The 65,970-nt window shown below is 48.8% G+C and overlaps 1 protein-coding gene across 1 annotated transcript; it reads left to right on the top strand.

The window, feature by feature from the left end:
- Nucleotides 1-8,450: 8,450 nt before the first annotated feature.
- On the top strand, nucleotides 8,451-53,708 carry LOC140378108 (MICAL-like protein 2). The gene is made up of 15 exons (XM_072463788.1): nucleotides 8,451-8,730; nucleotides 18,484-18,532; nucleotides 21,253-21,394; nucleotides 23,555-23,733; nucleotides 30,822-30,949; nucleotides 32,196-32,861; nucleotides 33,979-34,220; nucleotides 35,156-35,222; nucleotides 39,318-39,517; nucleotides 40,579-40,628; nucleotides 40,691-40,814; nucleotides 48,167-48,269; nucleotides 50,600-50,673; nucleotides 50,755-50,916; nucleotides 53,599-53,708. The coding sequence occupies exons 1-15, from the start codon at nucleotides 8,588-8,590 to the stop codon at nucleotides 53,670-53,672; spliced, it is 2,403 nt and encodes an 800-aa protein (XP_072319889.1). The 5' UTR covers nucleotides 8,451-8,587; the 3' UTR covers nucleotides 53,673-53,708.
- The last annotated feature ends 12,262 nt before the right edge of the window (nucleotides 53,709-65,970 follow it).

The raw sequence follows: 65,970 nt of genomic DNA, 5'->3' as shown, positions 1-65,970 counted from the left end.
CTTTGCAAAGGTCCAATGTGGTTATGTACTTGGCGGAACCAATCTTCTCCAGCAAGTCATCAATCCTTGGCATTGGGTATGCGTCAAATTCAGACACAGAGTTCAGCTTTCGAAAGTCAATACATATCCTGAGTGATCCGTCTTTCTTGAAAACAATCACTACAGGACTGCTCCATTTGGATTTGGAAGATTCGATGACTCCCAGTCTCAGCATTTCTTGGATCTCATCTTGGAGCTTCCCAACAAGCTGCTGTGGTACACGATATGGTCGCTGTCGGATCGACCGACCCTCCTTCAGGCGGATGACATGTTCCACCACTGTAGTTCTTCCAGGACTGGCACGGAACAGCGAAGACACTTCTTTGAAGGTCTGGAGTAGCTGTGTGGCTTGCTCAGGAGGAAGATGAACCAGCACAGGGGTAGCAGTGTTGGTCAGTCCCTCCAGTCCCATGTCCGGCTCTTCCCCGTCATCGTCTACTTTCCTGACCAACAGGACTTTTGTTGGAGCTTGGACTGGACGCTCTCTCCACTCCTTCAGTAGGTTGACATGGTACGTCTGCCTGGACTTCTTTTTCTCTGGATGCAGGACCTCGTAGGTGACTGGCCCCATCTTCCGGGTGACAGTGTACGGGCCCTGCCATTTTGCCAAAAGTTTATGGGTGGAGGATGGCAGAAGAAGCAGCACCTTCTGACCAGGCTGGAACTCACGACTGCGGGCTTGGCGGTCGTACCAGGTCTTCTGGGCTTTTTGAGCACCTTGCAAGTTCTTCTCTGCCTCCTCCAAGTACTTTGACAGTCTCTCTCGCATTTCAAATACAAACTTGACAATGCTCCGGTCACTTTGTCGTGCTGGTGGGCCCTCCCATTGTTTGCGTAGAAGGTCCAAAGGCCCCTGAACATCCCAGCCATATAACAGTTCAAATGGAGAAAATCCAGTTGACGCCTGTGGGACCTCTCGATAGGCAAACAAAACAAAGGGTAGCCAACAGTCCCAGTCTTTGCCGGTATCATCCACGAACTTCTGGAGCATCCGCTTCAGTGTCTGGTTAAATCTCTCAACCAGTCCATCCTTCTGTGGGTGGTACGGGGTGGTTTTGATGGATGAAATGCCCAGTTGCTGCTGGAAAAGATGCATTAACCGAGAAGTGAAGTTGGTGCCTTGGTCCGTGAGAATTTCATCAGGTAATCCAACTCTGGAGAACAGTTGAACAAGCGCTCGAAAGACAGCAGGCGCAGTGATGGTTCTCAGCGGAAAAGCCTCTGGAAATCTGGTGGCATAATCCGAGATGACCAGGATGTACTGATGTCCACTGCTGCTCTTCACCAGGGGCCCCACAATGTCCATCGCAATCCTTCGGAAGGGAGTGGAGATAACTGAAAGAGGCTGCAAAAAGGCACGGTCAGACATGCGCACTGGACATGTTTTCTGACAGGTCGGACATGTAGCGCAATATTTGTGAATGTCAGCATACATGGACGGCCAATAAAATCTAGAACTGACGCGTAAGAATGTTTTATGGCGACCGAGGTGACCTGACCATGGCACTGTGTGTGCTAAATGCATGACAAGGGTCCTACAGCTAAAGGGAACAACAAGACGTTTACATTCATCACTAACGATATACAACATCCCATTGTCAATAATAAACTTCTCTTGACCCAGACAACCTTTGGTTTCTTTTCCCACCTTAGCAAAAATACTTTTCAAAGTAATATCATTGCTTTGCAACAAAGAAACATTTTCAGGTACATCCCACACAAAAGAATCACACTTTTCAGGATTTAAAGACCACATTTCTTTTTCAAAGCGTCGCTGACGCCGGGATTTCCTTGGCCCTTTGGTACCTCCCTCACACAGACTACCGTCCAAGTCTGGCAGAGGTTGGACACCGGCTTTCACTTGTGCCCGCGTAAGAACAGAACACGACACATTTCCACAGTCATTATTCCCCCCAGAGTCAACATTCCCAGACAACAGGTCCATCAGAAAAGGTAGGTCCCAACCGAGAATAGCATCCACGGGTAGGTTTTCTACTACTCCAACAGTCACCAGATAGGGCTGGTCTGCAACCGTTATGGTAACCTCCACAGTAGGATAAAGGTGGCTATCCCCGTGCACACACAAAATGTCCACTGTCTTGCCATAGTTTATGCTGCTAACTGGCACTGAGCTACGTTTGATAAGGGATGTGAAACTACCAGTGTCCAGTAAAGCAGAAACCTCTTGGCCATTAATTAGCACCTTTTTTACAGCGTTTAATAGTACTTTCTGTCTCATGAGTGCCCTCTGCCTCTGGTCATGGAGGATAGCACGCTCCGCTAACTTTAGCTTTACCGACTGGGCAAACTGAGGCTTTGTGCCCAGGTTGTTGGCAGGAAAAACAAATAAACTCCTTACCAGGTTCTCGTTGGTTTGGGGCAGAATTCATGGTACCTGACATGTCTTGGTTGGTCTCACGTCTGGCAGGCCTTGGTAGAAAAGATTGAGCTGGTGCGCGCTGGGATGCTGTGGTTAACCGGGCAGAAGATACTCCTTTCCTAGCGTTGAGATACTGCACGGCCAACTTAGCAGCGGTAAATCCATCGGCTGGCTCATGTTTCTTCACCCAGGTCCTCACTTCAAAGGGAAACACCCGCAGAAGCTGCTCCATGATGATCGCTTCACCAATTTCCTCCTTGGAGCGTTCATTCGGTCTTATCCAGCGGCGATAGAGTCCTCGGAGGCGATGATAGGTCTCCGTAGGGCTTTCATCATGCGGCAGAGTGCTGGAGCGAAACTGCTGTCGGTAAGTTTCGGGTAAAATGTTAAGCCATTACATTAACAATTAAGATGGTTCCACTCGCGCCCAATATAGCAAGATCAAGAGTTCTGATACCAACAATGATGAACTCTTTCCTGACTCCCGCTACACCAACAAAAGCCCCACCACCCATCCCCCCTCGCCTTTCACCTGGTATCTCCCATAGCGAGGATGCACTGGGTCTCAATGTTGCCGGGTCTTATAGTCATAATAAAAATCAAACCAACCCGGGGCCCTGTGTTAAAACAACTTCCCCTAGTGCTATTTCTGTAGTCACATCATATAGATGGGAAAACAAAAGGCGAGTCAGGCTGAGAAAAGATATACAGCCTGGCTGTATAGAGGGAAAATACACTACTTTGAAGACTAAGGACATGTCATCAGAGAGTTCGGACTCCGAACCGTCAGCAGACGGTCATCCATCGAGTCCGAGCTCTCTGATCTCTAGTAAGAGAAGGTACATTACCCATGGTTTATGGTTATAAGCTGACTTAAATTATTATATTATACATTATGTGTGTCGTTATCAGCCATTAAACATGCTCATGAGTACCTTTAGTTTTGCATCTTGTGTTTCAGAACAAAAAAAAAACAAAATTACATTTATATCTCTGCTGTTTGACCCGGGACTACTTGTGTTTTGGTGCCATCTACTGGCTGCAGAGGGAATTACATACAGTTTAAACATTTCACTGCATGTCACGTTGGTCTGTTTACTTCCTGGTCTTGGAGCGCAGTTATACTGATCGTGATTAGATGGGAGAAATTCCTAGAATGAGTTAAAAAACAGCAGAGAAGATTCTCAGAGCCACGTCACAGATTGAGAAAATGTCAAGTTATTGAGGAGATTCAGAACAGAGTGTCTGACGCTCGGAGGAAGAGGACTTTCTAAACCCGGCTCCAGGTGTGTTTATGATCAGAGAGCAATGTTAGAACATGGTTATTAGCTCAGAAAAGTAAATTTTGCGTTTATCTGTTGCCAAATAGTTCCAGCTTGTCTGCACACGGGTGAATAATGTACAAATAGACCTTTTGGTCAAATACAATTTTAATCAAAGAATTCCTGTGGCTAAATGGTTCCTGCAAGTCTGCACATACACAAATTGTTTAAAACATAAACTTGTGATTAAATTGAGGGTTTGTTTCACAGGAAGGAGCGGAAACACAAGAGCAGGAGGGCGACAATGATAAGGACTGAAAAATAGAAGTAGGAGATGTTGGTCAACAAGGAGGAAGAAAATAGTGAGGTAGTATTCATATAGACATGCGAGTAAGTCCAAAGCATTACAGATGATATATATTTCCTGCTTGTAACTTGCAAAGTACAGTTTTAAACAGAGTATTCCAGTGGTTACTACATGTCTGCACATAGACATACTGTATTTGTCTCATTTTACAGACAGCACTATAATGGATTTTCCAAAGGATTTTCTTGGAAAATTAAGAAACATATTGACACTGAACATTTGGGAAGAATGTACATGTAATTTCATGTACTGCATTTTGAGCTCGTTCAAACGGTAAAGCAGAAAGCATCTGCAGAGGAAAGAGCTGGTTCCGTGCTACGCTTTACTAAGTTGTTTTTAATGCATTTGCAATTTTTGTGGTTGATGAATGACGGAATGCATACTTCAAACTGTTATACAGACAGGAGGAGACAAAAAGGTGCCAGCCCAACTCTCTTATGGGTCCTCGGAAGAAGAAACATTGAAATTAGTAAAAAAAACAACACAACAATTTAAAAGTGCAGAACACACAAATGAGCACAAGACAACAGAACAATGAACACACATCAATAAGTCTAAATTGTATTTAAAAAACAACAAACAAAAAGAGAAAAGGTGTGCTTTTAAAGAAGTCCAGCAATGGAAAAGTCCCCCTTGTTTTTCTCTTTGTTTTTGGGAAGATTGGTGATGTCTTTTAGTGCCATTTTAAAGCCAACAGCTTCATTTTGGACAGTGATGATTGATTGAGCCTAACATAAAGTGCATCGCAGTAGTCAAAGCTATTTGGAATAAAAGCATGAATTAAAATCTCAAACTGATGCTGATGATGAATCAAACGGTTTGCCTTTGGACATATCTGCAAGTGAGAGACTGTTTAAAGGGAAATGTACATTTTTCTGATGAAGGAAATCTGGAGACGTTCCCATTTCAGCTAAAACACAAAACAAAAACCACAAAGTATGTCGGTCCCTGTTTATTTTAAACCAGGAAACACTTTAAGACAAAAACTGGTTCATCCTAAGGACAAGTTGCCGACTCAAAAACAGAGCAATGTAGTTTATTCGATCCAATGCAGTGAAGAAAGCTGTAAAGAACGGTACATAGGTGAGACAAAACAGCCTCTGCACAAGAGGCTTTATCGGCACAGAAGAAATACTAGTTCAGGACCACAGAGCGCCGTGCATCTCCATCTTGAAGCCTCTAATCACTCGTTTGAAGACGGTGAGGTGAAGGTTTTAAGCAGGGAGAAAAGATGGTTTGAAAGAGGAGTCAAGGAAGCTATTTTTGTTAAAAAAAGAAAGACCTTCTTTAAACAGAAATGGAGGGCTAAGGTTTAATCTTCCTGTTATTTATAATGTGATACTGAACTGGGTGGGTGAGCCAGGGTCTCACAAAGACAAAGGGGAGACTAATAGCCCATTAAAGGGTTGAATAGGCTCGGTAGATACAAAGAGGGTAAGTTTCTGTTGAAACAAACAACTCTTTCTACTTCAGGAAGGCTCCTCCCAATGGGCGGGTCTTACCACAGAACAGTATTAATATCGGAGTTCTCGACCTAAATTCTCTTATTGCCAATGACTCTTGGATGAGAGTCGAAACGTCTATTTTTCTAACTGAGTCCAGATGAATACAACTGAAGCTTTTTCTACTACAAAAACCACAAAGGTTTTATATATAAGAGTGTCAAAATGATATCGGAGCGAGATCTAAATGGTGTATTTGAAGAAGACACATGGGACTCTAATAAACAAAACTCTGAGTGACGGATGAAGAGCTCTAAAATGTCACGTAGCCACTTTTCAAAAATATAGATAAGAATCTGCTGCAAGAGGCGGGGCTTATCAGTGCGACGTTAATGGACCTGTTTCAACTGTATATTTTGTGTACATAGTAAGCCTATTTTTTAATCGTATTGCCTATTTTTTTTATCCTATAGCAGATTTAAATATTTTTTCTTTTTGACTCATATAGGTTGTTTTATCATTGTTTATTGTTTTATGTTGCACTGAATCACCAAAGGAAGTTCCAATGTTTGTGAATTCTGTTCATTGACGACGGCAATAAACCTTTTCTGATTCTGATTTCTGTTACTGAGCCATTTTAGTTCAATATTGCAATTTACAATAGAACAAAATGTAAAATGATGATCTACTTATGTCATAGTAAACAAAGCATGACACGTCTCCTTAAATGATAATTATATGTGGGATGAATACAGTTTTGATATGTGTGAATAGTCAACAGTCAGTTAACAAAGCTCTGTTTAACCTGGTCACCTAAAGGAAATCCCACATGACCGCACAGGTGAGGTCAAAGGTCATGTTGTTTTATTTTGACCATAACAAACGTTGACGCACACATTACACATGTGCACAGAGCGGACAGGCAGCTACAGCCATGTTCTGGTTCTACAATATATCAAACCTGTCTCTATAAGAAGGTGAAATTGAAAGTATTTGAATATAATTTAAAGGGTTTTTCAGGTACTTAATCTAGATAATCATTTTGATCTAAACCACCATGATAATATAAAAAGGTCCTCCAACTTCCTGTTCAGAACTGATAAGCCCCGCCTCTTCATATTTACATTTCACTGTAACAAGCAGCAGGTTTTTAAACGTGTCTGCGTGACATTTAGAACTCTACATATGTCACTCTGAGTTTACATTTTTTGAATAAGCAACTGTAAGTACAGAGAAGTGGACGGGGATAGGGGATAGGTGAAAACAAGAATTTTCTGAGCACTAGAGCCTCTATTGCAGGACAATACAGGATTCACTCAAACATGCAGGAAGCGATCTAAATACATCTTTGACAAAATTAATGATAAGAAATGATAATAAACACTGCAAGGTTAAAAGCAGCTGATTTAGCACAATATGTTTCCTTTAATTAAACAATAAATGCAAATGTGATAAAGGTCCAGATTCTTTTAGATCACGTGACATAACCCCGAGAGAGCTGGGCGTGTCGGGATTAAACTGTTCAAAAGCAAAGACGCAGACGCAGAGGGGTGTGTCAGGTGTCAGGTATTACACACACACACACACACACATACACACACACAGACACACACACACACACACACACACACAGACACACACACACACACACACACACACACACACACAGACACACACACACACACACACACAGACACACACACACACACACACACACACACAGACACACACACACACAGACACACAGAGTGAGTGTGTGAGTAACACAGCAGACTGGTTCCATGCATCTGACTACATGGAGGAGGAACTTTTCACAGACTGCTATGGTCTGTGTGTCATGGTCAGACCTGGTTTAGTCCTGGTCCAGTCCTGGTCCAGTCCTGGTTCAGACCTGGTCCAGTCCTGGTTTAGACCTGGTTTAGTCCTGGTTCAGTCCTGGTTCAGACCTGGTTCAGACCTGGTTTAGACCTGGTTTAGTCCTGCCTCAGACCTGGTTTAGTCCTGGTCCAGTCCTGGTCCAGTCCTGGTTCAGACCTGGTCCAGTCCTGGTTTAGACCTGGTTTAGTCCTGGTTCAGTCCTGGTTCAGACCTGGTTCAGACCTGGTTTAGACCTGGTTTAGTCCTGCCTCAGACCTGGTTTAGTCCTGGTCCAGTCCTGGTCCAGTCCTGGTTCAGACCTGGTCCAGTCCTGGTTTAGACCTGGTTCAGTCCTGGTTCAGACCTGGTTCAGACCTGGTTTAGTCCTGGTCCAGTCCTGGTCCAGTCCTGGTCCAGTCCTGGTTCAGACCTGGGTCAGACCTGGTTTAGTCCTGGTTCAGACCTGGTTCAGACCTGGTCCAGACATGGTTCAGACCTGGTTCAGACTTGGTTCAGTAATTTCATAAAAAATAAACTTTATATGTAAAATAAAGACATATATTCCAATTTGTTTCTGTTAAACCAAAATTCTTCACGTGATTTGATTTAAATATTTAACAATTCTCAATCTATGTGAAATAAATCGGAAAAGAACATTTATAAAGAACTGCTTCAATACGTTTTATGATTTTATGTGATACTTTTATTTTACTCCATCTTTTTGCTCCTGTATTTTTACTGTTACTTAAAGTGAGACTGCAACTTTCTGAGGAGGAAAGTATGATTCATAATATACATTTAAAGCCATTCATACAGAAATATATATATTTAATGCCAAAGTGTAGAATATTATAGCCAAAGGAACAAGATTTCCATGGAAACAGGCAGGAGTCAGGTTAATACAATAAAACATAAAACATGCTTTTATTTATTGATTGATTTGATTAAACTTCTGAAGTTTTATTAAATCGCAAAGTCACTTGTGACTTTTCCCCGTCAGTGACGTCAGGCCCCGCCCCCTCGCGTGCGTCAGTACCTGCGCCAAACCCGCGCCAGATGCGCGTCTGCGGCACTTGTGCGGAACTCCCGGTGCTCCTCCGTGTGCCCCTCACACTGACCCTGTTCCGCGGCTGCTGACCCCGGCGGTCGCCTCTCTCCACAGCGGCGTACGGCCCCGGGAGCCTCCGCTCTCACCCTCCGGAGCCCGCCTCCTCCACAGCCCGGGCCGCAGCTCCCCGGGATGGCGGCCGTGAAGGCGCTGCAGCAGTGGTGCCGGCTCCGGTGCGAGGGTTACCGGGACGTGAGCATCACCAACATGACCACGAGCTTCAGGGACGGGCTGGCCTTCTGCGCGCTCATCCACCGCCACCGGCCCGACCTCATGTGAGTAACACCGGGGGCGAGCCGGGGCCGGGGCCGGGGCCGGGCTGCTGCACTCGGATCCCGGGTGTCGTGGCTCGACGCGCGGGGCAGGAAGCGGCGGCGGCGCGTGGAGGAGGAACAGAACCAGACAAACTTGGGACACGAGTTTTAGGGAAGTTTTAAAAAGTGTAAATTCATCACAATGTTCTCAGTTCTGGAGGCAAAACAAGACCGTTTCATTGAAGAGCTGTCACATCTAAATGCTCATGGTTTTAAATGTTTACAATGTTTACAATTTGAATTGAATTTAAGTGAATTTACATTTCTATTACAAAAGATGGAAAAAATAGAAGTTCCTGGACTCAACATTGTATTTGAGCTTCACTTCAGTTTGTGTTAAAATTAAACACTATTATGGGCTCAATATTTCTGTGTAATTGTCCAGCAAAACCTACAAATCATAAAGTGTCATAATCTCCAGTAAAATCTCAGTAAAATCCAATGTTAAATGTGTTTAAAGCGGCTGACGTCACTCACACGAGTCTGAGGCTTTCACTTTGACAAAACCACTTGCATCTTTCATATTTCATGATATTCTGAGGTTGGTCATTCTGGAATATAGAATGTTTTGGATCCAGAGAGTACCCCATCAGCCCCAGAGAGTACCCCATCAGCCCCAGAGAGTACCCCATCAGCCCCAGAGAGTACCCCAGAGAGTACCCCATCAGCCCCAGAGAGTACCCCATCAGCCCCAGAGAGTACCCCATCAGCCCCAGAGAGTACCCCAGAGAGTACCCCATCAGCCCCAGAGAGTACCCCATCAGCCCCAGAGAGTACCCCATCAGCCCCAGAGAGTACCCCATCAGCCCCAGCAGCCCAAGAGAGTACCCCAACAGCCCCAGCAGCCCCAGAGAGTACCCCATCAGAGAGTACTCCATCAGCCCCAGAGAGTACCCCATCAGCACCTCCAGGCCCTCTCACCTCCAGGCCCTCCCACCTCCAGGCCCTCTCACCTCCAGGCCTTCCACCTCCAGGCCCTCCCACCTCCAGGCCCTCCCACCTCCAGGCCCTCCCACCTCCAGGCCTTCCACCTCCAGGCCCTCCCACCTCCAGGCCCTCCCACCTCCAGGCCCTCCCACCTCCAGGCCCTCCCACCTCCAGGCCCTCCCACCTCCAGGCCTTCCACCTCCAGGCCCTCCCACCCCCAGGCCCTCCCACCTCCAGGCCCTCCACCTCCAGGCCCTCCACCTCCAGGCCCTCCACCTCCAGGCCCCCCACCTCCAGGCCCTCCCACCTCCAGGCCCTCCCACCTCCAGGCCCTCCCACCTCCAGCCACCTCCTGGCCCTCCCACCTCCTGGCCCTCCCACCTCCAGGCCCTCCCACCTCCAGGCCCTCCCACCTCCAGCCACCTCCAGGCCCTCCCACCTCCAGGCCCTCCCACCTCCAGGCCCTCCCACCTCCAGCCACCTCCAGGCCCTCCCACCTCCAGGCCCTCCCACCTCCAGGCCCTGGTGGCTGGAGTGTGGCCTGTCGTGTGTCTGCGCTCAGAGCCTTGTGTACAGTGGGATTAGGGAAAATGAAACTAACCCTGGGCTGACTCAGGACCTCAGGACAGAGGAGAGTGGGGGGGATTTCTGACCACTGCAGGGGTCAGTGAACACATCATCATTCACAAGGGTCAGTGAACGCATCATCATTCACAAGGGTCAGTGAAGGCATCATCATTCACAAGGCTTATCTAGTTTTTGCCGAGGTTTTTGTTTCATATTTGCAGGGTTGAATCATCTTAAACTGCAGTGGAGACAGTTTGACAGCTGCAAAGTTTAGAACGAGTGGTGAAGGTGAATGCTCTGAATGGAGCAGTTGTTGATTACCACTAGATGATGTCATAATGTGGGAGCTGGTGTTTTTAGCTCTCGAGAAGGAGATTACTTAAATATGTGGAAACAAAACACAAACATCTCACATGTGTTTTCTGGAATCTCATATTTTGCTACATTTCCCATTTCATAGTCAACCCTAAGGACCTTTGTGATAGTATTATTAATGACATGCATGTTGTAGAAAACTCTGCATTTCTGATTTAAATCTTGCTTATGCAGACTTCCTGGAGGAGGCGGAGTCTCTCTCTTACTGTGTCAAGTTTGTCTGAGCCGTGGGTTCAGAGGTCGGCTCTCCAAAAACCCCTTTTTCCGTTTGTACTAAATACACGGATGAAAAAAAACACTACTTTGGGGATTGTTTTGAGGTACAATTACCTCCATAAAAAGGTTAAAAGTCGATTTTGCATAATATATGGGACGTTTAGGTTTGTTATTGAAATAATATGTACATCTGAGTGTTTCATTCTTTAATTGCATTTCATTTTTGTTGCATATAAAATCAAATTCAAATGTATAAATGTATTAACTTAGGCTGTTTAATGACAATAATTGTGGCCATTTTTGTTAAAATATCCACACTCTTCACAACAGGCTTTTCAGGTCCAAATCCAATAAAAAAGCATCATCATTTTGTGTCTGAGGCGGCAAAATGTGTTTTTAGTAGGTTAAAGGTCCTCTTTTATAAAGTGTGCAGTTTTGTAGCTTGTACCAGACGTGCTCCTGGCTCAAGTGTGTCGCTTATAGAAAATGTGTCGTTCTCAGAGGACAAAAGTACAAAAAGTCTTCTCTCAAGTGCTAATGCTGCTATAATGGCTGTGATTGTTTGAAAAATCACAATTTTTCGAGTGGTGCAGCCCTAACTTGACCAATAAAACTTCTCTACAAATGTTTTTAGGCACAACAAAAATTATTCCAAGGTCAAAACGTTCAAACTGTAAAATAAGTGCTGCTGGATGTGTCTATGGTTTAATTATTACTGACTGATAGTGAACACCTGTCTAACTGCACTGTGACCTTTGACCCTTCTCAGTCATTAAACCAACTGCTGTTTGATTTCATGTTATTTACATTTACAAATAGAATTCTATACCATAGAGTAGTTTTAACGAGGCACGCCAGATGCAATATACAGAGTGACTCTGGCACCAGCAGGAGGCCGGTCCATGTTTAGTCCTGACTCTGGCACCAGCAGGAGGCCGGTCCATGTTTAGTCCTGACTCTGGCACCAGCAGGAGGCCGGTCCATGTTTAGTCCTGACTCTGGCACCAGCAGGAGGCCGCTCCATGTTTAGTCCTGACTCTGGCACCAGCAGGAGGCCGGTCCATGTTTAGTCCTGACTCTGGCACCAGCAGGAGGCTGGTCCATGTTTAGTCCTGACTCTGGCACCAGCAGGAGGCCGGTCCATGTTTAGTCCTGACTCTGGCACCAGCAGGAGGCCGGTCCATGTTTAGTCCTGACTCTGGCCACCAGCAGGAGGCCGGTCCATGTTTAGTCCTGACTCTGGCACCAGCAGGAGGCCGGTCCATGTTTAGTCCTGACTCTGGCACCAGCAGGAGGCCGGTCCATGTTTAGTCCTGACTCTGGCACCAGCAGGAGGCTGGTCCATGTTTAGTCCTGACTCTGGCACCAGCAGGAGGCCGGTCCATGTTTAGTCCTGACTCTGGCCACCAGCAGGAGGCCGGTCCATGTTTAGTCCTGACTCTGGCACCAGCAGGAGGCCGGTCCATGTTTAGTCCTGACTCTGGCACCAGCAGGAGGCCGGTCCATGTTTAGTCCTGACTCTGGCACCAGCAGGAGGCCGGTCCATGTTTAGTCCTGACTCTGGCACCAGCAGGAGGCCGGTCCATGTTTAGTCCTGACTCTGGCCACCAGCAGGAGGCCGCTCCATGTTTAGTCCTGACTCTGGCCACCAGCAGGAGGCCGCTCCATGTTTAGTCCTGACTCTGGCACCAGCAGGAGGCCGCTCCATGTTTAGTCCTGACTCTGGCACCAGCAGGAGGCCGGTCCATGTTTAGTCCTGACTCTGGCACCAGCAGGAGGCCGGTCCATGTTTAGTCCTGACTCTGGCACCAGCAGGAGGCCGGTCCATGTTTAGTCCTGACTCTGGCACCAGCAGGAGGCCGGTCCATGTTTAGTCCTGACTCTGGCCACCAGCAGGAGGCCGGTCCATGTTTAGTCCTGACTCTGGCACCAGCAGGAGGCCGGTCCATGTTTAGTCCTGACTCTGGCCACCAGCAGGAGGCCGCTCCATGTTTAGTCCTGATTCTGGCACCAGCAGGAGGCCGGTCCATGATTAGTCCTGACTCTGGGCACCAGCAGGAGGCCGCTCCATGTTTAGTCCTGACTCTGGCACCAGCAGGAGGCCGCTCCATGTTTAGTCCTGACTCTGGCACCAGCAGGAGGCCGGTCCATGTTTAGTCCTGACTCTGGGCACCAGCAGGAGGCCGGTCCATGTTTAGTCCTGACTCTGGGCACCAGCAGGAGGCCGGTCCATGTTTAGTCCCGACTCTGGAACCAGCAGGAGGCCGGTCCATGTTTAGTCCTGACTCTGGCACCAGCAGGAGGCCGGTCCATGTTTAGTCCTGACTCTGGGCACCAGCAGGAGGCCGGTCCATGTTTAGTCCTGACTCTGGCACCAGCAGGAGGCCGGTCCATGTTTAGTCCCAACTCTGGAACCAGCAGGAGGCCGGTCCATGTTTAGTCCTGACTCTGGCACCAGCAGGAGGCCGGTCCATGTTTAGTCCTGACTCTGGCACCAGCAGGAGGCCGGTCCATGTTTAGTCCTGACTCTGGCCACCAGCAGGAGGCCGGTCCATGTTTAGTCCTGACTCTGGCACCAGCAGGAGGCCGGTCCATGTTTAGTCCTGACTCTGGCACCAGCAGGAGGCCGGTCCATGTTTAGTCCTGACTCTGGCACCAGCAGGAGGCCGGTCCATGTTTAGTCCTGACTCTGGCCACCAGCAGGAGGCCGGTCCATGTTTAGTCCTGATTCTGGCACCAGCAGGAGGCCGGTCCATGATTAGTCCTGACTCTGGCACCAGCAGGAGGCCGGTCCATGTTTAGTCCTGATTCTGGCACCAGCAGGAGGCCGGTCCATGTTTAGTCCTGACTCTGGCACCAGCAGGAGGGCGGTCCATGTTTAGTCCTGACTCTGGCACCAGCAGGAGGCTGCTCCATGTTTAGTCCTGACTCTGGCACCAGCAGGAGGCCGGTCCATGTTTAGTCCTGACTCTGGCACCAGCAGGAGGCCGGTCCATGTTTAGTCCTGACTCTGGCCACCAGCAGGAGGCCGCTCCATGTTTAGTCCTGACTCTGGCACCAGCAGGAGGCCGCTCCATGTTTAGTCCTGACTCTGGCACCAGCAGGAGGCCGCTCCATGTTTAGTCCTGACTCTGGCACCAGCAGGAGGCCGGTCCATGTTTAGTCCTGACTCTGGCACCAGCAGGAGGCCGGTCCATGTTTAGTCCTGACTCTGGCACCAGCAGGAGGCCGGTCCATGTTTAGTCCATATTCTGGCACCAGCAGGAGGCCGGTCCATGATTAGTCCTGACTCTGGCACCAGCAGGAGGCCGGTCCATGTTTAGTCCTGATTCTGGCACCAGCAGGAGGCCGGTCCATGTTTAGTCCTGACTCTGGCACCAGCAGGAGGGCGGTCCATGTTTAGTCCTGACTCTGGCACCAGCAGGAGGCCGGTCCATGTTTAGTCCTGATTCTGGCACCAGCAGGAGGCCGGTCCATGTTTAGTCCTGACTCTGGCACCAGCAGGAGGGCGGTCCATGTTTAGTCCTGATTCTGGCACCAGCAGGAGGCCGGTCCATGATTAGTCCTGACTCTGGCACCAGCAGGAGGCCGGTCCATGTTTAGTCCTGATTCTGGCACCAGCAGGAGGCCGGTCCATGTTTAGTCCTGACTCTGGCACCAGCAGGAGGGCGGTCCATGTTTAGTCCTGACTCTGGCACCAGCAGGAGGCTGCTCCATGTTTAGTCCTGACTCTGGCACCAGCAGGAGGCCGGTCCATGTTTAGTCCTGACTCTGGCACCAGCAGGAGGCCGGTCCATGTTTAGTCCTGACTCTGGCACCAGCAGGAGGCCGGTCCATGTTTAGTCCTGACTCTGGCACCAGCAGGAGGCCGGTCCATGTTTAGTCCTGACTCTGGCCACCAGCAGGAGGCCGGTCCATGTTTAGTCCTGACTCTGGCACCAGCAGGAGGCCGGTCCATGTTTAGTCCTGACTCTGGCACCAGCAGGAGGCCGGTCCATGTTTAGTCCTGACTCTGGCACCAGCAGGAGGCCGGTCCATGTTTAGTCCTGACTCTGGCCACCAGCAGGAGGCCGCTCCATGTTTAGTCCTGACTCTGGCACCAGCAGGAGGCCGCTCCATGTTTAGTCCTGACTCTGGCACCAGCAGGAGGCCGCTCCATGTTTAGTCCTGACTCTGGCACCAGCAGGAGGCCGGTCCATGTTTAGTCCTGACTCTGGCACCAGCAGGAGGCCGGTCCATGTTTAGTCCTGACTCTGGCACCAGCAGGAGGCCGGTCCATGTTTAGTCCATATTCTGGCACCAGCAGGAGGCCGGTCCATGATTAGTCCTGACTCTGGCACCAGCAGGAGGCCGGTCCATGTTTAGTCCTGATTCTGGCACCAGCAGGAGGCCGGTCCATGTTTAGTCCTGACTCTGGCACCAGCAGGAGGGCGGTCCATGTTTAGTCCTGACTCTGGCACCAGCAGGAGGCCGGTCCATGTTTAGTCCTGATTCTGGCACCAGCAGGAGGCCGGTCCATGTTTAGTCCCGACTCTGGCACCAGCAGGAGGGCGGTCCATGTTTAGTCCTGACTCTGGCACCAGCAGGAGGCTGCTCCATGTTTAGTCCTGACTCTGGCACCAGCAGGAGGCCGGTCCATGTTTAGTCCTGACTCTGGCACCAGCAGGAGGCCGGTCCATGTTTAGTCCTGACTCTGGCACCAGCAGGAGGCCGGTCCATGTTTAGTCCTGACTCTGGCACCAGCAGGAGGCCGGTCCATGTTTAGTCCTGACTCTGGCACCAGCAGGAGGCCGGTCCATGTTTAGTCCTGACTCTGGCACCAGCAGGAGGCCGGTCCATGTTTAGTCCTGACTCTGGCCACCAGCAGGAGGCCGGTCCATGTTTAGTCCTGACTCTGGCACCAGCAGGAGGCCGGTCCATGTTTAGTCCTGACTCTGGCCACCAGCAGGAGGCCGCTCCATGTTTAGTCCTGATTCTGGCACCAGCAGGAGGCCGCTCCATGTTTAGTCCTGACTCTGGCACCAGCAGGAGGGCGGTCCATGTTTAGTCCTGACTCTGGCACCAGCAGGAGGCTGCTCCATGTTTAGTCCTGACTCTGGCACCAGCAGGAGGCCGGTCCATGTTTAGTCCTGACTCTGGCACCAGCAGGAGGCCGGTCCATGTTTAGTCCTGACTCTGGCACCAGCAGGAGGCTGGTCCATGTTTAGTCCTGACTCTGGCACCAGCAGGAGGCCGGTCCATGTTTAGTCCTGACTCTGGCCACCAGCAGGAGGCCGGTCCATGTTTAGTCCTGACTCTGGCACCAGCAGGAGGCCGGTCCATGTTTAGTCCTGACTCTGGCACCAGCAGGAGGCCGGTCCATGTTTAGTCCTGACTCTGGCCACCAGCAGGAGGCCGCTCCATGTTTAGTCCTGACTCTGGCACCAGCAGGAGGCCGCTCCATGTTTAGTCCTGACTCTGGCACCAGCAGGAGGCCGGTCCATGTTTAGTCCTGACTCTGGCACCAGCAGGAGGCCGGTCCATGTTTAGTCCTGACTCTGGCACCAGCAGGAGGCCGGTCCATGTTTAGTCCTGACTCTGGCACCAGCAGGAGGCCGGTCCATGTTTAGTCCTGACTCTGGCACCAGCAGGAGGCCGGTCCATGTTTAGTCCTGACTCTGGCCACCAGCAGGAGGCCGGTCCATGTTTAGTCCTGACTCTGGCACCAGCAGGAGGCCGGTCCATGTTTAGTCCTGACTCTGGCCACCAGCAGGAGGCCGCTCCATGTTTAGTCCTGATTCTGGCACCAGCAGGAGGCCGCTCCATGATTAGTCCTGACTCTGGCACCAGCAGGAGGCCGGTCCATGTTTAGTCCTGATTCTGGCACCAGCAGGAGGCCGGTCCATGTTTAGTCCTGACTCTGGCACCAGCAGGAGGGCGGTCCATGTTTAGTCCTGACTCTGGCACCAGCAGGAGGCTGCTCCATGTTTAGTCCTGACTCTGGCACCAGCAGGAGGCCGGTCCATGTTTAGTCCTGACTCTGGCACCAGCAGGAGGCCGGTCCATGTTTAGTCCTGACTCTGGCACCAGCAGGAGGCCGGTCCATGTTTAGTCCTGACTCTGGCACCAGCAGGAGGCCGGTCCATGTTTAGTCCTGACTCTGGCCACCAGCAGGAGGCCGGTCCATGTTTAGTCCTGACTCTGGCACCAGCAGGAGGCCGGTCCATGTTTAGTCCTGACTCTGGCACCAGCAGGAGGCCGGTCCATGTTTAGTCCTGACTCTGGCCACCAGCAGGAGGCCGCTCCATGTTTAGTCCTGACTCTGGCACCAGCAGGAGGCCGCTCCATGTTTAGTCCTGACTCTGGCACCAGCAGGAGGCCGGTCCATGTTTAGTCCTGACTCTGGCACCAGCAGGAGGCCGGTCCATGTTTAGTCCTGACTCTGGCACCAGCAGGAGGCCGGTCCATGTTTAGTCCTGACTCTGGCACCAGCAGGAGGCCGGTCCATGTTTAGTCCTGACTCTGGCCACCAGCAGGAGGCCGGTCCATGTTTAGTCCTGACTCTGGCACCAGCAGGAGGCCGGTCCATGTTTAGTCCTGACTCTGGCCACCAGCAGGAGGCCGCTCCATGTTTAGTCCTGATTCTGGCACCAGCAGGAGGCCGGTCCATGATTAGTCTTGACTCTGGCACCAGCAGGAGGCCGGTCCATGTTTAGTCCTGATTCTGGCACCAGCAGGAGGCCGGTCCATGTTTAGTCCTGACTCTGGCACCAGCAGGAGGGCGGTCCATGTTTAGTCCTGACTCTGGCACCAGCAGGAGGCTGCTCCATGTTTAGTCCTGACTCTGGCACCAGCAGGAGGCCGGTCCATGTTTAGTCCTGACTCTGGCACCAGCAGGAGGCCGGTCCATGTTTAGTCCTGACTCTGGCACCAGCAGGAGGCCGGTCCATGTTTAGTCCTGACTCTGGCACCAGCAGGAGGCCGGTCCATGTTTAGTCCTGACTCTGGCCACCAGCAGGAGGCCGGTCCATGTTTAGTCCTGACTCTGGCACCAGCAGGAGGCCGGTCCATGTTTAGTCCTGACTCTGGCACCAGCAGGAGGCCGGTCCATGTTTAGTCCTGACTCTGGCACCAGCAGGAGGCCGGTCCATGTTTAGTCCTGACTCTGGCCACCAGCAGGAGGCCGCTCCATGTTTAGTCCTGACTCTGGCACCAGCAGGAGGCCGCTCCATGTTTAGTCCTGACTCTGGCACCAGCAGGAGGCCGCTCCATGTTTAGTCCTGACTCTGGCACCAGCAGGAGGCCGGTCCATGTTTAGTCCTGACTCTGGCACCAGCAGGAGGCCGGTCCATGTTTAGTCCTGACTCTGGCACCAGCAGGAGGCCGGTCCATGTTTAGTCCTGACTCTGGCACCAGCAGGAGGCCGGTCCATGTTTAGTCCTGACTCTGGCACCAGCAGGAGGCCGGTCCATGTTTAGTCCTGACTCTGGCACCAGCAGGAGGCCGGTGGAAGCTGCGACAGAGTGAATCCACTGGTTCACATTCACCTGCTGTAGTTGTGATGTTTGAGTGTTATTCCAAAAATAAGTGCAACGTTTTAATGGAAAATTAATAATAAATCTCTTGATCTTCTTATTTTGTGTGTTGCAGAAATTTTGACTCCCTGAAGAAAGAAAACGTCTATGACAACAACGACCTTGTAAGATTGTGTCTTAAACTGTAATAAACAAATGGCACTTCCTCCAGTGTGAACGCCACACACACACACACACACACACACACACACACACACACACACACACACACACACACACACACACACACACACACACACACACACACACACACACACACACACTATTGGACTTTGGATTAAGAAATCAAAGGGTTTAAAAGTGAAAGTAACATTCCATTGTGGTGAGGGGTGGAGCTGCGGCCTGTCTGAGCCTGCTCCCTCCTCCTCTTCTCTGCTCCTCTTCTCCTCTTCTTCTCCTCTCCTCTGCTTCTCCTCTTCTTCTCTGCTCCTCTCCTTCTCTGCTCCTCTCCTTCTCTGCTCCTCTTCTCCTCTCTCCTTCTCTGCTCCTCTTCTCCTCTCCTTCTCTGCTCCTCTTCTCCTCTCCTTCTCTGCTCCTCTCCTTCTCTGCTCCTCTTCTTCTCTGCTCCTCTTCTCCTCTCCTTCTCTGCTCCTCTTCTCTGCTCCTCTCCTTCTCTGCTCCTCTGCTCCTCTTCTCCTCTCCTTCTCTGCTCCTCTTCTCTGCTCCTCTTCTCTGCTCCTCTTCTCTGCTCCTCTTCTCTGCTCCTCTTCTTCTCTCCTTCTCCTCTCCTTCTCTGCTCCTCTTCTCTGCTCCTCTTCTCTGCTCCTCTTCTCTGCTCCTCTTCTTCTCTGCTCCTCTTCTTCTCTGCTCCTCTTCTCCTCTCCTTCTCTGCTCCTCTTCTCTGCTCCTCTTCTCTGCTCCTCTTCTCTGCTCCTCTTCTCTGCTCCTCTTCTTCTCTCCTTCTCCTCTCCTTCTCTGCTCCTCTTCTCTGCTCCTCTTCTCTGCTCCTCTTCTCTGCTCCTCTTCTTCTCTGCTCCTCTTCTTCTCTGCTCCTCTTCTCTGCTCCTCTTCTCTGCTCCTCTTCTCTGCTCCTCTTCTCTGCTCCTCTGCTCCACAAACATCGCTCCATACATGACCTTATAAGGTTTTGGGGTGGAAAAGCAATCTTTTAAAATGACAGTGTGATTTTTTCCCCACTAAACTATTATTTATTGCTTGTTGGAGTCAAATTCGATGCCTTCTCCTTGATTGACAGGTATATTTTAATGGCATTAAATAAATCAAGCATTTACCAAACTAATTAAATATTATACTGAGGCCTGGTATTGGAATGGTCCAGATGGTCATTGCTTTTATGGTCATTATTAACCTTTGACCTCATGTTATGTGGTCAATGGGCTGGTACCACCCAAAACCAGGATCATTCATAACTCGCTATTTGTAAGGGCTAATGCTAAGGGCTAATGCTAAGGGCTAATGCTAAGGGCTAATGCTAAGGGCTAATGCTAAGGGCTAATGCTAAGGGCTAATGCTAAGGGCTAATGCTAAGGGCTAATGCTAAGGGCTATGCGTACGGAAAATGGTTCCAGAACACTATAAGTTTCCGAGTAATTGTTAGCATTAGCATCAACCACTGCTGTTGTTTATGGCCATGGCAGCAATGCAATGTTATCATCCCATGGATAGAATGCTTGATAACCATGGAGATGTTACCATGGAGATGTTACCATGGAGATGTTACCATGGAGATGTTACATGAGAATCTCTTGAGACTATTACCATGAAGCGCTGGTATCTACACGTCTGAGGATGACAAACACCTCTACAATGAGGACTTTGACCTGGAGGCTCAGCTCTGCACCACACCAACAGGAAAGGAAACCCAGCATCCAGGCCCCCTCACACCCAGAGGAAAGCACCCCGAGTGAGTGACAGCCAAACTTGAAAATCAGTCACCAACTCAGTGGATCAGAAGCTTAAGACTCAGGAAAGACTTGCCAAAGACAAAGACCTGAAGTGGAAAAAGACCAATGTTACTCTCCAAAAACAGAACCAGCTGAAAGAGCAAATCAAGGCACAACCTGATATCTGCTTTCTTTACACTACTGCAGCACAGGACCATGTGCAGCTCAAACAGCAGCTCGCCGACACCTGCAGAGTCATGGAAAAGATGTAGGACGTTGTGTTTGCTGAGCTGAAGCACGGGTCAGAGCCAGAGCAAAGAAACAAAGGGTACAACAAGCCCCCCCCCCCCGCCTGGATGAGCAGAAGAGGCCAACAGCACTAGAACACCTACAACATTTATGCTTTACCCTTGCATTATAAAAAAGAAAAACATAGTTTGCTATTATCTGTAGTATTTATTGAATGTTTTAAAATGTTTTATTTTACTTTTACCAAACCTTATTTCGCATGCCAACTTTCCTCTTACAATCATAATAAAACAGTCCTATCAGTTGTTATAAATTATCTTTTTGTATGTTTTAGAGTCTGTATAGTCCAGAAATAATTGGAACAGCCACAGTACCAACAACTATATCACAATGTCTTATTTACAATCTTTTAGTTTGCTGTGAATCTTCAAAATCCATAAATCACACGTTTGAAGAGTCTGAAGTTTAAGTTGAAGAGATGGTTTTGCATTTTTTAAAGAAAGAAAACCTTTTTTTAAACAGGGATGTTGGTCTGCGATACAACCTCCCCTCAGTCTACAACAGCCTCATAAGGCCTTATAACTGACAGGTTTTTCATTAGCATTTGACTGGTTTGGTTTGCTGAGGGAAAGGCCAGACCCCAGCACCAAACTGCAAGAGTGAAACTGTCCCAATTGTAAACACGTCTCTCCGGTCTCTTCTGTACTGTGATATAAATGTGTGCGCCTCAGGCCTTCAGTGTGGCGGAGCAGCAGCTGGGCATCCCCGCTCTCCTGGACGCAGAGGACATGGTGGCCCTGCGAGTACCCGATCGCCTCAGCATCCTCACATACGTGTCGCAGTACTACAACTACTTCCACGGGCGCTCCCCCAGTGAGTACCACACATACAGTGTTCTGTGTAGTTGCCGTTGATTTGTAGGTCTTGCTTTGTATTTAAAAATCTAAATTTTGATATTGGCAAATATTTGACGACAAAAATGTGTACCGAATTGATTGCATGCAACCAAACGATGGGGAAACAAAACTATTTTATGCAGCTCTGTTGTCACTCCTGGAGCACGATCACAAGAGCCAACATGAGCTTCCCAACTACATCCATTGGCCGACTCGACAACTTCAATTCGGTGTCACAATCACCACCATGACAACCAAATGCTGTTCTGGCAACATAAACCCTTTTTTTAACTGATTAACTGTGTAAATAGGTCTAAAATATACATATGCCTGGCCTTAATTTATTATTTTAGTGCATATTTGTAAAAAATCTGACTTTTGGGTCCAAAGCTGTGCCTGCATTGTCCTCTTTGGATTCAACTTTGGCCACTACAACACTACAACTTTGGCACCATGGATCTAACTCCAGTTGCTATTCCGTTTTCTGTTGTGCATTTCACTGAGGATTATAGAAAAAATGAACAAATGGATAAACAAGACAGGCTATTATCAGGAGGTTCTGTCCAGAATCCTCGGACTAGATCTGCAGATTGAGAATGACTCTTGGATGACTATAACTGAATCTTTTTCCACAATGGAACACTCCGAATGAGGGATTACGCCGACTTGATTGTGTTGAAGAGAATGTGCTTTTTACCTTTACATGTGACCAACAGAATGGACGGTAAGACAATATTGTGCTTGAAAAATTGTAGTTGTCTCATTTTGATTTCCTCACAAAAGCTGTAAAACCACTGCTCAGTGCCCTCTGCTAAATCGTGGGTGAAAAAGGCTCTCTTGCTGTCTTTGTAATGAAGGTCTCTCTTTAAACTTGCTGTTTTGTTTTTTAAGTCTAATATGTCACGGACGGAGCGGAGCAACTGAACTACTCCTGTGTCATTTCGAATCTCTCCCAACATTCTGTGGCCCTCACAGCTGCATTTATTCACCTTATTCTGCCCGGCACACTTTTGCCTCTTACTACAAACTGGCACTTGTAATGGCACTTCCTGTCAAGTGTGAACTCTGTTGGCTTGAATGGAGAACGAGGCAAAGTCTCACAGCTAAAATAGCTATTGATTTGTGTAAATGTCCAACAAGAACAACAATGCACTGGGCGGCCTGAAAACGGCTTTTGTCTGTGTAGAACTTCTTTTCTCTCGACCTCAGCAGTTTTGTGTTCACTATTACAATTACGATTACGTCGGATGGGGGTGCCCGGACAGGCTTCTGGAATAAGATGAATACTGAGATTAGATTTCACACAGGAGGACTCTATTCAATAATTTGTTCAACATCCAATCTTTCAACAATCAGGAAACTTCTGACAGCATTGGTTGCACTCGGGGGTGAAAGAGGCTGAATACTTTTGGATGCTGCACTGTTTAGTTTTTATTTATTTTCTTAAATCTGGAAATCATGTATAACTTTCCTTCCACTTCACAATAGTGTTGCTCTTTTATAAGAAAATTACAATACAATTCATCTAAGTTTGTCGTGACGAGACAAAACGTGGAATACTTTTTCAAGCGACTGTGTCTGTGCTGGGCAAAAACAGATTTGACTTTATTACAGTGCAGCATGTTCAGCTATAAACCTCTCTCATGTGAATGGTCTCTACCTAAATCCCAGCACGTGCAACAATCATGATTGAGCTAGTTTTGCCTCTGCAGCTCAGTGAGTCTGGAAGTCTGGAGGAGAAAGAGCTGAACATGAGCCACAGATGAAGGTTAAAGCTCAGATAAACTGTCTCTTTTTAAATGTGTGGATTACATGTTCTAGAATGTCCTGAACACAACCTGTGTCACCAGTTACATTTGTGGACACATATTTCCTCCTATTACTTTACAAAACATCTAGTCAGCGTCTGTATAATTGGCTGACGTTTGTCCATTGTCATCAGAACAGACCCTTAACCCTTCACAGCTCGCATCGGTGCATTTCACGCCTCGTCTTAACCAACCCAATTTAAAAATCAGGTAACCATGAAGTTAATCCTTCAATAACATGGTTTAAAGTTCAGATATGGGCTGTTTTATGCTAGGTTAAGGTTTGCCAAGTAACTTCAATAACAACGTTGTGTGTCTTGTGTGTGCAGTTGGAGGGCTGGCGGGTGTGAAACGTCCAGCAGAGGAGGCTACAGAGCAGCAGCCTGCGGGGAAGAAGAACGCACCGGTGTCTGCTAAAGTGTTCCCCTCGTCCGGCCCGACCAAAGAGAACCAGCCCCCTGTGGACCAGAGCCGGCCCACCTCCGACGCCAGACAGGACCGCAGACAGGTAAGACGGGGTTAAATATGAACGGAGACAGGTCAGAATGTTTGGGTAGAATTCACTGTAGATTTGTTGCCTGGTTTATGGTTCATGTCTCTGTGATTACTATCCACATGTCAGTACAAACCATCACAAGTCCAAGCATTTTTTGTTGTCCGTTAAAAGGGCTTTAATATATTATGTATGTTAATATGGCAGTTTTGTTGAGATAATCACAAACAAATAATTAGAAGCAGAAACATTTGTGGAGCATACATTTTGATATTTATATTATTATTATTTAACAATGTAAATCCCCCGTAGAGTTACGCAGGCCCCTCCCCTCCATCTGAGATTATGACATTACATTCTAGAACGTGAACTCAACCATAACCATAGGCACAATTCTCTCTCTTGGTCCGTTTTGGAATCTCTTACACTTGGCCGATGCTATTGGGTCAAATCTAACGTTCCTTCACATGGCACAAATTAAAAGTCTGTTTAGTTTTATGTTAATGAAATCATTATTAAAAGCCATTTTCACCAAATAAAATTTGCTATAGATTTGAAACTTAATAAATCCATATCTCCCAGCCTTACCTACACATGGAAATGAATGATGCTAATCCCTATATTAATGTATATAAAATGTTTATTTCACAATATTTATGTCATTTATCTGCACGTCACAGTAACATATAAAAGAGAATGTTTAGTGTCATATTCTATATTCTTACAGAAGCACATCATCACACACTTGTTTCGATTCGGCACCAAAGTTGCAACATTGTCTCTTTCTCTGAGCTGGTCCGGTTCATGTTCCCAATACACCAGTGACGTGTGGTCAGAGCAGTCGAAGCAGTCAGTGATTGGCCAATAAAATCTAAAATTACTGTGTGTCACTACTATGTATGAATTATTATAAAATATATCCTAATAAGCTTGTTTTCCCCTCACTTCTGCTGCTGAAGCTGGGCTGAACTCGCAGTGTCTTTTAGTGACCTCTACAGGCCGCTGGGCAGTACTGGGGGTGAAGCTGGATTCTTCTTCTCCCTTTTCATTCTGTGACCGTGTTCAGAGCCCTGTTCATGCTCTGATCTCTAACATGAGCTTTAGAACCAGAGCGGACAGCAGCTTCTTTTGGAGCTCTGCACACGTGCTCTGAGGACCACAGCCTCAAACCCACAGATCTGAGCTCAAACACTGAATAAACCTGTGGGAATCTTGTGCCTGACTGAGCATGTGCAGAGGAAGTGAAGCAACAGCAGCACCAAGTTTCAACAAACACTTAAAAACTATCTTTTAGAGACAAGTCTGTGTTTGTAGCTAAGACTCTGTTCACTTTTCTAATGATTATTAGTCATTCAACAACATGAAGCACTAATTTGTGTTTTAAATGTGTCGATGTTCTCTTATATTCCAATCAGCATGTGGAAGTTTAGCTCAGTAGGAAAGGCCTTTGCCCTTGATGCGGGAGGCCGGGTTCAAATCCCCTCTCTGTATATTAGATTTCCCTTTTTTTAGGTTTTGCGCACTAAGTATTGAACACCCCAAGTCTGCTTTCCCGTCCATAAAAGTCACCACACACTACAGCAATACACTTTTATCAATCAAGATAGTCCAGAAAAACTCATCTCTCTCTCGCCTGTAGAGACGCTGTGTACAATATCAGCCAAACCTGCTGCTCTGCCTGATCCACGTCACATAAACAAACCTGGAGCTGTGTCGGTGTAATCCCTCATTCGTCCAGGCCTGTTCCATAGTAGAAAAAGCTTCAGTTGTAGTCATCTGGACTCAGTTCGAAAAAATAGACGTTTCGACTCTCATCCAAGAGTCATTGTCAATAACAGAATTTAGGTCGAGAACTCCGATATTAATACTGTTCTGTGGTAAGACCCGCCCATTGGGAGGAGCCTTCCTGAAGTAGAAAGAGTTGTAGTTTCAACAGAAACTCCCCCTTGTATCTACCGAGCTAGCCTATTCAGAATCTTAATGGGCTATTAGAAACCTCTTTGTCTTTGTGAGACCCTGGCTCAACCACCCTGAGTACCTGATTAGCATCTGAATGTCCTTGTCCTTTCCAGGGGTTCAGAATCCCATTATAAATAACAGGAAGATGAAACCTAAGCCCTCCATTTCTGTTTAAAGAAGGTCTTTCTTTTTTAACAAAAATAGCTTCCTTGACTCCTCTTTCAAACCATCTTTTCTCCCTGCTTAAAACCTTCACCTCACCGTCTTCAACCGAGTGATTAGAGGCTTCAAGATGGAGATGCACGGCACTCTGAGGTCCTGAACTAGTATTTCTTCTGTGCTGATGCATCTCTAAGATGGTTTCTAACAGCCCATTAAGATTCTGAATAGGCTAGCTCGGTAGATACAAGGGGGAGTTTCTGTTGAAACTACAACTCTTTCTACTTCAGGAAGGCTCCTCCCAATGGGCGGGTCTTACCACAGAACAGTATTAATATCGGAGTTCTCGACCTAAATTCTGTTATTGACAATGACTCTTGGATGAGAGTCGAAACGTCTATTTTTTCAAACTGAGTCCAGATGACTACAACTGAAGCTTTTTCTACTATAAACCTGGAGCTGGACTAGTAGTGTTTGGATTCATTCTGTGACTTTTGTAGATTTTCCCCATAGCCTGCCCCTCATGTGCACAACCTGCCCCTCATGTGCACAACCTGCCCCTCATGTGCGCAACCTGCCCCTCATGTGCGCAGCCTGCCCCTCATGTGCGCAGCCTGCCCCTCATGTGCACAACCTGCCCCTCATGTGCGCAACCTGCCCCTCATGTGCGCAGCCTGCCCCTCATGTGCGCAGCCTGCCCCTCATGTGCGCAGCCTGCCCCTCATGTGCGCAGCCTGCCCCTCATGTGCGCAGCCTGCCCCTCATGTGCGCAGCCTGCCCCTCATGTGCGCAGCCTGCCCCTCATGTTCGCAGCCTGCCCCTCATGTGCGCAGCCTGCCCCTCATGTTCGCAGCCTGCCCCTCATGTGCGCAGCTTGCCCCTCATGTGCGCAGCTTGCCCCTCATGTGCGCAGCCTGCCCCTCATGTGCGCAGCCTGCCCCTCATGTGCGCAGCCTGCCCCTCATGTGCGCAGCCTGCCCCTCATGTGCGCAGCCTGCCCCTCATGTGCGCAGCCTGCCCATCATGTGCGCAGCCTGCCCCTCATGTGCACAACCGTCCCCATGTGTACACAAAATAGCTAGAAAAGCTTAGATTTGTTGTCTTGCTAAGCTCGCGCTGCAGCCATGGCCCAGACTCGTCTGAGGAGGAACCTGGTCCCGGGAGGAGACTGTTCCACGCCCATGAGCCGGGCGTGGAACAAGAGAGCGGCGGAGGTAGTGCTGGAGTGTGTGGGCTCTGGATGTTGAGGCGATGACGAGGGTTTAATGACATTCGGACTGGCTTGTGACCGGCACAAGGCTGGACGGTCTCATTGGCAGAGGCTGGAGAATCGCTGCACTGGTCAGTATCCGATTCTGATTGGTTGATGTTTAGCTCTGGGTCCATGATGCTAATGAATGATTTGAGACTCTGGTATGACGCTATGTTCAAAAGGTGACTGAGGCGTTGGACTGTTATAAGAAGGCGTTTGGGTAATCAAGGAGTGGTCCTGCTCACAACCCCCAGGAAATGTTTTAACCCCATTTACATTCACATTTCAGACAAATCAGTTCAATTCAATTTGACCTTCACTTCTTTGGTCCATATCAGAGTTCAATTGCGCATTCACAATTACCCAAACGAACCGAACCAGCCAGGCACATCCATCCTGTTTCCAATCAAATTATCTTTAGCTCAGATGTCAGTTTTACGCTAATTCTCATCCATAATAAAACCCAAATGTTGAAACTTTACACACTCGATGACCTTTAACAAGGCTTTGACCTAAATGTGGTCCATGGTTGTTATCAACCCAAGCCGTCTGGATTATGGAAACATTATTGCTCTACAAGTTCTAAATGAGGGCTAGCCCACAAGAGGACAAACATGAGAATGAATGGACTCTTGATTTAACAAAGAATTGAAGTGCAGGGGAATTCACGAACCACCAGAAGGAGCTTGTGGTACCAGTGGTACGCGTACCACAGTTTGAGAACCAATAGACTAAACCACTTAAAGCAGCACAGCCCTGGTGGTGCGCTCGACACCTGCATTACTCCTCGGAGATGGTTAATGTTAAAACCAAACTTGAGAGCATTCTCCATGGAGACAGATCAGTTTTTTGCTATTCTTTTAAAAGAATAATGGACCATTTTTCGGCGATTTGAGAACTCAGGCTGAAGTGCACATGCCACGCCCCCGTGTGGACTGATACAACACACACGTGCGTTTGTTTATTAGTGTGACGGTTCACATCGCATCTCTCGTCTCCCGTAGATTTCCGTCTCTTATGAGCTCGAACTGTCTATATATATATCTGTCTTAATTTTGTCCTGTACACTGAGGGAACTATATTATGATAGATCAATGCACTTGGACACAGGGAAACGTGCTGCTCTCCTGAGGACGAGCCGCACGCGGCTGCAGGTGAGCGGTAGGTGCGTTTTATGATTGATACGTGGCAGGACTAATCAGCAGTCCACGCCACGTCCATGTCCATGGAGACAAAGAGGTGGCAGACTTTCCACCAGAAAAATTTCAAGTCAAATTTGTAGACATACAGGCCCCTTCACGGCAATTCTAAAAATATAAAAACACGTGTAATTGCGTTAAGTTTTGTTTTTTTGAAATCTTACACAATGGGGCTTTAAGTCATGACCAGGGCTGCAACAATTAATTGGAAGAAGTGTGACGAGTCAATTATTCACGTGAAACACATTCAAAATACATTTTAACACATAGACCTGTGGCATTATTGAATCACAATGCCAAATATAATGAACCATTTCTGATTTCCATCAATAATACACTTTGAAAATATTCTCTATCTAGAAGCCTTTAGTCTCCATATTTCAACTGTTATTTGTTAAAAACACACCGAAATTGTTAGACTATGAGTCATTAGAAAAGTGTGTGTCTGTGTGTTCCCTCAAAAGAACCATCTTGACAGTTAGTACAATAAGCCCCTCCCACCAAGGCCAGGACTCTCACAAAAATGGTTTCCAAATCCAAGATGGGCTATTCTGCTTGAATAAAGGTCAATAATTACAACAAATAAAACGACCACATCTCCATGGACAACATAACGTTTCAGGCCCTCTCCAAACATACCGTATATACTGCGTTTTGGACTCTCCCTGATCTCAGAATTGTGTCTCCATGGAGTGTCTCCATGTTCAGGGTCTGGCTCTGGGTCCAGAGGCCTAAGACAGTGGAGACACCTTTGGACTGGACAGATCTGCTCCTAAGTGAACCGGTGGAAACATGGCGACAGTGACTTTTAATGACCACAGAACAAGAGTCATAGATGATCATAACTGCAGCCTCTGAGTCAGGCTGATCTCAACCTGTGGAACTTACACACGCTCCAAACTGAAAGCAGAAGAAAACATTACACAAATGTGTTGCTCCACTCTTTCACATGACACACACACGCACACACGCGCGCACACACACACAAACATCACGCACACACACAGACAAACATCACGCACACACACAGACAAACATCACGCACACACACAGACAAACATCACACACACACAGACAAACATCACACACACACACACACACATCACACACACACAGACAAACATCACACACACACAGACAAACATCACACACACAGACAAACATCACACACACACAGACAAACATCACACACACACACACACACACACACACACAGACAAACATCACGCACACAGACAAACATCACACACACACACACAAACATCACACACACACACAAACATCACACACACACACACAGACAAACATCACGCACACACACACAAACATCACACACACAGACAAACATCACACACACACACACACACACACACACACACACACACACACACACACACACAGACAAACATCACGCACACAGACAAACAACACACACACACAGACAAACATCACGCACACAGACAAACATCACGCACACAGACAAACATCACACACACACACACAAACATCACACACACACACAAACATCACACACAGACAAACATCACGCACACACACACAAACATCACGCACACACACAGACAAACATCACGCACACACACAGACAAACATCACGCACACACACAGACAAACATCACACACACACACAGACAAACATCACGCACACACACAGACAAACATCACGCACACACACAGACAAACATCACACACACACACAGACAAACATCACGCACACACACAGACAAACATCACACACACACACAGACAAACATCACGCACACACACAGACAAACATCACGCACACACACAGACAAACATCACGCACACACACAGACAAACATCACGCACACACACAGACAAACATCACGCACACACACAGACAAACATCACGCACACACACAGACAAACATCACGCACACACACACACACAGACAAACATCACACACACACACAGACAAACATCACGCACACACACAGACAAACATCACGCACACACACAGACAAACATCACGCACACACACAGACAAACATCACGCACACACACAGACAAACATCACGCACACACACAGACAAACATCACGCACACACACACAAACATCACGCACACACACAGACAAACATCACGCACACACACAGACAAACATCACACACACAGACAAACATCACGCACACACACACAGACACACACACACAGACAAACATCACACACACACACAGACAAACATCACGCACACACACACAGACAAACATCACGCACACACACAGACAAACATCACGCACACACACAGACAAACATCACGCACACACACACACACACACACACAGACAAACATCACGCACACACACAGACAAACATCACGCACACACACAGACAAACATCACGCACACACACAGACAAACATCACGCACACACACAGACAAACATCACGCACACACACACACACACAGACAAACATCACACACACACACACACTCCCTGTTTGGTTCTTGTGCTTTTGTCTGACACTGAATACTCCTGTCCCCTCCCTGTGCAGGACGTCCCAGCGGAGCACCCCCCTAAGACTGGTACTCTCAGTAGCAAATGTGTGTCCTGCAGCAAGCACGTTCACCTGGTGCAGCGCCACCTGGTGGAAGGGAAGCTCTATCACCGCAACTGCGCCAAGTAAGAACAGTTCTGACACTGACAATCCTGTGTTCGGACAGATGTACTTTGTGTTGTGTCCTGATCAAAAGTACCTGGAGTTCTTTATGTAGTTCCTCTCTGGCTTTTGTCAGGATGTTGGTATCCATTAGTTTTGAAGTTCACACACCATCACCAAACTTGTCCTGATCATTTTATTGTTAATTTTAACTTAGCAACTTTGATATTCTATGCTTCCATTTTAGTTTGATTCAAACTACATATTAAAGGGTACATGATATGCAAAATGGACATCATTTTGAACTTTTAACCATTCCAGCATTTTCCCCTCTGTAAAAACTTGCCCTTGTTTCTAAGCATCTTACAAAATTAAGGAAGATTTTGAAAGTTCTCCCACTTAGAAATTATGGAGGGGTTGGACATTTTCATCGTAGGTTAATTTCCTCTGAGAGAGACTGAATCTAAAAAAAGACAATCTGGAAATCACATTTTATGATTCACCGTCATGGTTTAAATCATGTATCGCACAGAAGGTTCCACAGCTTAAGTCAGCACATGTCCAGGTCTGAAGTTCTGGATGATCCAGAGGAGTCATGGGAGAAAGTCATGTGGTCGGGTCATGGCTTCTGTACCTAATATTGAGATTTGGTGTTCAAAATTTGAACAACACTTATCTTATTTGCAGCAATAAGGTACAAATAAATTATGTAAAACTCATACAATGTGATTTCCGGATTTCTTTTTTAATATACAGTCACGGTGGAAAGGCACCTATAATGAACATTTCAGAGACCTCCATAATTTCTAAGTGAGAGAACTTGCAAAATCGCAAATGTTACAAATATGTGGAATTTTAGAAATTGTTACACATAAAATCCCGTATTTTTTTTAAATATGAAAACATTACCTGATAATGATTGATTTCCCATTTACCTGCAGTGTTTCGACTTGAAAAGCTGAGTTTTATGACTTTTAACTCGTCTGTAATGACTTAATGTCAGCAAATCCATCCAAATGTAATTGTATAGCACAATTCATACAAGTAGTTCGAAGTGCTTTACAATACAATTAAAAAGATACAATAGATTAAATCACAATAACATTTGAAATGATAAAAGCCTGATTAACATGATTCCAACAGTCATAAGTAAAACTAAACATAATGTTTTTGAGCCTGGATTTAAACACCTTTTACAGTTTAAATTTCGGCAACTACAATCCAATTATGTTTTATTGTGGTATTTTTTTTATTTTCGTGTCTTTTTAGAACTCTTTCTGGAAACCCTTTCGCCACAGACCGGCCCCTAAACTCCTCTGGCTCCAGACTGGCTCCTCCTGACCCAGGCCCTGTGAAGACCAGCCCTAAACCTGGTCCCACCTGGCTCTCCCACAAAGCCAGCACTCCCTCTAGTGTCTCCTCCAGCACATCGCACCCTCTGCCTGCAAACCCTGCACCTTCAAACCACACTTCCTCTGTCGTTTCTCCACAACCGGCAAACGCAGCTAAAACCAAAACGACTAGCACTTTCCTGTCGCGCCTGGCTCCTTCTGCTCCTTCTGCTCCTTCTGCTCCTTCTGCTCCTTCTGCTCCTACAACCACCACCACCACCACCACCACCACAACTCCTACGCCCTCGCCCTCGCCCTCGCCAAGAACTTCCATCGCGTCCAATTATCTTCAGGCCAAACGCAGGTTCTTCCAGTCTGGTGATGGAGACTGCAGCGAGGAGGACAAGGAAGGTAGGACCGGGCGCGTGGAGATTAGCGGGCGAAAGGTGGAGGAGGTGAAGCCGCCGAAGCATCATTCAGTCACAGTGGTGGTGCAGGAGAAGGAGAAGGAGCGGAGTGGTGCCAAGGCGTCAGCTGCAGCCGTCATCGCCAACAAACTGACCGAGGAGAACAACAGACCAGCCTGGACTGTGAGCAAAGCCAAGTGAGTTCCTCCAGGTTAGATTGAGCGGGTGTGTCTCTTTTGGAACGTTTCCCTAAAAACGATCTCCATGAAGACGTGAAGACGAGAATGCTGTTTTTCAAGGTGTTCGAATTTTTTTTTTTTATAATTGGCAACCTAGAAACTATTAGTATGACGTGACGAAATACACTGCCTGTCACATGCTTTGTTCTGATAGTTTCAATAAGCTTCTGCACTATTAATCTGCAACTACTGTATTTGTAGTTGGATTCAGGTGGTGATCTCTTTTTTTTGTGGTTTTATTGGCACCATTAGCTGCCTTCACATAGGTGTTGTATCAGCCCAAAAGAATCCCTTACAGTTTAGCCGTACAAAGCAGCACTGGCATCAAAATGACACAGGAAACATGTACATTTAGTGTTGTCTGAGTGTACTCAATCAGGATGTTCTCCAGTGCCATCATTTTGACTTCATTAGCGGCAAGTTTAGTCAAAATGTCTTCTTGTCCTCTGCTCTTGAGCCATCCTTCAATGCCAGTGGGGTGACTGATTACTGTGACGACTGTGACGACTGTGACGACTGTGACGACTGTGACGACTGTGACGACGACGACTGTGACGACGACTGATAAATCATTTCGCTGATCTTTGGTCAACGGTAGCAATTTGACTAAATGTCCTAAGTTATGTTTTACATTTTGTCTATATATTTTAAAAAGTACAGATATTGCTCTCAAATGTAGTGAAGTAAAAGTTTCCCTTTTGTTCTTTGTTACTTTCCACCACCACTAATTGTTTGACAAAATAATTGTTATTTGGAGCCCAGTATGTCACTTCAACACAAAACATGCACAACAGGTAAAATCCTCCAGAGAAGGTGGTCCTGATCGAGCCCAGCACAAAAATCTGAGATGGGCCCCTGACCACTTCACTGTGGGGCCACTGTGGGGCCCCACAGTGAAGGATGGGTCAAGGTTAAAGTATACCCTAAACTTATGCATAAGGAAGCGAAACTATAACTTCACCAAGATTGTCAAACTAGGGAAAACGATGTACATTTGACATTTTCAAGCTAAATCTTTAATATAAATATGCGTTAAATACAATGTATAATAACATGTCTAACCTTGGTCTCACAGACAAAGCCCCAAAGCCTCCAAGACTGAAGGGGACGTGGTGAGAGGGAGGGTCCGGCTGAGGGCCAACCCCTCCCTATTATCGGACCTGACCACCCTGGACCCCAAGAGCACCACTGCACACATGCAGAGCCCCAGCCCCAGGAGCCCCAGCCCCAGGAGCCCCAGGAACCCCAGCCCCAGGAGCCCCCCCACAGACTCCAGAGGGGCCTCAAAACCAAGGAACGCCTCCCCAAACCCCTCTGGTAATGTAATCTTTGGAGTTCTTTTATTGTCACTATAGACACGTTTCCACTGGTTCATTTTGGTCTCCACTGTGGTAAATAAACCGTAACAACCTGTTCAAACCATCCAAAGGCTGTGAGAGGTCTAGATTCCAAAGGGTCTGGCTCACTTTGATCCCAGAACACTTGAGCATCAGCTGTTTCCTGTTTATCGAGGCACAACACTTGCCTCAAGACCCAATATTTCCAGCGCTTGATTCATCTAACATTATCAGAAGCAAATGCATCACATAAAGACATTTCAAACGTGGCGTAGCGGCTTTTCAGAAAAGTGAAATAAATGCAGAAAAAGATGAGTAGAAAGCAGAAGTAGGCTATGGTCACACTGCAGGTCAAATCAGACTTTTTTTGCCCACTTGTGACCTGTATCAGATTCTTTTCAAATCCGACCCAGGCCACTTTTGTAAGTGTAAATAAATCCGATCTGAATCTGCACTTTTAGAATGCGACTTGTCTGAACGCTCACGTCCTGTTCATTCGACCTAAACGTCATCAATAGGCAACATTTCTGGGATAAACGTCACAATTCTGAGTCAAAGCGGAGAGAAATGGCAGAAGGAGCCAGAAACTGTCAGTGGAAGAACAAAGAAGTTTGTGAACTAATCAATATACGAGACAAATCAATTACGGTAAAAACAGAGGCTTCGTACCGTAATTTGTGACTCGCTGAGATCTGCCTCATGATTCGAAAGTATAATTCAGGTACGATTTAGGTTTTATTTATGTAAAGAAAACCTTAGTGTTTGGGAGACGTCAACATGCTCCTTAAACATGGAGATACATTCAAGTTCTAAAGCGAACCCGTCTGGGGATCAGGGCCAGTCGAAGCGTGGCTAATGATTATTTGGTTAATATTGGCGTATGAATCCTGAATCAGTAGCGTCCCTGGTCCACAGGTCTGTCTGGGCTGTCTGGGCCGTCTGACTGGAGAGCTCACCTCAAGCCTGTGTCCAAAGAGTCCAGGTCAGTCCTCTGTCCTTCTCATCTCTTCCTTTTAATCTGATTATTCCAAATATTCCATTTAATATTTTTCTAATTATTACTTAGATTTGTGCAATAGTATCTTTAGGTAAATATACACAGTAACAAGTAAAAAGTAAATTAAATGAGTCTGTGGGCTGTGCCCAGGGCCGTTGCTAGGATCTGGTGAGTAGGGGGTTTCTGGGGTCCCTCCCCAGGAAAATGACAAACCTTCCTGCAATTGTATGAGTATTTTTAATAAACAAATGTGGCATACAAAGACCTTATATTTTGATATAGTCTAAGGTAATAAGGTCTAAAATTGTATTGTCAGAGTGCTATTAGTGAAAGGTGTAAATCATATGCATAAATAGAATGCACCTACTTGAAAATTATAAAATCAATGGGGCTACCTTTTATGTATTCATTATTAATATTACATATTTTTTAATCTGATCTTTTCTTTAAATCATTGACATCTGATCGTTTTATCTGTTGAATCCTCTTAATGTAATTGCCTGTAGTTAGAGGTGACGTCTGCATTCTGGTGACTTTTAGATACTTTTAGCAGGCCATTCAGTGCAGCATGATGTGCTTTTATTTGTTTTGCACAGGTCTGTCTGCTTCTTAAAGTTAGCAGTGGGGACAGTTTTACCATTTTGGAGAGTTCTGAGCAAGCACCTGCACCACAAAATTAAAGCAAATGATTCTGTAAATGAGATTATTAACTCAACATTTTTGAGTGCACACCACACTAGTGTTCCCCGACATCCTGGTTCAAAATCAAGGGTCCACCTGTCATTAGCACTTTGAAGCTGTCACTACAAAACATAAAAGTGCTGCCAATTGTTTGTTTTTCCTGACCTTACATCCCACTATAACCTGATTTACATCCCACTATAACCTCACTTACATCTCACTATGACCTGACTTACATCCCACTATGACCTGACTTACATCCCACTGTAACCTGACCTACATCCCACTGTAACCTGACTTACATCCCACTGTAACCTGACTTACATCCCACTGTAACCTGACTTACATCCCACTGTAACCTGACTTACATCCCACTATAACCTGACTTACATCCCACTATAACCTGACTTACATCCCACTATGACCTGACTTACATCCCACTATGACCTGACTTACATCCCACTATAACCTGACTTACATCCCACTATGACCTGACTTACATCCCACTATAACCTGACTTACATCCCACTGTAACCTGACTTACATCCCACTATAACCTGACTTACATCCCACTATAACCTGACTTACATCCCACTGTAACCTGACTTACATCCCACTATGACCTGACTTACATCCCACTATGACCTGACTTACATCCCACTATGACCTGACTTACATCCCACTATAACCTGACTTACATCCCACTATGACCTGACTTACATCCCACTATGACCTGACTTACATCCCACTATGACCTGACTTACATCCCACTATAACCTGACTTACATCCCACTATGACCTGACTTACATCCCACTGTAACCTGACTTACATCCCACTATGACCTGACTTACATCCCACTATGACCTGACTTACATCCCACTATGACCTGACTTACATCCCACTATGACCTGACTTACATCCCACTATAACCTGACTTACATCCCACTATAACCTGACTTACATCCCACTGTAACCTGACTTACATCCCACTATGACCTGACTTACATCCCACTATGACCTGACTTACATCCCACTATGACCTGACTTACATCCCACTATAACCTGACTTACATCCCACTGTAACCTGACTTACATCCCACTGTAATCTGACTTACATCCCACTATAACCTGACTTACATCCCACTGTAACCTGACTTACATCCCACTGTAACCTGACTTACATCCCACTATGACCTGACTTACATCCCACTATGACCTGACTTACATCCCACTGTAACCTGACTTACATCCCACTGTAACCTGACTTACATCCCACTGTAATCTGACTTACATCCCACTGTAATCTGACTTACATCCCACTATAACCTGACTTACATCCCACTATAACCTGACTTACATCCCACTGTAACCTGACTTACATCCCACTGTAATCTGACTTACATCCCACTATAACCTGACTTACATCCCACTATAACCTGACTTACATCCCACTGTAACCTGACTTACATCCCACTATAACCTGACTTACATCCCACTGTAACCTGACTTACATCCCACTGTAACCTGACTTACATCCCACTGTAACCTGACTTACATCCCACTGTAACCTGACTTACATCCCACTGTAACCTGACTTACATCCCACTATGACCTGACTTACATCCAACTATGACCTGACTTACATCCAACTATGACCTGACTTACATCCCACTATAACCTGACTTACATCCCACTGTAACCTGACTTACATCCCACTGTAACCTGACTTACATCCCACTGTAACCTGACTTACATCCCACTGTAACCTGACTTACATCCCACTGTAACCTGACTTACATCCCACTGTAACCTGACTTACATCCCACTGTAACCTGACTTACATCCCACTATAACCTGACTTACATCCCACTATAACCTGACTTACATCCCACTGTAACCTGACTTACATCCCACTGTAACCTGACTTACATCCCACTATGACCTGACTTACATCCCACTATGACCTGACTTACATCCCACTATGACCTGACTTACATCCCACTATAACCTGACTTACATCCCACTGTAACCATGATGCCAACAAATATTTTTAATTCCACATTGCTTTCTTAGTCCAAGCTAATCAATGCCTCCCCCGCATGATCATTTCTGACCAATCAGCACCATGGTAGCTAGCACGACGGCAGCTAGCACGACGGCAGCTAGCACGACGGCAGCTAGCACGACGGCAGCTAGCACAATGGAAAGTTGAAGGAATAATAGAGGATTTTTGGCGTGCAATCTGAGTCTCATTTCCTCGTGGCGTGGACAGCCGAGTAGTTCTCCCACATGTCAATCATTCCTTTTGTCCTACTGCACACCTGCAGCCTCGTTCCCAGGATAGCGGCACGTTTCGACAGAGAAAGACTGTGTTCGAGCTCAGAAGAGAGGGAAATCTGCGGAGACGAGAGATGATGCGATCCGTCGCGCTAATAAACAAACGCACGTGTAGCAGCGCGGCTGTAGTGTTTTGATGGGAGGCGGCCTCTTGAACACAACAGGAGGGGGGGAGTGCACGCATGCACATTTAAAGAAAAAGAACAGCCGCTTGAGTTCTCAAATTTGTGAAAAATCCTCTATTATTCCTTTAATCTTGTGAAAATGGAAAATAATCTCTTCCAAATCCAAACTTTGTGAAGCTGTAGGTCCCTGTCAGGACCTGTCAGCTGTAGGTCCCTGTCAGGACTGGCAGCTGTAGGTCAGCTGTAGGTCCCTGTCAGGACCTGTCGGCTGTAGGTCCCTGTCAGGACCTGTCGGCTGTAGGTCCCTGTCAGAACACCAGCATTTTGATGTCACAGAAAAACACACATTTTTGTTAGATTTCTGCTCTGTTTTAGTAGGTTTTATTACTCAAACAGAGCAGAAATCTACCAAAAATGTGTGTTTTTAATGTAAATATCCTTTCGTCTGAAAGTTCTCCACCAGGATGTCAAATCCTGTCAAATATATTTAGTTCAGTTTCATCCGGGTTAAATTGAATAATCATATTCGCTGTTACGTTACTTTATTGATACATTTGTGCTCAATGGGAGGAGTCTTTCTGGACCCAGCAGCTGCAGGATCACAAAGGGGGAGTGTCTTATATATCCATGTCTGTGAAGCCCTGCCCCCCCAGGAAGCATGTCCCCGCTGCTTGTCCAAATGTTCCCACAGCCCTCGAGGCCCCAGCTGCTCCCATGGGCCCCGCAGAGTGGACAGACATATGTCAGTGCACAGACCCTGTGCCCACATGACCCCAAAGAACCAGTCGAAACAAGGCCCCCACAATATTACATTATTCTGCTTATTCATAAACATTTAACTTTAACATTGTTTTATTGCTTTTAGAAGAAATGATTCCACTAAAGTGAAATCCAAACGTTCTGTGTTTTGAAAGTTCACTTCACCTCTGTCTCCAGACCGGCCTCTTCATCCCAGACCTCACCTAAACCCTGGACCGGCTCAAGCCCCAGACCTGCCCCTGGAGGCCCTGCCCCTGGAGGCCCTGCCCCTGGAGGCCCTGCCCCTGGAGGCCCTGCCCCTGGAGGCCCTGCCCCTGGAGGCCCTGCCCCTGGAGGCCCCGCCCCCAGCATCTCCGTCACACCCCCGGCTCAGGGAGGTACTGCTGTGGTGTCAGAGGCGTGTTTGCTTTGGGCTGGTCTTATCTAGAATGTAATGCAGAGAACAAATTCCTCTACGGGAACAATAAAGGCTAATCTGGGCGATAATCCACTGTGATGCCGTCATATAAAGTCCTGCACCTGATTTTGAACCATACACACATAAATTAGTAAACGCGACGTTCAGTCTTCATGTTACTGAGTCTGGTCAGGTCTGACGCCAAACCTCCTCTCGTACATGTGACTGAGGAGCAGTATCATGAAATAAACATGTCATTTACTTTAATACGGATTGGTTTCACTATTCGTTTGTGAAAGAGCGGTGGCTTTGACTTAACTCTGGTGTAAGTTTAAGAATCTGAGCAACAGAGAGAGAGAGAGAGGGAGACGTTCATAATGTCTCTGGCCTGGAACATGTGCTAGCCTTTCTGCCACCGTGTTACTGCACATGACTCAAACATGGGATGATCTCAGTCATTTCTATGCAGTTCTCCAATCTCCATTATTAGTCCTCTATTATTAGTTTAATGTTTGTCATAAAACATTACAGAACACAGGAAAATGCACTGATGTTGTCTCTGCTGACGTAGAGACGCTAAATAAGTGGTCAGTATCTCGGGCCAAGTGAAAAAAGCTGACCATCAATAGCTGGTACTTGTTCATTTACCTGCAAATCAGACGCATAAGGCAAGGCAAGTTTATTTGTAGAGTACATTTCATACACAAGGCAATTCAAAGTGCTTCACAGCAGGAAAAATGCATTCAAATCACAAAGAAATTACAGAAACAGAAATACAATAAAATTAACTAAATAAAAAATTATTAATCCAACTGATTGTCTAAACGAATAAAATCACAAACAAAAGAGAAGAGTGCAAAGAAAAAATCCTTTCAGTCATATGCGCAGCTAAACAAAACTGTTTTTAGCTTAGATTTAAACATTGTCAGAGTAGAAGCCTGTCTCACATCTTCAGGAAGAATGTTCCAGATTTTAGCTGCATAAAACTGAAACGCAGATAACCGTGTCATCTCTCTTCGTCCTCTGTCCTCGTGTGCCCAGGACTCTGCACTCCTTCCAAATACTCTGCACCGGAGCGCGACAAACCCAAGGTAAAGTCCTCTGCGTGCCTGACGAGGAGCTGTGCAAATCTCACTGTTCATCCTGTGTGCAGAGCAAAGCGGGCCACATCCCCCAAGAGGAGATCCTAAAGGAGCTGCAGCAGATCGAGGACAGTCTGGACGAGCTGGAGAAGACTGGAGTGGAACTGGAAACAAAACTGAGGAGCAGCGAGGAGAGTGAGTACAGCCTGAGGGGGGGTGAGTGAGGGTCCTGAACGTGTGAGCGAGGGACCTGAGCGTGTGAGCGAGGGACCTGAGCGAGCGAGGGACCTGAGCGTGTGAGGGACCTGAGCGTGTGAGCGAGGGACCTGAGCGTGTGAGCGAGGGACCTGAGCGAGCGAGGGACCTGAGCGTGTGAGCGAGGGACCTGAGCGTGTGAGCGAGGGACCTGAGCGTGTGAGCGAGGGACCGGAGCGAGCGAGGGACCTGAGCGTGTGAGGGACCTGAGCGTGTGAGCGAGGGACCTGAGCGTGTGAGCGAGGGACCTGAGCGTGTGAGCGAGGGACCTGAGCGTGTGAGCGAGGGACCTGAGCGTGTGAGCGAGGGACCTGAGCGTGTGAGCGAGGGACCTGAGCGTGTGAGCGAGGGACCTGAGCGTGTGAGTGAGGGTCCTGAACGTGTGAGCGAGGGACCTGAGCGTGTGAGCGAGGGACCGGAGCGTGTGAGGGACCTGAGCGTGTGAGCGAGGGACCTGAGCGTGTGAGCGAGGGACCTGAGCGTGTGAGCGAGGGACCTGAGCGAGCGAGGGACCTGAGCGTGTGAGCGAGGGACCTGAGCGTGTGAGCGAGGGACCTGAGCGTGTGAGCGAGGGACCTGAGCGTGTGAGCGAGGGTCCTGAACGTGTGAGCGAGGGACCTGAGCGTGTGAGCGAGGGACCTGAGCGTGTGAGCGAGGGACCTGAGCGTGTGAGCGAGGGACCTGAGCGAGCGAGGGACCTGAGCGTGTGAGGGACCTGAGCGTGTGAGCGAGGGACCTGAGCGTGTGAGGGACCTGAGCGTGTGAGCGAGGGACCTGAGCGTGTGAGCGAGGGACCTGAGCGTGTGAGGGACCTGAGCGTGTGAGCGAGGGACCTGAGCGTGTGAGCGAGGGACCTGAGTGTGTGAGGGACCTGAGCGTGTGAGCGAGGGACCTGAGCGTGTGAGCGAGGGACCTGAGCGTGTGAGCGAGGGACCTGAGCGTGTGAGTGAGGGTCCTGAACGTGTGAGCGAGGGACCTGAGCGTGTGAGCGAGGGACCTGAGCGTGTGAGCGAGGGACCTGAGCGTGTGAGCGAGGGACCTGAGCGTGTGAGCGAGGGACCTGAGCGAGCGAGGGACCTGAGCGTGTGAGGGACCTGAGCGTGTGAGCGAGGGACCTGAGCGTGTGAGCGAGGGACCTGAGCGTGTGAGCGAGGGACCTGAGCGAGCGAGGGACCTGAGCGAGCGAGGGACCTGAGCGTGTGAGCGAGGGACCTGAGCGTGTGAGCGAGGGACCTGAGCGTGTGAGCGAGGGACCTGAGTGTGTGAGGGACCTGAGCGTGTGAGCGAGGGACCTGAGCGTGTGAGCGAGGGACCTGAGCGTGTGAGCGAGGGACCTGAGCGAGCGAGGGACCTGAGCGTGTGAGCGAGGGACCTGAGCGTGTGAGCGAGGGACCTGAGCGTGTGAGGGACCTGAGCGTGTGAGGGACCTGAGCGTGTGAGCGAGGGACCTGAGCGTGTGAGCGAGGGACCTGAGCGTGTGAGCGAGGGACCTGAGCGTGTGAGCGAGGGACCTGAGCGTGTGAGCGAGGGACCTGAGCGTGTGAGCGAGGGACCTGAGCGTGTGAGCGAGGGTCCTGAACGTGTGAGCGAGGGACCTGAGCGTGTGAGCGAGGGACCTGAGCGTGTGAGCGAGGGACCTGAGCGTGTGAGCGAGGGACCTGAGCGTGTGAGCGAGGGACCTGAGCGTGTGAGCGAGGGACCTGAGCGTGTGAGGGAGGGACCTGAGCGTGTGAGTGAGGGTCCTGAACGTGTGAGCGAGGGTCCTGAGCGTGTGAGCGAGGGACCTGAGCGTGTGAGCGAGGGTCCTGAGCGTGTGAGCGAGGGACCTGAGCGTGTGAGCGAGGGACCTGAGCGTGTGAGCGAGGGACCTGAGCGTGTGAGCGAGGGACCTGAGCGTGTGAGCGAGGGTCCTGAGCGTGTGAGCGAGGGTCCTGAGCGTGTGAGCGAGGGTCCTGAGCGTGGGTCCTGAACGTGTGGTGAGGGTCCTGAGCGTGTGAGCGAGGGTCCTGAGCGTGTGAGCGAGGGTCCTGAGCGTGTGAGCGAGGGACCTGAGCGTGTGAGCGAGGGACCTGAGCGTGTGAGCGAGGGACCTGAGCGTGTGAGCGAGGGACCTGAGCGTGTGTCCTGAGTGTGTGAGCGAGGGTCCTGAGCGTGTGTCCTGAGTGTGTGAGCGAGGGTCCTGAGCATGTGGTGAGGGACCTGAGCGAGGGACCTGAGCGTGTGAGCGAGGGACCTGAGCGTGTGAGCGAGGGTCCTGAGCGTGTGAGCGAGGGACCTGAGCGTGTGAGCGAGGGTCCTGAGCGTGTGAGCGAGGGTCCTGAGCGTGTGAGGGAGGGACCTGAGCGTGTGAGGGAGGGACCTGAGCGTGTGAGCGAGGGTCCTGAGCGTGTGAGCGAGGGTCCTGAGCGTGTGAGCGAGGGACCTGAGCGTGTGAGCGAGGGACCTGAGCGTGTGAGCGAGGGACCTGAGCGTGTGAGCGAGGGTCCTGAGCGTGTGAGCGAGGGTCCTGAGCGTGTGAGCGAGGGACCTGAGCGTGTGAGCGAGGGACCTGAGCGTGTGAGCGAGGGTCCTGAACGTGTGAGCGAGGGACCTGAGCGTGTGAGCGTGTGAGCGAGGGACCTGAGCGTGTGAGCGAGGGACCTGAGCGTGTGAGCGAGGGACCTGAGCGTGTGAGCGAGGGTCCTGAGCGTGGGTCCTGAGCGTGTGAGCGAGGGACCTGAGCGTGTGAGCGAGGGACCTGAGCGTGTGAGCGAGGGACCTGAGCGTGGGTCCTGAACGTGTGAGCGAGGGTCCTGAACGTGTGGTGAGGGACCTCAGCGTGTGAGCGAGGGACCTGAGCGTGTGAGCGAGGGACCTGAGCGTGTGAGCGAGGGACCTGAGCTTGTGAGCGAGGGTCCTGAGCGTGGGTCCTGAACGTGTGGTGAGGGTCCTGAGCGTGTGAGCGAGGGTCCTGAGCGTGGGTCCTGAGCGTGTGAGCGAGGGTCCTGAGCGTGGGTCCTGAGCGTGTGAGCGAGGGTCCTGAGCGTGTGAGCGAGGGACCTGAGCGTGTGAGCGAGGGTCCTGAGCGTGGGTCCTGAACGTGTGGTGAGGGTCCTGAGCGTGTGAGCGAGGGACCTGAGCGTGTGAGCGAGGGACCTGAGCGTGTGAGCGAGGGACCTGAGCGTGGGTCCTGAACGTGTGAGCGAGGGTCCTGAGCGTGGGTCCTGAGCGTGTGAGCGAGGGTCCTGAGCGTGTGAGCGAGGGACCTGAGCGTGTGAGCGAGGGACCTGAGCGTGTGAGCGAGGGTCCTGAGCGTGGGTCCTGAACGTGTGGTGAGGGTCCTGAGCGTGTGAGCGAGGGTCCTGAGCGTGGGTCCTGAGCGTGTGAGCGAGGGTCCTGAGCGTGGGTCCTGAGCGTGTGAGCGAGGGTCCTGAGCGTGTGAGCGAGGGACCTGAGCGTGTGAGCGAGGGTCCTGAGCGTGGGTCCTGAGCGTGTGAGCGAGGGTCCTGAGCGTGGGTCCTGAACGTGTGGTGAGGGTCCTGAGCGTGTGAGCGAGGGTCCTGAGCGTGGGTCCTGAGCGTGTGAGCGTGGGTCCTGAGCGTGTGAGCGTGGGTCCTGAGCGTGTGAGCGTGGGTCCTGAGCGTGTGAGCGAGGGACCTGAGCGTGTGAGCGAGGGACCTGAGCGTGTGAGCGAGGGACCTGAGCGTGTGAGCGAGGGACCTGAGCGTGTGAGCGAGGGACCTGAGCGTGTGAGCGAGGGTCCTGAGCGTGTGAGCGAGGGACCTGAGCGTGGGTCCTGAACGTGTGAGCGAGGGTCCTGAGTGTGGGTCCTGAGCGTGTGAGCGAGGGACCTGAGCGTGTGAGCGAGGGACCTGAGCGTGTGAGCGAGGGACCTGAGCGTGTGAGCGAGGGACCTGAGCGTGTGAGCGAGGGACCTGAGCGTGGGTCCTGAGCGTGTGAGCGAGGGACCTGAGCGTGTGAGCGAGGGACCTGAGCGTGGGTCCTGAACGTGTGGTGAGGGTCCTGAGCGTGTGAGCGAGGGTCCTGAGCGTGTGAGCGAGGGTCCTGAGCGTGTGAGCGAGGGTCCTGAGCGTGTGAGCGAGGGTCCTGAGCGTGTGAGCGAGGGTCCTGAACGTGTGGTGAGGGACCTCAGCGTGTGAGCGAGGGACCTGAGCGTGTGAGCGAGGGACCTGAGCTTGTGAGCGAGGGTCCTGAGCGTGGGTCCTGAACGTGTGGTGAGGGTCCTGAGCGTGTGAGCGAGGGTCCTGAGCGTGGGTCCTGAGCGTGTGAGCGTGGGTCCTGAGCGTGTGAGCGAGGGTCCTGAGCGTGGGTCCTGAGCGTGTGAGCGAGGGTCCTGAGCGTGTGAGCGAGGGACCTGAGCGTGTGAGCGAGGGTCCTGAGCGTGGGTCCTGAACGTGTGGTGAGGGTCCTGAGCGTGTGAGCGAGGGACCTGAGCGTGTGAGCGAGGGACCTGAGCGTGTGAGCGAGGGACCTGAGCGTGTGAGCGAGGGACCTGAGCGTGGGTCCTGAACGTGTGAGCGAGGGTCCTGAGCGTGGGTCCTGAGCGTGTGAGCGAGGGTCCTGAGCGTGTGAGCGAGGGTCCTGAGCGTGTGAGCGAGGGACCTGAGCGTGTGAGCGAGGGACCTGAGCGTGTGAGCGAGGGTCCTGAGCGTGTGAGCGAGGGACCTGAGCGTGGGTCCTGAACGTGTGGTGAGGGTCCTGAGCGTGTGAGCGAGGGTCCTGAGCGTGGGTCCTGAGCGTGTGAGCGAGGGTCCTGAGCGTGGGTCCTGAGCGTGTGAGCGAGGGACCTGAGCGTGTGAGCGAGGGTCCTGAGCGTGGGTCCTGAGCGTGTGAGCGAGGGTCCTGAGCGTGTGAGCGAGGGTCCTGAGCGTGTGAGCGAGGGTCCTGAGCGTGGGTCCTGAGCGTGTGAGCGAGGGTCCTGAGCGTGTGAGCGAGGGACCTGAGCGTGTGAGCGAGGGTCCTGAGCGTGGGTCCTGAGCGTGTGAGCGAGGGTCCTGAGCGTGGGTCCTGAACGTGTGGTGAGGGTCCTGAGCGTGTGAGCGAGGGTCCTGAGCGTGGGTCCTGAGCGTGTGAGCGTGGGTCCTGAGCGTGTGAGCGAGGGACCTGAGCGTGTGAGCGAGGGTCCTGAACGTGTGAGCGAGGGACCTGAGCGTGGGTCCTGAACGTGTGAGCGAGGGTCCTGAGTGTGGGTCCTGAGCGTGTGAGCGAGGGACCTGAGCGTGTGAGCGAGGGACCTGAGCGTGGGTCCTGAACGTGTGGGCGAGGGTCCTGAGCGTGGGTCCTGAACGTGTGGTGAGGGTCCTGAGCGTGTGAGCGAGGGACCTGAGCGTGGGTCCTGAGCGTGTGAGCGAGGGTCCTGAGCATGTGGAGAGGGTCCTGAGCGTGTGAGCGAGGGTCCTGAGCGTGGGTCCTGAGCGTGTGAGCGAGGGTCCTCAACGTGTGGTGAGGGTCCTGAACGTGTGGTGAGGGTCCTGAGCGTGTGAGCGAGGGACCTGAGCGTGTGAGCGAGGGTCCTGAACGTGTGAGCGAGGGTCCTGAGCGTGGGTCCTGAACGTGTGGGCGAGGGTCCTGAGCGTGGGTCCTGAACGTGTGGTGAGGGTCCTGAGCGTGTGAGCGAGGGTCCTGAGCGTGGGTCCTGAGCGTGTGAGCGAGGGTCCTGAGCGTGTGAGCGAGGGTCCTGAACGTGTGGTGAGGGACCTCAGCGTGTGAGCGAGGGACCTGAGCGTGTGAGCGAGGGTCCTGAGCGTGTGAGCGAGGGACCTGAGCGTGGGTCCTGAGCGTGTGAGCGAGGGTCCTGAGCATGTGGAGAGGGTCCTGAGCGTGTGAGCGTGGGTCCTGAGCGTGTGAGCGAGGGTCCTCAACGTGTGGTGAGGGTCCTGAGCGTGTGAGCGAGGGACCTGAGCGTGTGAGCGAGGGACCTGAACGTGTGGTGAGGGTCCTGAGCGTGTGAGCGAGGGACCTGAGCGTGTGAGCGTGGGTCCTGAACGTGTGGTGAGGGTCCTGAGCGTGTGAGCGAGGGTCCTGAGCGTGTGAGCGAGGGACCTGAGCGTGTGAGCGAGGGTCCTGAGCGTGTGAGCGAGGGTCCTGAACGTGTGGTGAGGGTCCTGAGCGTGTGAGCGAGGGTCCTGAGCGTGGGTCCTGAGCGTGTGAGCGAGGGTCCTGAGCGTGTGAGCGAGGGACCTGAGCGTGTGAGCGAGGGTCCTGAGCGTGTGAGCGAGGGACCTGAGCGTGTGAGCGAGGGTCCTGAACGTGTGGTGAGGGTCCTGAGCGTGTGAGCGAGGGTCCTGAGCGTGGGTCCTGAGCGTGTGAGCGAGGGTCCTCAACGTGTGGTGAGGGTCCTGAACGTGTGGTGAGGGTCCTGAGCGTGTGAGCGAGGGACCTGAGCGTGTGAGCGAGGGTCCTGAACGTGTGAGCGAGGGTCCTGAGCGTGGGTCCTGAACGTGTGGGCGAGGGTCCTGAGCGTGGGTCCTGAACGTGTGGTGAGGGTCCTGAGCGTGTGAGCGAGGGTCCTGAGCGTGGGTCCTGAGCGTGTGAGCGAGGGTCCTGAGCGTGTGGTGAGGGACCTCAGCGTGTGAGCGAGGGACCTGAGCGTGTGAGCGAGGGTCCTGAGCGTGTGAGCGAGGGACCTGAGCGTGGGTCCTGAGCGTGTGAGCGAGGGTCCTGAGCATGTGGAGAGGGTCCTGAGCGTGTGAGCGAGGGTCCTGAGCGTGGGTCCTGAGCGTGTGAGCGAGGGTCCTCAACGTGTGGTGAGGGTCCTGAGCGTGTGAGCGAGGGACCTGAGCGTGTGAGCGAGGGACCTGAGCGTGTGAGCGAGGGACCTGAACGTGTGGTGAGGGTCCTGAGCGTGTGAGCGAGGGACCTGAGCGTGTGAGCGTGGGTCCTGAACGTGTGGTGAGGGTCCTGAGCGTGTGAGCGAGGGTCCTGAGCGTGGGTCCTGAGCGTGTGAGCGAGGGTCCTGAGCGTGTGAGCGAGGGACCTGAGCGTGTGAGCGAGGGTCCTGAACGTGTGGTGAGGGTCCTGAGCGTGTGAGCGAGGGTCCTGAGCGTGGGTCCTGAGCGTGTGAGCGAGGGTCCTGAGCGTGTGAGCGAGGGACCTGAGCGTGTGAGCGAGGGTCCTGAGCGTGTGAGCGAGGGTCCTGAGCGTGTGAGCGAGGGACCTGAGCGTGTGAGCGAGGGTCCTGAGCGTGTGAGCGAGGGTCCTGAGCGTGTGAGCGAGGGACCTGAGCGTGTGAGCGAGGGACCTGAGCGTGTGACATACACAGGAGGCACATGTTCTAGAAGTGTCTGTTGCAGGTGGAGAGGATGAGTCTGTGATGAACGAGCTGATGGTCGACTGGTTCACTTTGATCCGACACAAACAGGGGGCCATGCGGCGCGAGTCCGAGCTGGTCTACATGTGAGGGACACACACACACACACACACACGCACGCACGCACACGCACACACGCACGCGCACACACGCACACGCACGCACACGCACACGCACGCACACGCACGCACGCACACTCACACACACGCACACACACACACACACACACGCCACACACACACACACACACGCGCACACGCACACACACACGCACGCACACTCACGCACACACGCGCACACACGCACGCACGCACACACACACACACACACACATGCACACACACACACACACATGCACACACACACACACACATGCACACACACACATACACATGCACACACACACACACACACACATGCACACACACACATACACATGCACACACACACACATGCACACACACACACACACACATACACACGCACACACACACACATGCACACACACACACACACATGCACACACACACACACACATGCACACACACACACACACATGCACACACACACACACACACATACACATGCACACACACACACATGCACACACACACACACACATGCACACACACACACACACATGCACACACACACACACACATGCACACACACACACACTGGTTTCATTGGAATGCTTCTTCTCAAAATGCATCTCCACTGATTTCACCCGGACATAAAGTCTTTCTTCATAAAAAAATCTAAATTGTACCTGAATAATACTTTAGGGACTATATTACCGGCATGGTTGCCATGGTGATCTCGGTGGGTGTGGGTCACGTGAGTCGGGGGGGTTCAGGAGCTGGGGAGGACCTGGGACTGTGTAGCCGTATTTTCTTTGACTGCTTTGCCCTTGTGTGTTACTAACGCTTGACTTGTACTCGAGTACATCTGAGCCAAGTGTGGAGCGGCTTTATTAATGTCACGTCAAATTCCATTCATTTTTCTAACACCCAAAATCTGTCGCCTTGTTTGCAGAATTGTTGATTTAATCAATAGAAAGTTGGAGAATTAAACAATTAAATGATCAGAATCAGTTTAAATAATGTTCACAGGAAATTAGCAGATGCATAATTGTCCTTAAAGGAAACACTACTAAGCCCAGGCCGCACCCTGCACCCTGAGGGAACTATATTATGATAGATCCATGCACTTAGACACGCGGAAACGTGGGGACGAACCACACGCGGCTGCAGGTGAGCGGTAGGTGCGCTTCATGATTGATACGTGGCAGGACAAATGATTTATCCACGCCACGAGGAAATATGATAAAAAATTTGCTGAAAAAAATCGTGATCCGTGATCTAATGTCGATGTAAGCGGGCATCTGATTGGCCGCTGCGTTCGGTTGTACTCGGAAATGCCGCTCTAATTTTGCGCCACAAGTGATATCGAGGTTGGCGGGCGTCAATCTCCTCAGTTCGCAATTCAGTCTTTTTAAAGTTGTTTGCAACAAAAGCTGTAATTTTGCAAATTAGGGACAATGTCAATGTGGAAGTATCCAAGGGTCCCAAGGGCCCCAAGGGCCCCGCCCCCTTTGGAGTTGTTAGCATCGGGGCAATGTATATATGTTAGTAGTTTATTTTGTAGGCTGTGATTTTATATTCCACAAGATCTCCTTGTGTCAAATGCTGTAAACAGTATTTATTTTTTATCTAATAAACATTATTATATTAAATTAAACAGTTTTAAAGATCATGATCTCTGGTTTATAGGAATTCAGTATTTGTGCTCTTCATATCAAATAACAGATAAAAGTACTTCAAATTGTTTTACATGCTAATAACCAGGTTTAAAACAACACATTTAACTTCTTATGACGCGCGTGCTTGTGGGCCCCTGAAATTGTTGGGGGGCCCCTAACTTTTTTAGGTATGGGCCCCCCTGGCCCCTAACTTTGAAAATCTATTTCTCAGCCTGTAAATGATAACGAGACATGTTAATAAAAGTTCATTTTTCATTAATTATGTTATTCTGTTTTCCTTTCCTTGTGACCGATTCAGAATTAGCCATGACAGGTACCAAATGATCGGTACCTGTCATGTTGACAGGGACGTAAAAATAATTATTTCAAGGCTTGCAACATTTAAAATCAGGCTTATTGTGTTATTTTACCCAATTTCTCTCAAATATCCTGGTTCCAAAAAAAATGAAGAAATACATTTTAAGTCTTAATTTTAAAATGACATCTTCCAAGTCGCCTTGTGACCCCAGTTCATGCCTCGTGACCCGCACCTTGATGCTGTTGCAAACCAATATTCATGTTCTAACAATCGTGAATGGCTTTAGATGTATTTCCTCTGAAGAATAGATACAGACTTTGCTTGTAGAGGTTGGTCTAGTTCTCGTTTGTGTTCAGAGGGAGGACTCAGGAGCTGGAGGAGAAGCAGCCCACAGTGGAACAGGAGCTGCGCAGACTACTCGACAAACCAGGTACAGGAGTGGGCGGGGTTTGAGCAGAGGGGGCGTGCTTTATGATGGGGGGTGTGTCTGAGGCTGTGTCGTCTTACACAGAACACCTGAAAATGCCGTGGGAGCGTCGCAGAGAGAAGGAGCTCATGGAGAAACTGGTGGAGATCGTCAATGACAGAAACGCCATCGTGGAGGGACTGGACGAGGACCGACTCCGAGAAGTAGAGGAGGACGAGCAGCTCAACCAGCTGATGATGAGCTTCAGTGAGTCGCAGAGTCGCTGTTTTGGTCATATCGTCATTTCGTGATTCTCTAGTTCTCTGGTTTCCTCTTCCAGGCTCTCTGGTTTCCTCCTCCAGGCTCTCTGGTTTCCTCTTCCAGGCTCTCTGGTTTCCTCCTCCAGGCTCTCTGCTTTCCTCCTCCAGGCTCTCTGGTTTCCTCCTCCAGGCTCTCTGCTTTCCTCCTCCAGGCTCTCTGGTTTCCTCCTCCAGGCTCTCTGCTTTCCTCCTCCAGGCTCTCTGGTTTTCTCCTCCAGGCTCTCTGCTTTCCTCCTCCAGGCTCTCTGGTTTCCTCCTCCAGGCTCTCTGCTTTCCTCCTCCAGGCTCTCTGGTTTTCTCCTCCAGGCTCTCTGGTTTCCTCCTCCAGGCTCTCTGGTTTCCCCCTCCAGGCTCTCTGGTTTCCTCTTCCAGGCTCTCTGGTTTCCTCTTCCAGGCTCTCTGGTTTCCTCTTCCAGGCTCTCTGCTTTCCTCCTCCAGGCTCTCTGCTTTCCTCCTCCAGGCTCTCTGGTTTCCCCCTCCAGGCTCTCTGGTTTCCCCCTCCAGGCTCTCTGGTTTTCTCCTCCAGGCTCTCTGGTTTCCTCCTCCAGGCTCTCTGGTTTCCTCCTCCAGGCTCTCTGGTTTTCTCCTCCAGGCTCTCTGGTTTTCTCCTCCAGGCTCTCTGGTTTCCTCCTCCAGGCTCTCTGGTTTCCTCCTCCAGGCTCTCTGCTTTCCTCCTCCAGGCTCTCTGCTTTCCCCCTCCAGGCTCTCTGGTTTCCTCCTCCAGGCTCTCTGGTTTCCTCCTCCAGGCTCTCTGGTTTCCTCCTCCAGGCTCTCTGGTTTCCTCCTCCAGGCTCTCTGGTTTCCTCCTCCAGGCTCTCTGCTTTCCTCCTCCAGGCTCTCTGGTTTCCTCCTCCAGGCTCTCTGGTTTTCTCCTCCAGGCTCTCTGGTTTTCTCCTCCAGGCTCTCTGGTTTCCTCCAGCCCTTCCCGTTCTGAGGGGCGTCTCTGGCTTGTACTGACAGGAATTAAAGGGGTCGCAACGTGTTAAATGGTTAAAGGGCACTGGCTAGGAATTGACACTGGTCTAAAATATTCATCATAACTCAAATCTGAGGAGGCCCAATAAAATAATCACTTTTAGATTATAAGGCCAAAAGTCTTGCTTAAGAAGTAGGTCTTCAGATGCTTTCAAAGGCGTCTACGAAGTCTCCATGGAAATGTTTAATTATTTGCTGTTGATAGTAGAAAAAGCTTCAGTTGTAGTCATCTGGACTCAGTTAGAAAAAATAGACTTTTCGACTCTCATCCAAGAGTCATTGTCAATAAAAGAATTTAGATCGAGAACTCCGATATTAATACTGTTCTGTGGTAAGACCCGCCCATTGGGAGGAGCCTTCCTGAAGTAGAAAGAGTTGTTTGTTTCAACAGAAACTCCCCCCTTGTATGTACCGAGCTAGCCTATTCAGAATCTTAATCCTTATCGTATTATTAATGAATGAATTAACTCGAGATTAAACTGTTTTCCAGTAGCCGCAGCGCGGTCAAATAGCCCCGCAGTTTCAGGAGCTGCGGCACGAAATAGCATATATATTTTTATATACACAGTACAACTTGGGGTGCCTCATGTGAGTAGCTGGTGCACTAAACGTGACGAGCCCCAGTGCGTGTCTTCGTGCTTCGTGCGCATTTTACAGACTGACTACATCCCGATGCCGTCTGCACCTTCACTTTAGCCTATAAGGAACCTTCGGACCAGTGAACCTTCGGACCAGTGAACCTTCGGACCAGTGAACCTTCGGACCAGTGAACCTTTGGACTTGTGGGGGGTAACCCAGGAAACTGGCTCCAGAGTCCCTCATCCCACCGGACAAGTCGAGTCGAGAAGTGATCAAACGCAGCATCAAATTATTGTCATGTTGATGTGGACAATAAGTGAATTATTATGATGTAAAAGTACATTGCACCTTTTAGTAAGTAAGACAGACAATTTGAGACGGAGCACAATATTGGGCCTGTTTCAGTCTAGTGGTCACTCAGCACCTGAATAGATCGTTGGCATTTCTCTTGCTCCATTTGAACATGTTGGTGTTATTATGGTCCCGCTCTCGTCTGTGGAGTCCAGCGTTTGGGGGACACTTGACTCGGAGTGGACAGAACAACAGAGCGCTGCTTTTAGCTAATGGCGACCACAATCTGAAAGCACTCTGACCTGTGACAGGGAAACGCAGCCGGAGTTGTGCTGTTTAGCGTGGGCGGAATTTCAAACGTTTGCAAAGTTTGTCCAATCACGCCGCTTGTGTTTGATGGTTCAAAATGCTGAAGTGAAGCCAGCGTAAGATGGATGACCTCTCGATAAAACATGACCCTTTTAAACATGAACCACTGGCCTGCGTCTGTGGAGTGTAACTTTGCTCCCCAAAACTGAAACCTGTTTTTCAAACTCCGAAAATATTGTGAATCCAAGTGAATGTGCTAAAAGTACAAGAGTCGGGACTTAAATGGGCTCTAAACCTGAGGCTTGTTGTCAGAGGCACGTTTGGTTTGAGTTGTAACGTCCACTTCCTCTGTGAAGGAACGATCCATGAGATGCTCTGGTCAGCAGCGACAAGACAAACACGAAACCTTCTGGTCCAGACTCTGAGGAAGTTCTAAACCTTCTGTTTGTGTTTGTGTGTTTGTGTGTTTGTGCAGATTTAAAGAAGGAGAAGAAAAAGAAGTCTCCCATGTCCCGACTGTTCACCTGGGGCAGCGCTAAAGACACCTGAGGGTGCTCCTGTGGGGTGCTCCTGTGGGGTGCTCCTATGGGGTGCTCCTGTGGGGTGCTCCTGTGGGGTGCTCATGAGGGTGCTCCTGAGGGTGCTCCTGTGGGGTGCTCCTGTGGGGTGCTCCTGTGGGGTGCTCCTGTGGGGTGCTCCTGTGGGGTGCTCCTGAGGGTGCTCCTGTGGGTGCTCCTGTGGGTGCTCCTCTGTGGGGGCTCCTCTGTGGGTGCTCCTGTGGGGGCTCCTCTGTGGGGGGTGCTCATGAGGGTGCTCCTGTGGGTGCTCCTGTGGGTGCTCCTGTGGGGTGCTCCTGTGGGGGCTCCTCTGTGGGGGCTCCTCTGTGGGGGCTCCTCTGTGGGGGCTCCTCTGTGGGTGCTCCTCTGTGGGTGCTCCTCTGTGGGTGCTCCTCTGTGGGTGCTTTGTCAGTGATTCTGATTCAAAGCCAGTTCACTGAAAATTCATGATATTCTTTTATTTTTCAACATTTGCCTGAGATAAAATCTCTGGAATGTGCTCAAAATTTTTGCATTTTGGTGAAAATGTTTCGAAAGATTTTTTTTTTCTAACTCGATGTTTCAATTAGAGCTGAACACAAGTTATCAATTATTACTTAACTTGGTTTAACTAACTAATTATAACTGTTATAATTTAGTTAAATATTTCTGATCCGGAGTCTGTGCGCCGGAGTCTGAGCCGTTTGTGATTGAGTCATTCACATCTACTTTAAGTCTCTGCACCAGTTTTGTCACTTTTTGGCCGGTGTTTTTTAAAAATATTTTTAGAGTTTTAAATGCTGGTGAATTTTTCACTGGAAAAATCATGCTTGAATTTGTTCCATTTCAGTTTTTCTCAGTTTAATAATTGAAAATTAGAAGAACGCACGCCACAGTTTGAGAAACACTGGTGTACATGTCTCTTTAAAGCCCATAATTTATCACGTTTATCCTGTTGCTAGGCAGCGACTGTTCTATGATTTTATTCAAACACTCCACAGGCAAAACACTTTCCTCTTATTGTTTTAAAGCCGCACTAAGAAACCTTTCCCGTGTGTTGTATTTGATGATGATGAATGTTATGCCATGTTGTGTGTTGCCCATGACAACAGCACTGTCCACTGGAGGCGCTATGGTCCATATTGGATCAGAGCGTGTGTAAATAATGCAAAATGATTAAAATTTTCACTGTAAAATCTGGAGAACTTCTTAATCCTTCGTGACCAGAGCACATAAACATGAAGTCATGTGACCAACCAGAGCACGTAAACATGAAGTCATGTGACCAACCAGAGCACGTAAACATGAAGTCATGTGACCAACCAGAGCACGTAAACATGAAGTCATGTGACCAACCAGAGCACGTAAACATGAAGTCATGTGACCAACCAGAGCACGTAAACATGAAGTCATGTGACCAACCAGAGCACGTAAACATGAAGTCATGTGACCAACCAGAGCACGTAAACATGAAGTCATGTGACCAACCAGAGCACGTAAACATGAAGTCATGTGACCAACCAGAGCACGTAAACATGAAGTCATGTGACCAGCCAGAGCACATAAACATGAAGTCATGTGACCAACCAGAGCACGTAAACATGAAGTCATGTGACCAACCAGAGCACGTAAACATGAAGTCATGTGACCAGACTATAGCAAAATAATAATAAATCATTACATCACTTTTGTGCCTCTTGTACATTTCATGATTGAACGTTTATTGATCTGGGACTTCTTAAAACGTTTGGTTTAAACTATTCACAGCTTTTGCTTAATGTTAATAAAACACAAATGTAGACATTTCAAATAACTAATTTGACATTACTTTCTGAAACTGCAGGATCGCATTTGAAAAGTATGGGAACTTTTTTCATTCATTATTTCTTTTAGTCATTTGAAATATTAAACATGGTCTGATTTGCAACATTGGGATTTGTAGTGTGAGGTTTTTTTGCGTCTAACATAAGTTAATAATCCTAAAAATGAGACTAAAGCAGCAAAAGTGTAAAATGCTGCTGCTGCAGCATCTGACCACCAGGGGGCCTTACCTGCACGAGCCTGTGGCAGGAGCGTCCCGGGTCATTCTAGCCGAGGCCCCAAGACACAAGCACCTACACACACTACACACACACACACACTACACACACACTACACACCACACACACACTACACACACTACACACCACACACACACACACACACTACACACACACACACTACACACACTACACACCACACACACACTACACACACACACACACTACGCACACACTACACACCACACACACACTACACACACTACACACCACACACACACACACACACACTACACACACACACTACACACACACACTACACACACACACACACAACACACACACACACTACACACACACACACTACACACACACACACACACACACACACTACACACACACACTACACACACACACTACACACACTACACACACACTACACACACACACTACACACACACACTACACACACACACTACACACACACACTACACACACACACACACACACACACACACTACACACACTACACACACACACACACACACTACACACACACACACACACTACACACCACACACTACACACACACACACACACACACACACACACTACACACCACACACACACACACACACACACACACACACACTACACACACACACACTACACACACACACACTACACACCACACACACACACACACACTACACACACTACACACACACACACACACTACACACCACACACACACTACACACCACACACACACTACACACACACACACTACACACCACACACACACACACACACACACTACACACACACACACTACACACCACACACACTACACACCACACACACTACACACCACACACACACACACACACTACACACACACACACTACACACACACACACTACACACACACACACACACACACACACTACACACACACACACTACACACCACACACACTACACACACTACACACACACTACACACACACACACACACACACACACACACTACACACACACACACACACACTACACACACACTACACACACACACACACACACACACACTACACACACACACACACACACTACACACACACTACACACACTACACACACACACACACACACACTACACAGACACACACACACACGAGCCCGGCCTGAGCCTGAGCCCGAGCTGCTCTCGGGATCAAGCCCAGATGCAGAGCTGAGCACACACGATGAGTGACAGCTGCTGCAGAGCTCAGCCGGCGACAGCAGCCATCAGGACGACAAGACGGTGCATCAGACAAACTTGAGAATGATGTAAGAACTCTCCGAACATCGTGCGACTTTCTCAGGAACACCTCATGTTGTTTTTAAGAGGACTGTGAGAACTCTGCTCTGCTCAGGGCCACAAAGGTCGACCAGCTGCTGGTTTCCTACGACTGAATTGTTCTGTGAATTGTTGGTACTGGTCATTGTGGCCATTGCTTTAGTTATGTTTGGGGGACAGAGCTGTGGAGACACCGATCAAGTTTTAAACTATTATTATTATCACATTTTTTTTTCTTTAATTCGACGACAGTCCATGTAGTGAGAGATGTGTTCTTGTCATCCAGATCAAACCCACTCAAGAGCAGCTTTAAAATCAAACTGTGAGAGGGACATCTGCTCACACGCCTTTGTGATGATATTGTGATTTTACTTAAACACACACACACACACACACACACACACAGAAACACAGAAACGCGCGCACACACATTGAGTTAAATGTGTTAATCAAGTACATTAGCATATAAATGAGGGCTGTGGGATTGTGTCCACTGGGAGCTGATTAGCCCCGCCCCCTCACATAATGTCCCCCACACACACACGCACGCACACACACAGACAGACAGACAGACTAGTGAGAACTAGAATAATTAGAAATATAGCCGCAAGCGGCAATGATCGGCCCTCGCCACACCGCCGCCACGCTGCAAGAGGAGGGGGCGCTAACGCGCCCCAATTGTCCTTTTATTACGCCTACTGCTGAATCTGTGACGCTGTCACATCTTCTCCCCTTTGTTTTACCATCAAAAAGCAATTTTATTTTGAATTCTTGGCAAAATGTGCGGCTTTGCCGCACAGACACCGTGACTCTTTGAATAAAAATGTGAATAGCTTTTGATGGTTCACCCCTGAAGATGAGTCTCACCAAATTTCAGGTTAATAGGGCTGACGCCCTAAGAGGAGTTCGTGAAAGTCTAAAGTGTAAACATGTTCTGGCGATTTCCCCATTGGAATAACATGGGAGGTTTCGGTCATCATTACGGCAACGTCATAACAATTATGACATGGGTCTCATTGACTTTTTTGATGGGGATGCCAAAATTGAGTTGTGTGTCAAATTTCAGAAAATTTCGCAAAACTAAACATTTAACCTCCATATAAAATCTGTAGGGGGCGCTGTGGTGCCAAATTAATTTATTTCACTTCAAGTACGTTTAGCGCAAAGAGTTTAACAACTGATTCTAATTTGACGCAATTCGGACTTTATCTGCGCAAACGGCAGAAATGTTAAATTTGGGAGATTTCTGAAATTCTAGCTACAGTTTGCGGCTTCGCCGCACAGAGACCGTGAGAGGTATCAATGTAATTTGAATATCTTTTGATGTCCCACTCCTCAGTAGCATTTTCACCAAATTTCAGCTTTTTAGAGCCAACGCCCTGGGAGGAGTTCGTAAAAGTACGACGTTTGGAAAAACTCCAGAGTCCTGCTTAGCCATTTTTGAACCAATATTGCCGACATTTGGTTGGGCGAACGGCGTTTCCGTAGTAATATTTTTTTACTTCTCTTGTCACCATCTACCTCTGCGCCAAATTTCATGATTCTACGATCAGATTTTTTTTGGGTCATTTCCTATCTCTCAATGCATTTTTGGTACATTTGGGGGCGCTGACATGCCATTTTTTTTTTATTTTACAAAAGGGAAATAGCCAGAATGTAGAGAGGCACGATTTTTAGAGGTGTGCAAATTTTTGTGACTTTTCGTCAATGTTCACTGGGTGAAAAATAGGGGGGTTGGTCCCGAGAAGAAAGAAGAAGAAGAAGAAAGAAAAAGAATAATATTCCGATGCGAAAACAATGTTTCCCATTTTTCAAATATCATAAACTATACATTTTCGTATATCTCATGGTGTGGGTCCCTGGTCACTGACGGGTACTTTCGTTAATTTTGAGTGGGCTCCGCCCACTTTGTGTTTTTGGCCCTCTATACAGTAATAATGTTCAATTTTTGCATTACATGCTTATATGCACGGAACATGCAAGAGATGGGGAACGTATTCGTGAGCTACTTAGGGCAAATGAGTGCTTTATATGGGGATGACGACCGAAGCGGTCGTCATCCGACCCGAAGTGAACTTCGCACGGCCTTACGAGTTTAATAGGCCTCTCGCCAGCTTGTGGCGCTCGGGCCTAATAATGAAAAGAGGGTGGGAGGGGCACGACGCCTTGAACACAGGTGTGTGTGACCTGGATGCTTAAATAGTGTAGCCACAGGAAGGGGCGTGGAAGGGGCGTGGTCCTGCTCCCGAACTTAAAATAACAAACTTATCTTCATTTAATCTAAACTGTGTTCAAGCATTTACTGCTTGAATTATAATTTCTAATATAAAAGCACAACAATCTGCCAGTGGAGTAAATACATAGCTAAAAAACTTAAATAAATGTATGAGATAAAATATGTGTCGATCCAAAGCAAATAATTGAAGCTAATCCACTCAAAAGTAAACGCTCACGCCACACTCAGTACATGAAGGATACAGGTGAGGTCATATAGATATAATTAGAGTAGTACAAAGTACAAACCTTGTATTACTACAAACCTGTCAACATGGGGCTAAAAAAGTATTTTTGTTTTTCTGTTTGATGAAGATCTTAATGATTTGTTCCTATTTATTGTTTCCTAATTTAGAATTTTACTGCATTTTACTGAAATAATCTCTTAATTTTTAAATGAGCTAAAAACTAAAAAGTCACGTCATGACACCACAGTCCAGGAGAACCAGATCTCCAGGTCCAGTCCAGGTCCAGTCCAGGTCCAGTCCAGGTCCAGTCCAGGTCCAGTCCAGGTCCGGTCCAGGTCCAGTCCAGGTCCAGTCCAGGTCCAGTCCAGGTCCGGTCCAGGTCCAGTCCAGGTCCAGTCCAGGTCCAGTCCAGGTCCAGTCCAGGTCCGGTCCAGGTCCAGTCCAGGTCCAGTCCAGGTCCAGGTCCGGTCCAGGTCCAGTCCAGGTCCAGTCCAGGTCCAGGTCCAGGTCCAGTCCAGGTCCAGTCCAGGTTCAGGTCCAGTCCAGGTCCAGTCCAGGTCCAGGTCCAGGTCCAGTCCAGGTCCAGTCCAGGTTCAGGTCCAGTCCAGGTCCAGTCCAGGTCCAGGTCCAGGTCCAGGTCCAGTCCAGGTCCAGTCCAGGTCCGGTCCAGTCCAGGTCCAGTCCAGGTCCAGGTCCGGTCCAGGTCCAGTCCAGGTCCAGTCCAGGTCCGGTCCAGGTCCAGTCCAGGTCCAGTCCAGGTCCAGGTCCAGTCCAGGTCCAGTCCAGGTCCAGGTCCAGGTCCAGTCCAGGTCCAGGTCCAGTCCAGGTCCAGTCCAGGTCCAGGTCCAGTCCAGTCCAACAAAAAAAAAAAAAAACTTGGACCCGACAGACCCCAAAAGTTTCAGACCCATATCAAAGCTCCCGTTCATGTCCAAGATCCTAGAGAAGGTGGTCTCTGAACAGTTTTCAGATTTCCTTGAACAGTCAAACATTCACGACTCTTTTCAATCTGGTTTCCGCAAACATCATTCTACGGAAACCGCATTGTTGAAAGTGTCCAGTGACATTATGATGTCTGCTGATTCTGGAAAATGCACTGTTCTAGTTCTGTTGTTTGTCTGCAGCCTTTGACACTGTCGACCATCATATCCTGTTGAACAGACTGAGGGACCTGATAGGACTATCGGGGTCAGTTCTTCATTGGTTTTCCTCATATTTATCCGGTCGGAGCTTTAGTGTTGCTGCAAACCAAATAATGTCCGACTCAGCTGATCTGTTGTGTGGAGTTCCTCAGGGCTCCGTCTTGGGTCCCGTCTTATTTCTGCTTTATATAATTCCCCTGGGAATGATCATTAAAGAGTTTAGTGATGTGTCCTATCACCTGTTCGCTGACAATATTCAGCTCTATTGCTCTTTTAAACCTTCTGAGATCCAGAAGCTGAACTCCTTGGTCAGTTGTCTAGTGCAAAAAAACAATGGCTGAGTCAAAACTTCTTGCAGCTAAATGCTGACAAAACAGAAACTCTGATTATTGCCCCTGATGATGCCATTCCAGGGATAAACCAGTACTTGGGTGTTTTAGGCCAGACTGCAAAACCAAGTCTTAGAAACTTGGGTGTCATCTTTGACAAAGACATGTCTTTAGAGCAGCACTCCGAGCTGTTGAAGAGGAACTGTTTCTTTCAGTTGAGGAAAATCTCTAAGCTCAGGAAAATGGTGTCTCAAAATGACCTGGAAGTTATAATTCATGCATTTGTGTCTTTAGACTATTGTAATAGCTTGTTTTCCTGTCTTAACAAGAAGGAACTCTCTCGTCTGCAGCTGGTCCAGAACTCTGCAGCGAGGATCTTGACCCGCACAAATAGAAGGGCCCACATTTCACCCATTCTTAAAGCCCTTCACTGGCTGCCGGTCTCCTACCGGATACAGTTTAAAACTCTTGTTTTAACTTTTAGAGCTTTAAATGGTCAGGTCCCATCGTACATCAGCGATCTGATTAAACCGTACGCTCCCTCTCGCTCACTAAGGTCCTTGGATCAGAAACTGTTGTTGGTTCCTCGCACCCGTTTTCGGACCAGAGGAGACCGATCCTTCCAGGCTGTTGCCCCCAGACTCTGGGGGCAACACTGGACTCAGTTACTGCTTTTAAGGGTCAGCTTAAAACCTTTTTATTTAGTCAAGCCTTTTAAATGCACTTGTTTTACGGACTGATTTTACTGTATATTGTTGTATATGTATTGTTCACTGTAAGTTTTTTGTGTTTTTATTGTTTTATTCTGTGTTTTGTGAAGCACTTTGTGACCTCTGTCTGTGAAAGGTGCTATAGAAATAAAATGTACTTACTTACTTTACAGGTCCAGTCCAGGTCCAGTCCAGGTCCAGGCCCAGTCCAGGTCCAGGTCCAGTCCAGGTCCAGTCCAGGTCCAGGTCCAGTCCAGGTCCAGGTCCAGTCCAGGTCCAGTCCAGGTCCAGTCCAGGTCCAGGTCCAGGTCCAGTCCAGGTCCAGTCCAGGTCCAGTCCAGGTCCAGTCCAGGTCCAGGTCCAGGTCCAGTCCAGGTCCAGGTCCAGTCCAGGTCCAGTCCAGGTCCAGTCCAGGTCCAGTCCAGGTCCAGGTCCAGTCCAGGTCCAGTCCAGGTCCAGTCCAGGTCCAGGTCCAGGTCCAGTCCAGGTCTAGTCCAGGTCCAGTCCAGGTCCAGGTCCAGGTCCAGGTCCAGGTGGTGTTTCCACTGGAGGCTGGGACCCTCACACTGCAGCTCTGTCTTCTCTCACTCGACTGTGACTCTGTTTCTCTTTCATAAACCTCACATTCTGGGAAGATGTTTTGTAAATCAGTTCCATCAAATACATCACTCCTGCTGATGCTGTAGATGCCCTGGGGCAGACTGACAGAGACATGGCTGCATCATCAAACTGTCATCAGAACACCAGCCACAAACTGTACTCAAGTAAAAGTACTATTGAAAAGTACTGTGAATATTACTCAAAGTCGAAGTACAAAGTAGTGGTCCAAGAAAGTCAGAAAAAGATATTCAGGGAAACTATTCTCAAGTAAGATTAACTGTCTGAACATAACATCGGATTTGTCCTTTTAAGTTCATGTAAAAAAATTAAAAAAATGAAATAATTTAATCAAACAAAATTAGAAAAGTAAATCATATCTGAAGGTGCAAGAAACACAAATGTTCATGTGGTATTGTCGACATAAAGCTTTTGTCACTTGTAATGTTCTCACAGTGAGAAGAGGAACCACAGAGAACAGTTCTGTAAAGTGACTCCAGTAAATGTGAGTACAAATGTATAACTGTCCCAGAGCGCCCCCTGAACCAGGACTGAACCAGGTCTGAACCAAGCCTGGTCTGGACCAGGTCTGAACCAGGCCTGGTCTGGACCAGGTCTGAACCAGGACTGAACCAGGTCTGAACCAGGACTGAACCAGCAGAAAAGGTTAAAAAAAAAACATTGATTTACATGAAGAAACCACTCTGGGGCAGGTTGACTTTGTTGTCCAAAGTCTCTTCAACAGTCAATCTGATCAGTGGCTCACGCTGCCAACTTTACCACAGTCACGCCTTCACGCTTCTGGAATTGTGTCCTTAATAAAGACTAAATGCAGCAGAAGTCCATCACATCCAGTCTGATATTTATGTGGATCTTACATTGTGGATTCTGAGACCGTTTGAGCATCTGTGTCAATATCTCAAACTTCTGATCCTGAACAGCTAAACTCATATTAACATCTAACTTACGTCTTGGTAAGAGTGAGTGAGGGGTCAGGCCTGAGGATGATGCTGTTGTGACCATGACGACGCTGACCCAGAAGGAAATGCCACAACAGCAACTAGAAAACTTCAAGAGTTTTATTCAAATCCTCCTGGATAGAAATAGGACGAGGTGAGATGGTGTTATCAGAGATGTCCAGGAGTTAAAAACAAGGCTATAATTCACTCAAGGCATCATGGGGGATATGAAAACTGGATATAAGATATTTGAAAGCAGCGTTACACAGTTAAAGCAGGAGATGGAAGACTTATTGGACTATATTCAAAAAACCTCCAGGAGATCTAATCTTCTAATTGATCTGAGATTGCAGAGGAAAGAGAAACTACAAGTGGATTAGAACTCAAGAAAACTTGGGTCTCGATGGCACAAACATTCAAATGGAGAGAGCACTTCCAGGAAGAGAAGCAACACCAGCTTATCCTTTTCTTCTACCAAACAATTACAGGTGCAAACATTTACAATACATCGTTGAAGACTTTTCACACGTGACGCAGCAGAGGAGGGAAGCAGCCAGAGAAAACAGAGAAAAAGGTACAATAAACTCCTTATTTGAGCTGCAAATGGACAAAAAGACAAACTGATCATGGGACTTACAACTTATATTCTGATTCATTCCCACTCCAGGTCCAGGTCCAGGTCCAGGTCGCACACACACACACACACACACACACACACACACACACACGCGCGCACACACACGCACACACACACACACACACACACACACACACACACACGCGCACACGCGCACACACACACACACACACACACACACACACGCGCGCACACACACACACACACACACACACACACACACACACACACACACACACACACTCACACACACACACACACACACAGTTCTAATGACATCCTCAGAGTATAATTAGTGGGGTCAGTGATGTCACAGTACAATGAGCTGACACAGTGTCCACTCAGCTGCTCACCTGCCGGAGCGAGCACCTGAACACACTGTCAGCTCCAGTTTTGGTCCTGCCCCGCAGTTTGAGAACCACTGCAGGTAATGTTTTTGTATATGTGCTACATTTGTAAATGAGGATAAATATTTTAAAATACAACTTTTCAAAATGACTCTTCTGATGCATGTTTTTGTTCTATTTATTCATTCGGGGCCCCATTCTCTCCCTGGGATCCATTCTGCATAAATCAGAACACATTGTACAATTGATATCCCAAAAGATTCGGTAAACCTCATATTCAGTTCCTTCATGTGACCCTGGAGGCTCATGCAGTTGTCCACACACAACTGTCCTCATGACCGAGGGTGGACAATACGACACACACCTCCAAGACAAAGCAATGCCTCTGCCCATCCTGGACACAACATGATTTATCTGACCAGTCCATGAGCTGATTGTCTAACTTGACACCCAAGAGTTTAGTTTGTCTCCTGCTCTATCAAAGTTGTGTGAGTAAAGGTTCATTTAACAGATGTTTAGTAACAAACACTATACATCTGGTTTTGGAACTATTTACAACTAATTTATTCAACTTCACCCAGTTAGGTTGGGATATAGTACTCACAAATGTTTGATCCTCCATAAATGTTAGCCACTGGTCAGCCACATCCACAAAGTCATCAGAGTGCACCAGGGGCCCCGGAGCACAGGGTCTAATTAGACTCATTTCTCTGTGAATATGAGTCTGATTATAGTAAAACACACAGCGTTTTGAAGCTTAAACTATAGAGATCAAGACGTGTCCCCTGGACACTGACCTTCTACACGTCTTCTACTGCGTGTCAAACGCTTGCGCTTCCTGCTACAGTGCCTCCCGGTGGCCATTAGCCAGTAAAGATCTATAAATTAGATGCACCATTGTATGAGTTCAAAGCGTGGGGGAAAAGTAGCGTCTTAAAGTCTGACGAAAATTACAGTAATTTGAATAATATTTGTATTTATTTTAAAAATCCCTCTGGTGGCGGGCTAGCTGTTACACTAGGGCTAGCTCGCTGGGAGGGAGGTTAAACACGAGTGTTACTATCTGTCAGCTTAGACTGTTTGGATGTCAAAAGATAATTTTCTTTGGTCTTTTTCTGATTAGACATCTTTTAAAACATTTTGCCCCTGCACACAGAAATGTGTGTTTTTATGGCTATCGTAAACATTCAGGAGGAAAAAGGCCAGCTCTGGTTTGTTCCATTAAATAGATGAAATCTCTTATGGTCAGGCCAGTTAGGAACAGGACTATAAACCCACAGTTGCAGCTACACTGCCCTAGGAGCAACTATGCTGAGGGAAATATGGCAGCTTGAGCACGATCCTGTGGTTCCTCCTACTTTCCTGATCAACAGTATTTCATATTTGAGTTCACCTGAGTCTGTTCATTGCTGTTCACATGTTGTCCACTTCTCTTTGGGGAGCGTTACTGTTTCAGCTGCTGCTGTTGCTGCTCCAGTCATGACAGAACCTTAGATGCCACAGTCCTGACCTGTGGACCTGGACGCTCCTCACCTCTCTGGATAACCTCTGCTACACAAGCCTCTGTCCCTCCGTCTTGAGTGTTTCTGGTTTGTGGGAGTAGGACCTCTCCTTCATTGTGGTTCCCCTCCAGGCGTTTTATTGTCAGTTTTTCCTCCCTGAGAAGAAGGGTCTAAGGACAGGGGATGTTCTGGGGCAGTTAACCATTGGCTTAATTTCTAACTTTTTTCTAACTTTTTGCCAGTAAAGTCA

This window comes from Eucyclogobius newberryi, unplaced genomic scaffold (genome assembly GCF_026437365.1).
Source record: "Eucyclogobius newberryi isolate DKJ021-1_F unplaced genomic scaffold, fEucNew1.0.hap1 SCAF_4, whole genome shotgun sequence".
Classification (NCBI taxonomy): Eukaryota; Metazoa; Chordata; class Actinopteri; order Gobiiformes; family Gobiidae; genus Eucyclogobius; species Eucyclogobius newberryi.
This window is presented reverse-complemented; position numbering and strand designations above follow the sequence as displayed.

Excerpts from the sequence above, each read along its gene's own strand:
- LOC140378108 (XM_072463788.1), top strand. The coding sequence starts at position 8,588 with ATGGCGGCCGTGAAGGCGCTGCAGCAGTGGTGCCGGCTCCGGTGCGAG. Across the intron at positions 30,950-32,195 it reads TATCACCGCAACTGCGCCAA|AACTCTTTCTGGAAACCCTT; the intron begins GTAAGAACAGTT and ends GTGTCTTTTTAG. Across the intron at positions 50,674-50,754 it reads CAGACTACTCGACAAACCAG|AACACCTGAAAATGCCGTGG; the intron begins GTACAGGAGTGG and ends CGTCTTACACAG.